This window comes from Canis lupus, chromosome 38 (genome assembly GCF_011100685.1).
Source record: "Canis lupus familiaris isolate Mischka breed German Shepherd chromosome 38, alternate assembly UU_Cfam_GSD_1.0, whole genome shotgun sequence".
Taxonomy (NCBI): Eukaryota; Metazoa; Chordata; class Mammalia; order Carnivora; family Canidae; genus Canis; species Canis lupus.
The window spans coordinates 20,251,485-20,323,573 of NC_049259.1; the positions used below are offsets into that span (position 1 = coordinate 20,251,485).

General features: G+C 41.5%; 1 protein-coding gene and 1 long non-coding RNA gene across 6 annotated transcripts; one reads left to right on the forward strand and one right to left on the reverse strand.

Annotated features, from left to right (window-relative positions):
* Nucleotides 1–26,045: 26,045 nt before the first annotated feature.
* On the reverse strand, nucleotides 26,046–50,947 carry NUF2 (NUF2 component of NDC80 kinetochore complex). The gene is given in 14 exon segments (XM_038586237.1): nucleotides 26,046–26,431; nucleotides 31,770–31,905; nucleotides 32,825–33,000; nucleotides 33,915–34,055; nucleotides 36,025–36,162; nucleotides 39,054–39,116; nucleotides 40,396–40,492; nucleotides 41,804–41,877; nucleotides 43,083–43,180; nucleotides 47,941–48,002; nucleotides 48,483–48,559; nucleotides 49,541–49,615; nucleotides 50,824–50,910; nucleotides 50,912–50,947. Coding segments are annotated over 14 exon segments (1,395 nt in total). The 3' UTR covers nucleotides 26,046–26,296.
* A 3,628-nt stretch (nucleotides 50,948–54,575) lies between these two features.
* Nucleotides 54,576–59,785, forward strand: LOC111094534. Of its 5 annotated transcripts, none has more exons than XR_005385783.1 (4): nucleotides 54,576–54,673; nucleotides 55,678–55,809; nucleotides 56,102–56,242; nucleotides 56,375–56,586. It is a non-coding gene; the product is annotated as an uncharacterized LOC111094534 (long non-coding RNA). The 5 variants fall into 5 exon arrangements; XR_005385785.1 differs by lacking the exon at nucleotides 54,576–54,673 and adding an exon at nucleotides 54,694–54,750; XR_005385786.1 differs by lacking the exon at nucleotides 54,576–54,673 and adding an exon at nucleotides 54,882–54,900.
* The last annotated feature ends 12,304 nt before the right edge of the window (nucleotides 59,786–72,089 follow it).

Consider the following 72,089-nt stretch of genomic DNA (forward strand, 5'->3'; position numbering starts at 1 on the left):
ATCTGTTTGGTTGCCACTGGATCTGGCACTTCATACATGCCCAGTGCATGGTAGATGCTCCATAAATAAGGAAATAATTTGGTTAATACAAATAATGCATTTGTTTTGGTGGATATATACAAATTTGTATATTACAGAAGGAGAACACCTATTTGTGCAGCTGTCCACAAAGAAAGTAGGCCAAAACTCTCTTAAGAAAGATGCAATAAAGCTAGGAAATAACAGGAACACCTAGGTGGCCCAGTGGTTGACCATTGGCCTTTGGCTCAGGTCCTGATCCTAGGGTCCTGGGATTGAGTAGCATCGGGCTCCCCACGAGGAGCCTGCTCCTCCCTCTGCCTATGTCTCTGCCTCTCTTTTGTGTGTCTCTCATGAATGACTAAATAAAAATCTTAAAAAAAAAAAAAAACCACCAGGAAATAGCAAAGAGACAATGTCAAAGCTGTAACAATTTGAAAAAAGTGTACACTTATTTAAAAGGGAAATAAGTGAAAAACAAAGGGAACACAAATATACAAATTCGGAAGTGAGAAAGGTTTACAATTACAGTTAAAGCTAAAATACTTTTTAAAATACATAAATAATGTAATATAACAATTTGAAAAATGTACCTGAAATGGACCTATTTCCAGAAAAATTAAATTATCAAAACAGTCCACATGAGATAGGAAATCTGAATAGAACTGTATTGAGAGGATATTGTATACATTGTCAAAGATTAGAAAAGGTATAAGCAAGCACAAAATAGAAATTATGGCCCAAAAAAAAAAAAAAAGAAATTATGGCCCAATATCACTTAACGAATGTAGATAAAAAATTCCCAAATAAAACATTAATGAAGAGCCATAGAATGCATTAAAAACTATTCATGATCAAGTGGAGTTTATTCCAAGGTTAAGTTGAAGGAAAAGCAGCAATAAATAATATTGTGTTATTTTTGTTAAGTGCATTTAATTTAAAAAGCTATTGTTCAGTAGTGTTCCCTGCTTTTGACCTGGGGAGTGATCCTGGAGTTCTGGGATCTAGTCCCACATCGGGATCCCTGCAAGGAGCCTGCTTCTCTCTCTGGCTATCTCTCCACCTCTCTCTGTGTATCTCTCATGAATAAATAAATAAATAAATAAAATCTTTAAGAAAGAGAAATAGAGGGCAGCCTGGGTGGGTCAGTGGTTTAGTGCCGCCTTCAGCCCAGGGCCTGATCCTGGAGACCTGGGGTCGAGTCCCACATCAGACTCCCCACATGGAGCCTGCTTCTCCCTCTATCTATGTCTCTGCTTCTCTCTCTCTCTCTCTCTCTCTCTGTCTCTGTCTCTAATGAATAAATAAATAAAATCTTTTAAAAAAGAGAGAGAGAAAAAAATTGAACAATGATTGTAAAAAAAAGTAATAAAAGTAAGCAGCAATTCATAACAAAAATTCTAATTAAAATAGGAATAGAATGAAAATTTCTAAAAACAGTAAAAAGTATGAAATAGAAATCAATAACAAATGTAAAATTATGTGATGAGATAGTGGATGTATTCTCTAAAGCCAGAAATGAGAGAAATGCCTCTAGCCATCACCAGTTATACAGTATTCTGGAATTAATAGTTAATTAAATAAAATAAACAAAAAGAATAATAATAATAAATAATATATAGATAATAAATTATATATATAGGGGATCCCTGGGTGGTGCAGCGGTTTGGCGCCTGCCTTTGGCCCTGGGCGTGATCCTGGAGACCCGGGATCGAATCCCACGTCGGGCTCCCAGTGCATGGAGCCTGCTTCTCCCTCTGCCTCTCTCTCTCTCTCTCTCTCTCTCTCTCTCTCTCTCTGTGACTATCATAAATAAATAAAAATTTAAAAAAAATAAATTATATATATATATGTTCCAAGAGATTCAACTGAAATAAAAACAACTATAAGAACTACTAAAGAATTTAGGAAGTGGCTGGATACAAGATTAATATTAAATAGCTTTCTTTGATAGTCATCAATCAGCTGGAAACTGTAATCAAAAAAGATACCCGTGCTAACACATCAGCAGAAAAAGTTTAAAGTACCCAGAAATAAATATGTAAGGAAATGTGTAGGATTGATGAAGAACAGAACACAAGATTGTGTAATATTCTTGTAATGCTGACATTTATGCTCAGTTCTTTTGACATTTACCTTGATCCAAGGTACAAGGTAGGAATTCAGTGTCTGTCTCCTCAGAATAGGTAAGTAGCCTCTGGCACCTACACTGTCCATTTCCCATTATTTTGAAATATCACATTGATCACTGAACACACTCATATATATTTGACTTTATTTTCTAGGCTACGCATGCCACGGCACCGGGTTGATCTATTTACATATTTCTGACCTGCTAACTTAAACACTTTTAAGAGAAAATCATATCTGCTAGAGGATTCCAATCTACTGGCTAATAACCCCTCTTGAAAAACATAAATGAAAAATTATTGGAGTGTTGTCAGAAAGACTTCGGAATTTGGGAACCAGGTGGTCTCTTCCATTTGAGAAATCATGCATTCATCTAAGGAAGTGGATTCTTTCCCTGTCAGCATGCCCCCCAACCTTGTTTTTGAAACTGTTATTAAATATAAGGAGAAGTTGATCTTAACAAAAATCTCCTACCTTCTATGTTCACTGACCTAGTTTGAAGCTGAGCAAGTTGTTGCTCAGCTTTTAAAAAAAACTGGTGACTCTCTCCTGGGGGTTTTAAAATACTCGTGCCAGGTGCTGCACATTCATACAAAGGCACAGCTCAGCATTTCCAGGCTATTCCAACTCTTCCCTAGGCTGAAGCTAGCAGTTGTCTGTCTGTCCCCAAGGTAGCTAGGGGTCCCATCAGGAAAGAAAAGAGTCCTGCTTATTTAATTTTGATTTGCTTTAGAAAGCAAATACACACAAATTTTAGTAAGCGCCTACGAGGACTCATTTGTTAACCTAGTAACTATTTCATTGCGTAAATGTATGTGGCCATCATCCTTCCTGTTTCCAAGGAGATTTAATGGTACCTGCAGATGAAATGGATGCAGATCAGAAAGGCTCCCTTTTTATGAATCTGATCGGAACTCTTTCTCTTTGGACCAAGGATTTCCAAAATCTTTCACAGAAATAACAGGCATAATGTGGCATCCTGAAAAGTTAGGGAGGTCAAAACTGGATCAACTTAAGGTGAATTTAAAAGCAGGGGAATCACATGCAGTTTTTAGATTGGTATTGTAAACTGAATCACTAGTTTAAGTGTATTATTCCTTTAGCTTGACGTTCTCTTAAACATAGCTTTGGACCTTATCTTCAAAGTGACCGATAGATCAAGAAACTTGTACACAGGTCTTGTCTTCAGTAACTAAATTTAGTTTTTTTTCCACAACTATTGTTCAAGGAATATAGTTGGATTGATCATTAATAATTTTTGAGGGACGGGGAAAGGAACCATAAATGTACTTTTGGCCGAATTCCTGACATATGGAAGAGGGTTCAAGAGTATTGTGCATGACTTTCTACTTCAGGTGGTTCAATATCATAGGCTATTGGGGGTTCAACCCAGCGATATTTATTTTCAACCATGATTATAGACCATGGATCTGGCATCAGTTGCTACCTCATTCTGGGAAAACAAATCGGCCAAGTAAAATAATCTAATGTAATTAGCCTGCTTATTTTGTAACATCTGGCTGGGGAAGGGGGGATTCTAATATATGTAGCAGTCCATCAGACAAAACCTGTGGCCATCAAATTATCAGTGCTACTGTGAGAGCAAAGAATTCAGTTTGACAAGTGTTTATGGGACATATATCATGTCCAGGAACGACATCAGGTGTAGGAGGTATAAAGATTTAATTTCAGCCATAATAAGAAGTTAACAGTGGGAAAGACAGATGAATCTGTAAAGAAATAACCTCTCTATAATGTAGTAACAAACAAGGTAGGACAAAACACAATAAAACAAGACAAAACAACGCAAACGCCTTACAGAATTGTGATGAACAAAGTGAAGTAGTAGTATCTAATGGTAAAAGCCAGACTCTAGAATCTGGGCCTTCTATGTATAACTTTGAATTTCTCTGGGCCTGTTTTCCCATATGTAGAAAGAGAATGCTACAATTTGCCTTGAAAAAACTTGTTATGAGGATTTAGATGAGATACTTTATGTGCAATGTTAGCTCCTTAGTAGCCATTAAATAAATAGCAGCTATTGGCAATATGTATTATTAACATAACATATTATTAACATATTAACATAGGGGACACACAAATCAATGCACAGCTACTAAAAAAGGAAAACAAAAAATGTGAATGAAGAGCCCAATCACAAAAGAATGAAGTCAAATAGGTAATAAAAAAAAGAATATCATCCCAACTTCACATACAAAAAAATAAGAAAGAATGAGATGCATTTATTGACAACCAAACTGACGACTTATTTCTAAGTGTGGCAAGATTGTGGTAAAATAAGCTGTTTGGGGCCGCACAGTGACTTTGCCGAGAGTTGTAATCTTTCTGAGAAGGATTCATCAGTATATATCCAAGACCTTCAAAATGATCATATGGCCTTTAGCCCGGTAATTCTGTTTCTACTTCGAAGATATCCGTTATGCTACTTTCTATCATAAAGATTTTTCAAAACAATCTAGTTGTAAAATACAGGAAGATGGTAAGGTTTCATTCTACACCCATAGAGTAGACTATCATATAGTGATAAACACAATGGTTGGCTAGAAATTTTTTATGATCTTGATTAAAATGTTAAGAAGAAGGAAAGATACAAATTTGTTGCAATTGATGTAATCTCCACCATGTAAAAATATGTATCCGTAAGCTGTTGGTGCATAACAAACTGCCCCTCAAAATTTAGTGACCTAAAGTAACTATTAATTTAGCTCATAATTCTCTGGCTAATTCAAGCTGGGCTCACGTGGGCAGTTCTCCTCCCTGTGTTCATCTCCATTGGGTTGGTTTGGGCATCCTTGATTAGCTGGTCAGTGGGAGCTGGCTGGTGTAGGACAGCCTCAGCTGGAATGATTCACCTGTTCTGTGGATGTTCTTTTCTCCCTCATCAGGCCAACCTGGGGTTGTTCTCATGGTGTCTTGAGGTTCCAAGAAAGAAAGTGCAAGTGCAAGGCTCAGAATGCACATGCCATCACTTCTGTCACGGTCCGTTTTCCAAATAAGGTCACAAGGTCAACCCTGACAAAAGGGAGGTCAAGTAGACCCCATCTCCTGATGGAAGACGCCCCAAAGGCATATTGCAAATGACAAGAAGGCAGTTGGAGGTGAAGAACTGAGGAAATGTTTAGTGATTCACCTATCCACCATACATGCAGAAAAAGGTGTGAAAGGTAATACTAACAAAATATTAGCATTGTATCTCCGAGTGGTAGATTTACTGGTGATTTTCAGCTTTTCATAATTTTCCCTTTTCTGAATGCAGACTTTACCTTTAGAAGGAGATAGAAATTAATGTGAAAAATGCGTACCTAGTATACACGCATCTAGTGCTGTAGACACATGAAGGCAGCTGTGGGATTAGGGCCCTGACGTAGAAGTCAGGCTTCTAGAGGCATTTGATCTGGAAGTCGATGGAAGTATAAAGGGGATTTGGCCAAGCAGAGAAGGGAAGGACTTTGAAGGCAGGACAATAGGTCAAGAAAAACTCCTGAGCAGGTTGGGGGAAAGAGTCCTGAAATATGGGGTGGGGGGAGTCAGGTGGGGAAGGGGGTTCACGGAGGGGGCTTGTGTTTCACTGTCTGGACATGAGCTATGAATGTTTAAGTCTAGTCCTTGCAAACTCAGAGCTGGATCATTGTGAAAGGCGGTTCTCTTTTCAGGTTTTAAAAATATTAAATTATAGTCAGGGGGACACTGCTGCTAAGGAAGTTTGCTTTCCGCTGAGGTCAGAACTCCCAAAGGACAGGGTGCGGAAGTAAAAGGACGACCATCTATTTTCTCAGCAGCACCGACCACCCCCCACCCCCTTGCAAAGCATGGAGAATCTGGGCAACCACCAGCTAAGGGAAGATTTTTAGAGCGGGATTAATCAGCACCTGCTGATTAAATTTTGGGCCATAAAATTGCAATATAGCTGTCACAGTTCTAGTGACAGTAGTCTATGTTATGTGTTTTCCAATGAAGTGCTTAATTAAAATGAATGCCTAGATATTTAAATTCCTGAGCAATCCATCAGCTGGTTGTTTATGGCTTCTCAAAGGACCCCTCGTGGTCCCGGCGTAATGTCAGCTGTGGTCCCTCCACTAAGAGACTTCACCTATTCCGAAAATCAAGTGCACAGCCTTGTCAGAGCCTGACTGGCCAAAGGAGGAGAAAAAAAAATGCAACAAAATGCAGCAAACTGAGATCTGAATGGAAGGTCATGTATGGAAATCCATTCACCAGCTTTCCAAATGCCACCTCCCACAGTCGGCTGTCAACTCCACTCCCTCATGAAGAAGTCGGAGGAACACGACGTACGTGTGCTGCCTGTGACAGCAACTGGCACTTACTAAAAGCTCGGGGAAGGTTCTTTTACTTCCCTAACTTTCCGTGACTTTATGTGATGGTGAGTAGAGCCAACTGAGCGAAACAGTGTTCTTCTCGTACTGATGAATGTATTTTAATTAGGATTGCTACATTTAGCAAATAAAAACTACAAGATGCCCAATTACATCTGAATCTTGGATACACAACAAATATAAAGGTAAAATATACTAAAAAAAAAAATACTCGTTGTGTATCTGAAATTCAGATGTAACTGGGTATCCTGGATTTTATGTGCTAGCCCTGATGTCAAATGTTTGCTGGGATGGCAAAGCTCCGTCTTCAGAGAATCACTGAGACTCTGAATGGACCTTGGAGACCCCGACAGGAGGGCAAGTGTCTGAGTCCGCACCCCTATAGGGGAATGCATGCTCTTCCGAGCCCCCGCTGGATTCTCTTTCATCCCAACACCCTGGTGCTCTGTGGTTGGGCAAGTCATTTCGTGAATTTCATCATCTTCCAAAGGATTCTATCAAATTTTCTGTACCTTACCTGGGGAGAAATAAGCTTTTCTAAACAAAAAACTACCTTATTTGCTAAGTTGAGAGCCCAAAGTTTGGCTGTTGGGGTCACCATAGGAGCTACTCAGTCCAAATGTGCCAGGATCTTGGAGTTGAGGGGGAAATAATGAAGACTTTGTGAAAACCCTGAAGTATGAACTGCAAATGAACATAGTCACTTTGAGGGACCCAACTGCCAGAGGGAGGACTCTCCGGACCTCAGCTAGAGCAACTGTAAAGTAGGACGTGGCCACTCCTCTTCAATTCCTTCCTCAGGGAGAAATTAAAGACAAAATACCCTTCAGCTTGATGTGGCCAAAAGGGAAAAATCATGCACACACCTCTCTTTTCTAGAAACAGCCAGATTCCTCTTCCACATAGCCCTAATTTTGGAGATTCTGCTGTATAATATGCGCTCTGTCCTCACCGCCACCCTGGTCTCTCTGCAGTGATGCTTCCAAATAGCAAGGTCTTTCCTCGTGGCCCTGCAAAGATTTTTCTTAGTATTTTCTTAGACACGCTGCCAAATATGTGCTGGTTACCTACCATCCTAGGAACAGCTTCTCTAGCTGCTTGATGCTGCAGCTCAGCGCTCTGCCCTGATGGACTGTCGGCGTGCTGCGGGGACAGAGCGTGTTCGTCTCCCCTCCTGGGAGAAAGTGCCATTTCCTATTTGGGACCCGGCCTGAAAATAAATCCCCCACAGAGCAGAGCCATTGATTTCATGCATGCATCCTTCCACAAAGTATTACTGAGCGCCGATTGTGAGCCAGGCACGATACGAGGCCGTGGGAACAGAAATGAAACAAAGAAATATGCCCCCAGAGTCGATTGTGGAAGGCAGATATATATTAATAATTTTTATAATGTTCAGTGTTTTGATAGGAAGAGCATGGCATATGTGAGGACGCCACCGGGGGCTTAACAGAGGTTAGGAAAGGCTTCCTGGAAGAATCAATGTTTAAGGTGAATAGTAGGTAATAAAAGTAAAAAATAAAAACCAAAAAACAAAAAAGTATGTATGTTGGGGGGTGGTGGTGGTGAATGAGAAATACGTGTCAAGGGCCCTAAGGAGAAATATAGAGCATGAGGTATCGTGAAAATAATCCGAACATGAAGGAGGCTTCAGGAGATCCACAAATATTTACGAAGTGTCTGCTATGTACCAGGCACCGTTCTAGAATCTGGAGGAAGAGCTGTGGGCATGACAGACATTGAGGGGGGCCTTAAATCCTAGCGGGGGAAGATGGCCAGGGGGCAAACAGGGGGACAGTAACAAGACTACCTCATGCCTGGAAAGCTCACTAAAAAAGTAGAATAATGAGATCGGGGTTGAGTGGGTTAGGGGTCGGCTGCTTCAGCCACGGTGGTCAGGGAGAGTCTTTGAGGAGGTGACATTTGCATGGAGGTCTGCATTCCAAGGGCTGGGAGAGGCAAGAGTATGTGAGACAGAAAAGATCATCAAGGGCCCTTGGAGCCATGTTTCAGGAGTTTCATCTTTATCCCAAGGGTAATGAGAAGATAGTGGAGTCTGCTAGGCAGATGACAGTATTTCTAAGAATTATGATTATTTTGGCTTTTCTGTAGAGTCTATGCTGGAGAAGAGCAAGACGGAAGGTAGCAAGTGGTCCAAGGGATGAAAAAAGGATCCGGGTCCAGAAACATTTAGAAATGAGAGTTGGTTAGAGTGTTGACTCAATTGTACAAGGGATGAGGGAAGAGAAGAAATATAGAGCAGGGAGGTGGGGTTTTTTTTTTTCCTTTCTTTTTTTGTCTTGTGCAACCAGATAACTGGTGGCACCACTGCTAAGAAGGGGACATGAAATTGACGGGTTATATTTCGGATGCGTTGGAATAGGGTCCTATGGTACATCTAAGTGGGGGTGCTCAGAAGAAAAGCACACGCATGGGTCCAGGTGCAGAAGAAAGATCTGGGCTGGACATGTAGAATTGGAAGTTAACAGAAAAGCAGACAACAAAGCCCAGGGAAACAGCAGACCGTGAAAAGAGGGCCTCAGACACAGCGCTGAGGAACGCCAGCTGCAGCCGCTCAGGAGCACGATGGTCTTCCACGTCCAATATTATGCACACACATCTCCTGGCAATTGTTGAAAGGCCTGACACAGCTTGGGATGACTTCCGTTTTGCAAAATTTATTATAGATCTAGCCTGAAAAAGGTCCTTTGTGAAGCATGGTAGACATATCTCTTGATAGAAATTGTGTATAGGAGGCCAAGGATATGACCTGGATGCCATGGGGGCCAAGGTCATGGGATGACCCCCCCCCCCATATTGGTAATAATAACAATAACGCGTAATGGAGTGTCTCTGCGCCGGATGTTGGAGATCAAACAGAGTGAGCCCAAAAGCTCACAGGTGGAGGTGGAGTTGCTCATGTAGGGAAGTAACAACAAACTCCTGTGACACACAGACAGGTAGGTAAAGGATATCATGGGACATAGAGGAGGGAGGTGGTAGTAATGGCCTGGAGCACCAAGGAGAGGAGGTCATGCCCTGGACTTGTGGTCACGGCCAAGGTCATACCGAGTAACCATAATAACCCTTAGTGGGACTCGCAAAGATAAAGCCCAAAGCCCCTCTTTATGGTTCATAAATACTTATGCGCTGGTGGGTATTTTTAACCTGTTTTCAAACATTACAAAAATGAAAGCTTTCTATGGCAAAATAATTTGATTAGACGTCACTCTTACCTGGTCCACATCAGGTGACTGATTGGGAGCTAAAGTAGGAAAGCCAGAGGCTGCTATGAGGACGTGCTGGCAATCTGCTTCTTGTGCTTGGGCTTCCATGAGGGTCGTCGAACTTCTCCGACCTGAAGTTCCCCCATCTGTAACCTAGGTGGGGGGGTGGGGGGGCATGAAAACAGTCTCCACGTGATGAGAATGAATGTCATGATGTTCCCGAATCAGACCACGTACTCGGGAGACGGCCCAGGATGTCCTAAGTATTCCAGTTACACCCAATAAGACTGATGGATGCTTCCAGATGTATCCAGACAGGCATCCCATTTGAAGGAGCTGGGCGTTGCATGTTGGGATGTCCCTTGATCTACACAATTAGCAGCACTATCCATGCCACCCATGAGTGAACTTGCTGAACAGAAAGTATCCTTGCTGAAGACAAAATAGAACGACCAAAACCACAGTACTGGGGAGCAAGTCGGAAACTCGTTCCGACTGACGCAGATTAAGAAAAACAGTATGTAGAACAGGCCCCGATATTGCCTGAGGTTGGGATTAATTAGCAGAGATGCTCCAGAATCAGGGGACAAGGTCAAAACTGCTCCTAATAAGGTAAGAGTATTTAGAGTCCATAACGATTTGCGCTGAAGCCATCATTTGAACGCTGACGATGTCCTCCACGTTCATGTTTCAGTCTAGACTTTCCAAATAAACCAGAGCATTTGTTGATCAACCTCACATTAATTTTTAGTTATTTTTGCAGCACCAATGGTCTGCTCAAGTCAATGGTTTTAGTCACAAAGACTAGGCATAGGGAGGGAGGGAGGTCGTGGCAGCTCTGAGCGTTCTGCAAGGGTGATCAGGGACCAGCCAGTCAGGCCTGGTGCCCAGCCGCGAGCCAAGAGGAAGAATCAAAGTCCAGAAGTTGTAGCGTTAGGTGACAAGCCTAGGTGGCATTTGGGATCCGAGGGCTAGGCCCTGTTCTTGGAGTCCCATCCCGGTGTCCATCACAGCAACTGCCCTGGTGGAGAAGGGAGTCATCTGCCACTTTCTAAGCAGATGGAGCTCAGATCCAACAGTTCTTCCCTGGGGAGTGAGTGCAGGGGATGGGGGGCTGCAGAAGCATCTAGATAGTCATCCTCCTTCCTCCCTGTTCAGCTCCTCTGGAAGATCTTCAGGGAGCCATGGAAATCCTGCAGGACGACCTCATTTCTCCTGAGCCCTGGGCTGGTTTTCTCCTCCGGCTGCCTTCTCATGAGCCAGGAGTTGGGTAAATGGTGGTGTACTTCTGGCCCTCACAGGTAAACACGTGAACCTCCAACAGCCACTCCAAACATTTTGCCCAGTATAAAAATCAATCTATTTTACAGCATTCTTTTCTCCTTTAAGAAAAGTGTTTATCTTTCAGAAAAAGGGAAGGTTACTACACTGTGAATGATAAGGGACATCCCTGTGACACCCTCTAACTTAAGGAAGCATTTTTTTTTAAGAGTTTATTTATTCACTCATAAGAGAGAGAGGGAGGCAGAGACACAGGCAGAGGGAGAAGCAGGCTCCATGCAGGGAGGCCCGATATGGGATATGGGACTTGATCCCGGGTCTCCAGGATCAGGCCCTGGGCCAAAGGTGGCGCCAAACCGCTGAGCCACCCGGGCTGCCCTAACTTAAGGAAGCATTAGGGATGCACTGCAAGCCTTTGCTAGAGGCCTGGGCGAGGACAAGGCACCCACCAGGCTCCAGCAACCACTAACCCCGAAAGCGAAAGCGACTGAAGCTTAAGTTGGAAAGAGGACCACCGGCTCCTGCGAGGCTTGGGCTTGGGGAGTGGGTAAGGACTCCCGTGCCAGCCATGGCTCTGGGACACGGTTTTCCCAGACCCCAGGCCCCCCGAAAGGCCGGTGAGGTGCCCTCCCAGCATTGCACAAATCCCTGTTGCCAATTAATACCAGCAAACTTGAAAACTGCAGCGAGGAGTCTGCTGTAGCACATTTTTTAAAAATTCAAATTCATTACCATAAAAATGAGCCTCTTTTCTGTCACAGCTTGCGATTCTCTCTGACATTCAATTGACTGATCACCAGACCTGTGCTTTATAGTAGGAGACTTTTTGCATTCCTCTTTGATCTGATTTCCCCCTATTTAATAGACAATTATAGGCTCTTTAAATCCCAAAGGTTCGGAGACAGCAAATAATTACCAGTAGCAATTTTAGAATAAAGCCCATCTAAATGAGTTCAGTTAAATTATGCAATACTAAGTAGTGGCGGGTTTTTTTTTTTATTATTTTAAATAAGGACAGCAAACCAAAACCCCAAACAATCGTTACACTGCCTCAAATTCCTCCTGACAGCTGCCTGTTAAACTTCTGACCTGTTTGTAAAAATCTGCACACCATCTACCAAAGGGATACACACATGATTGCAAACTTCTGTTCTAAGGACATTAAATAAATTATTTCTTTAAGATCATATGGCAGATCTATAATTAATTAAACCCACCATGATATTACGGCAAAATAATTTAGCTTTTCTAAAAAGGTAAATGTAATTTGCCGATCCGGTATTTGGAAGAATGCTTTGCCCAAAATCAATTCCTTTAGTTTCTAGAGAATAGAAACTAGAGGCAATCTCATTTTAATTATATCTCTTTATTGCTAACAAAGGAATGATTTATGCAATTAAATTAACTGGCTAGAAAATTATTCTCAGCTGGGCTGTCCTAATTCTTTGCTTTCTGAATTGCAGGCTCTCACACTTTCCTACGTAGATTAATTTTCCTGATATGCAAACAATGCTTCTGTGTTCGTCTTGTCCTTTTTTTTTTTTAATTCAAAAGTCCCCTTTTCTTCTTGCCAACGACATGAGTAATATTTGTTGAACTGCCGGGCTTTGACTAGTATTTTTTTTTTAATGTTAAAAAGATGAAAAAGATCTTTTCTTTCCAATCTCATTATTACAGAACAGAGCGAGGTTTGAGGGTTTCTTATCTGTCGTCCTGGAACAGCAGCGAAGACACGGAAAAATTGCAGAAATGTCAAAGGCTGCAAAATCTGAAAGTGGTTTCGGCGGCCCCAGAAGTTGTAAATTAGCAAATGCTTTCAAGACCGTCTTCCTTCACTGCTTCCCTCTGTCCCTCTGCCCCCTCCCCCCGTGCTCCATCCTAGGCCCCCTCCGTCTGCCCCAATTATTCCCTACAAAGTGCCACCAGGTAAATAATGCGCTCTAATATCAGGAGCCGTAAAGCCACATTTATGGAGTGACCTCCTCTGTAGGCAGCAGAGGGTGATGGTGGGGAGGAAGGCAGGGGAGGGTGCTTACAAAGGAATTCCAAGACTCCTTCTCTGTCCCTAAGTAGTTGGTGAACCTGGAGGCAATTTTTGGTAGAAATTTTTATGAAATAATATCCATTTCTGTATCGGTGGGTTAAAGATAGAATGATGGCATTATGGGGGGGCTACATTAATTTAGATTATTTTTAAACATTCTGTATATTTTATCATTGAACTTTTAAAACGGGATGAGGTGAGGAGTGGCGACACGCATAGGCTGGTGATGTTAGGAAAATAAAAGAAGAGATTCGGTGCATTTTTTTCTTTTGAACACAAAGTGTGTGATCATAGCACGCTTGACAGGGTGTCACCTTGACCTGCTGGACCAGGGCTTACAACCTTCCCCTGGAAAGGGCCACATAGCCAGGTCCGAGCTTGTCCTGCTCGCCACACAACAGGCCGATGAGTTGAGGCAAGATCACTGGGACTGCGACTTTACTGGGGAATGTCAGCAAACCGAGATGACAGCAGACCCCTGTCCCAAAGAACATCTCCCCTGGGTATAACGATGGAGCTTCTTTTTTTTTTTTTTTTTTAAAGATTTTATTTATTTATTCATGAGAGACACACAGAGAGAGAGGCAGAGACACAGGCAGAGGGAGAAGCAGGCTCCATGCAGGGAGCCCGACGTGGGACTCAATCCCAGGACCCCGGGATCACGCCCTGGGCCAAAGGCAGGCAGGTGCCCAACAGCTGGGCCACCCAGGCGCCCTTTTATGTTAATTATATTAACATAACATAATAATAACAATGTTAATTAATTATAAATTAATTATGTTAAGTCTGTTGAACTCAAGGCAGCTGGTTCTAATCCCTACAAAATAAACTAGAAATAGGAATTCTTAGGTCGGGGCAAACTTGATCCCTCAGCCTTTCTTACTAGAGGTTGTTCACCTATATGTGGTAAATGCACCCACAAGGGAAGGCTTCACAAACACCTGTTTTGCTCCAAAAGAAGGCTTCAGGGGAGGAGAGGAACCGGAGACATAGGTGAGGGAGATTAAGAGCACACTTCTTGTGAGGCGCACTGAGTAACGTATAGAATCGTGGAATCATTATATTGTACACCTGAAACTACTATAACTGTTTCTCATACTTGAACGTAAAAACTTAAAAATAAACGACTAAACATCCACCCCCTCCAAATTAACTAAAATAAAAAGGCCTTAAAAGCAGTAATCTGTCCAGAAATTCTAACTTTTTTTTTTCCAGTCGAGTTTTTCCATGAAATATTTCCTTACCTTTTTCCTTCCTCTATCACTGCAAGATTTGTATTTTGTTCATTTGTTTCAGTTTTGGTCCTTTGCGGTCTAGAGAAACAACATACTGTGTCAAGTGACTTGTTACTCACAAATTTATCTTTAAATTATGGGGGGAAATAAATCTAATAGTGGATTAGCAAGGCAACATTTTTCTGCACCATTTGATTGCAATGGCTCGATGTTGGGGAATGCTCGTAGACCCACGCTTGCTTACTAGGTTGTGGTTTACTGGAAAAGTGATCCTTTCTTTCTCAAAACCTCCAGCTGAATTAACAGTAATGGCAACTGTAGCCACTATTAGGTGACACTCTGGACAGTCTCTTTGGGGGTGCAGAGTTTACATTTATTTGAATGCTCTCTGTTTATATTCTGAAAGCCTCTTTCTTTGCCCTCCCCATGAAGATCCATCTGAAGATGTTGACTCCAGCTTTCTCAGAAATACTAATTAATATGCAATGACAAAGACAAAGAGCATCCCCATGTTTCTTTTATTTTATATTTAAGATTTCATTTATTTATTCATGAGAGACACAAAGAGAGGGGCAGAGACACAGGCAGAGGGAGAAGCAGGCTCCATGCAGGGAGCCCGACACGGGACTCGATCCCAGGACCCCAGGATCATGCCCTGGGCCCAAGGCAGGTGCCCAACTGCTGGGCCACCCAGGCGCCCTTTTATGTTTGGAGAAGGCGATTGACACCCAAGGAAGGTGTCCTCGGTCAGCTGATCTTGGCGTACAGGAACGTGGTCGCGTCGTCCCCATAAATCTCAGACTTACTTAGTCATTTCTGACTCACGTCCTTCTCTCCTCGAGGGGGGTAGTTGTGGGGAAAGAGCAGTTCTTGCACATCTCATTGTCACACGCCAGCATTCAGGGCTAAGCAGAAGCTTCTAGGCAATAGGTCACTGCAGCAGGGAAGGCAGCAGAAGGCAGGCGGACGGGCTCACCTGCTCCGCTCACCACCAGACACTAGGTGTTTCGGGACCCAGAGGCCCAGGGGGGCTCAGAGGTTGAGCATCTGCCTTCAGCTCAGGTCGTGACCCCAGGGTCCCGGGATCGAGTCCCTCATCGGGCTCCCCGCAGGGAGCCTGCTTCTCTCTCTGCCTGCGTCTCTCATGAATAAATAAATACATCTTTTTAACAATATAAAAATAAGTAAATACCTTGGGACCTGTGGGCCACATGGTCTTTGTCACGACAACTGAACTCTGCCGCAGCAGCAGGAGGACAGCCACCGACCACCCCGGGGGCAATGACTGTCGCTGGGCTCTGATACAACTTCATTTCCAAAGCACCAAGCGGGCTGCTCTGGCCAGTGGCTGTGGTTTCTCAACCCCTGGACGCTCCCCACTTGCTGTCTTTCACTTTGTCCGGGGACGGAGCCCTCACCATTCCAAAACTGAAAGTCAAAAGAATTTATTGGGCCCCAAAATATACAGGGCACCATGAATGATAGTTTGCCTCCGAGGACCCCACAATCTAGTGGATGAAGTATTTTTAATGGATTGTAATGGATTGAAAATTACAACTCAATGGAATAAGTACTACAGTGCAAGGTTGTGTTTTGTTTTGTTTTGTTAAATCCTGCAGGGAGAAGACAATGAAAAGATAAGCCACAAATGGAATAAGACATTTGCAAAGCTGACAAAGGATGACACCCAGAATTAATAAAATGTATATTCTTGGAGTGCCTGGGTGGCTCGGTTGGTTGAACGTCTGCCTTCAGGCTCAGGTCACGATCCAGGGTCCTGGGATCGAGCCCCAAGTCGGGCTCCCTGCTCCTCGGGGAGTTTGCTTCGCCCTCTCCTTCTACCCCTCCCCCTGCTTGTGCTCGTTTGCTCTCTCTTGATACCAAATAAATAAATAAAATCTTTTTAAAAATATGTATATTCTTGAAAGCAGTAAGGAAAAAAATAAGTAACCAAACCAAAAAGTGGTCAAAAAATATGATCGGGTAATTCATCAAAGAAACATGAACGGTCAATGAACGTATGAGAGGATGCTATCCTAACAGTAAACAGGAAGATAGAAAAGGAAAAGTACAGAGAAATGCCAACACATTCATCCCAATGGCCAACATTAAGAATTCTGATTAAACCTAGTGTGGAAAAGATAGGAAATCTCTAGAATGCACAAATGTCACTGGCACTGATATGAAATGGCAAACCACTTGGGAAAGCCCATCATCCTACTCTGATATATACCCCAGAAGTGTCACTATCTGTCTGGAAAGGTAAACAGATGTTTGCAGTGCATAGCACATCTATAATAGAAAATAAGGAAATGATCTAAATATCCTTCAATGGGACTATGTGATGTAACCAAGTGAAATACTACACAGCAGTAAAAATGAAACAAGAGCAATACGTATGTAGACAAAGCTTACAAATATCATGCTGGTTTGGTCTAGAAATACTTGAGTACCCGCTACGTGTCTGGCACTGTCCTAGGTGGTGAACAAAACAAAATCATCACTTGTCAGTTGTTTCCAGTAATTGAAAAAAACGAGCTGCAAGAGAACATATAAAGTATGGCATTCAACATTATGCTCATGTATTGTTCGAGATGCTTCATAAAGGCAGTAAAAGTACAAAGAAATTCATGGTGGGACGCCTGGGTAGCTCAGTGGTCGAGCATCTGCCTTCAGCTTAGGGAGTGACCCCAGGGTCCCGGGATCAAGTCCCGCATTGGGCTCCCTGAAGAGAGCCTGCTTCTCCCTCTGTGTCTCTCGTGAATAAATAAATAAAATCTTTTTAAAAAATTAAAAAATAAAGAAATTCATGGAAATAATCAACTACAATTTCAGGATCATGATTATCTGCGAGTGGTGAGGGGGTTGGTCATCGTGGGGCTATGGAAAGGGCTCTAACTGCATGCGTGCTTTCTCTTTGAAGTTAGGTGGTGGTACAGGGATGTTCATTACTATTCGCAATGCAATAGCCTTGCATATTTCTGAAATATAATGCCTTTCTTTTAGAAAAACAGAAATATCTTTGCATTCAGTCATTATGTAAAGATTTTGGTTATCAAGTATTACAACCAAATATTTTAAAAAGATGTAAGCGTCTGCTTGATATTCTGAATATCCAGGATAGAATCAACTGGCTCTTGGGAAATGAAGCACATTATAGAGTTTTCATTACATCAAAACTAGTGCTGGGACTTGGTAGTGTTATCAGTTAAAACAATAAGCCTCTTGTTTCAGGGTTTCTGGGCTAAAACCCCATGTCAGATGTTTATAAATCCTTAGAAAAAAATTCCCTTGTAACCAGGAAAGAAAAAAAAAAAAAAAAAGATGGTGGCCTTCGGGGAAGCCGAAAATGAAGAATAATTTTATCTGTGAGAATCAGGGAAAACTTCTCAGTGGGTACTCCAAGCTTGACCTGGATTCCTAGCCCTCTTCCATTTATAGCAGTGCTGCCTAACCATGCATGCCAGTGGTCTATTTAGAAGACTTTGAGGGGACATTTCTCCTGGGGTTGATGGAGACAGAACTGACGTAGTGGGCCTACTTTACTCTGACACCACCTTTGGAAGGTAAGTCAACTATTTGGGACATGCTAACTGTCAAATCACTGGGATTAGGGTAAGGTAGGCTGGTCTTGAGTTTCAAAGAAAAATTGAAGTAGATCAAGACTTATATGGGGCCAAAAAAAAAAAAAAAAAAAAGACTTCTATGGGGCCAGAGGTTGGTGGTAATCCCAGAGGGCCACAACAGAAAGTTGAAAAAGAGCCATATTTGTTTCTATTATAAGGGAAGCCCAACTAGGGAGCTTCCCAGAATCTACGGATCTAAATCCCTGCCATCACATCTGGCTTGTAGAGTTCAACCTGCAGGCTCCGAAATTCTGGAGATATGGCTAATAAATATCCGATTGCTTTTGTTAAAAGTTAAAAAAAAAAAAGTTGCATCCTCTTTGGAAGAAAATATTCTTTTTCAAATAACTAAATGAATATTTTATATTTTTATATATTTAATTGCAGATACAGAGAAATGATAGTCACACGGAGTCCTAGACCACCACCAACTTTCTTGGTACATCACTGCGTAGTTAAAAGCACAGCAGGAGGGAGAAGCTCCAGCTAAAACTCCAAGGTTTGCATTTTTTTTTCCTTTCCATTAATAAAAGGGGGGAGCTGGGATGTGGTGCAGGGGCTGGAGGGGTCGGGGAACTCTGAATGTGTTGAAGAGAGGAGCTTTTTTCCTTGAATGCCTAGATCCCACAATCCCATTGATGGACAGCTGTGAGCGAGCAAAGGGTCTCCCTGTGCAGATGCTCTGTAGGCTGGGAGGGCGTGTGGTGCTCTGATCTTGCTTCCCCACCCACCTTTCTGGGCACTTGGAAAAAGGATCTTCACTCATAGGAACTTCGGCTGTTTCCCTTCACCCTGAACATAAAAGTTAAGCAAAAAAAGGTCATCCTTCTCTGTGTTGGCAGAGGATGGGCTAGGTCTCTCCGAGATAATCTAGGGCCTGGTGGCCTAATTTGTTACACAGCCATGGGTTACAAACACAAGGACTCTGTGTTTGTAAAAGGAAGACTCTGGATGGAGAGAAAGTCTTTCAAAGTTGACAATGTCCCTGGATACTTCTGGAGAACAGAAATTATACTTTCACTTCTTTTCCTGCACACAGATTGGACCTGGTATAACAAGGACTCTTAGTAGGTGTTGTTTGAGTTATTGAGCGAAGGCGGGGTGGGTAGGGGTGGATGCTAAACTTTGTCAAAGTAAGGAGCCCAGCCAGGGGTAGGAGCATGGGGTGAATAAGTCTTCATGTATAAGAATATTCCTCAGCCATTAGAAACGACAAATACTCCCGATTTGCTTTGACGTGGATGGAACTGGAGGGTATTATGCTGAGTGAAGTAAGTCAATCGGAGAAGGACAACATTATATGGTCTCATTCATTTGGGGAATATAAAAAATAGTGAAAGGGAATAAAGGGGAAAGGAGAAAAAATGAGTGGGAGATATCAGAAAGGGAGATAGAACATGGAAGACTCCTAACCCTGGGAAACGAAACAAGGGGTAGTGGAAAGGGAGGTGAGCAGGGGGTTGGGGTGACTGGGTGATGGGCACTGAGGGGGGCACTTGGCGGGATGGGCACTGGGTGTTATGCTATATGTTGGCAAATTGAACTCCAATAAAATAAAATAAAATAATAATAAAAAAAACCTGACATGGCTGTTCTTGCACTAGAGCCATCCCACGCCGAACAATCCAAATAAAAAAAAAAAAACAAAAACAAAAACAAAAAACAAAAAGAAAAAAAAATACATGTCTAGGGGGACCAACCATTGTGGCTCGGCCAGCACGAAGGGGTTTCCTGAATGTGGGATATGGAGCGCTCAAACTAGGAAAGGGAGGGAGCCCAGTTAGAGGAACCCTTCCAAGGAAAGCAAAGAATTCATGGAAAAATCTAATGAGGGGCAACTTGTTATACCTTTGAATACAGTGAAGTTTCTTCACCAAATATCATTTCACTCCCATCGTGTGCTAAGTTCTAAAATGAAAAAAGTCAATCCTGGCCCCCGAAGGAGAACTGCTATAAAGTTGCCTTGGTTACACCGGACAGCTTTGCCCTCCTGGAGACATGCAGTTGATTTCTGAGAACTTTTTAGGAGATGTTAACATTCCCATAACACTTTTTTTCCTTCAAATCTTATCCAAAGGATGGCTTTAAGCATCTCTGTATTTTCTGAATCCTCTCTCCTTTGCCTGGTGATGGACCTGATAGCAACAAGTGAACATTGGTCCTGGGGAGTCAGAACCCCTAGGAGGACTTGTTACTTCTGGTTCCATTCTGTTTCTTTCCAACTGTAAAAGCTCCCCTGGCGCGCGCCACAGCCCCTCGATCTGTCACCTCCATTTCTTGAGCTTTACCAGTAACAATAGCCATTCACCAAGAGTGCTAAGTAGTTCACATTTATTACCTGATCTAACCCGCACAGCAGGCTTGTGAAACAGAGACACTATCATCCCTGATTCACACCCTTGAGGCTCAGTGCCATTCTGTAACGCGCCCCAGTTCACACGGCTGGTCAGTTGTAAAGGTGGATTTTGAAGGTCTTTCCAAAACCCACCCACTGCACTAAGTACCTCGTCTTCATAGTGGCCAACACGTATAAAGTGCCTGCCTACGCCCCGGCCACTGCGCCAGGCGTTTTGCCTACATCCTCCCAGCCTTGAAGGGCGAGGCACCTGGCGGTAGGAAGGTGAGATCAACGATCAGAGGCTATTACTGTTATATTCCAAGTATGGCCTGCGGCCAGCAGCACCAGTACTGGCTACGAGCTTTTTAGAGATGCAGGTATCAGGTCTCACCCAGACCAGCTAAGTGAGTGTCTTCATTTTAAAGAGAGCTCTAGGTGACTTGGACCTCATCGGGCTGTGGGTGGATTTCCTTAAAGCAGTGGCTCTCCAACTGGGATCCCGAACCAGCAGCATCAGCTTCGCCTGCACTGGATTGAAAGGCACATTCTAGAGCCCCAGCCCAGCCCTTCTCCATCCAGAAACTCCAGGGCAGTAAGCTGGGCGAGAGTCCAGAGGATTTCCGATGAACCCTGGGGTCTGAGACCCTCCTCCTGCCTTCTTACCTCTGCTCAACCTGGAAAGAAGAGCCAGCAGCGACACCCTGTGGACCCAAGGGAAGTTTGCACCTTTTCTACAAGTACCTGCTGCCTTTCCCTGGTGAGGTAAAACTGTCATGAGCTTTGTCTTTTTGCGCTAGGAATACAAAGCCCATTTCTTTCCCTGTGAACTACTTGCTTTGGGATCTTGTGCTCATTGTGATCAAACAGACTAGATCCTTTAATGCAGCAAACATTCATCCAACGAGGAGTAGAGGGTTATAGTAGAGCTAGTGCAGAAGGCAGGGAGCATATCAGACTCGTCCCCAGAGCAACGTACTGCCCCTGGAGTATTTGCAACGTGGCAGGCACTGTGCTAATTGTTTCCCCAAACTCCCTCAGTCCTTACGAGCTAGAGATGTAGTTATTATTCCCATTTTATATAAAGTAATGTGAGGGCTGGTTCTAATGCTGATGCTCTTAATCCCATAGCAGCGTTTCTTGAAGTGATCCCCAGGGATCATGTCCGGAGGGTCACTCAGTGTGTTTGTTACAAGTGTAGGTTCCCAGAGACCCGCCAAAGCAAGGCATGTTTGACAAATACCCCAGGCACATGTTACACTCCCACAGTCTGAGAAGTGCTGCACTACTCTGTACTCCCTCCATCACGACATTGCCCTTCAAAGGGCTGTGGACTCTTCCGAAATGGTGAAGTGAGCAGCAAAGATTCGTCAAGCAATGGGGAAGAGATGGCCAAGGGAACTCCGAAGAGAGATCTGTGGGGTGGCAGTATGAACAAATTGGAGGAGGATGTGGTGGTAGAGAGTGACTTTGTTATCTTGAAGAAGAAGAAGAAGAAGAAGAAGAAGAAGAAGAAGAAGAAGAAGAAGAAGAAGAAGAAGAAGAAGAAGAAGAAGAAGAAAGAAGAAAGAAGGAGAAGAAGAAGAAATGTCCCCCAATGTCATCAGGGCCAGTGGCGATTGAGGTTCGAGGTTTGCTTCCTAAGTGACCTGCTCATCATCATCATATTGGGTGTCTCAAATCCCTGTCTCGGGAAAATTCAGTTTCAAGAGTTGCATGAAATCGGAGCTGGAAATCCAGAGCCAAGCACGAGGAGGATGACTTAGATAAAATAATCTTTAAAAGATAATAAAATAGGGTCAGAAATTGGAGCTTTGCGTTGAAGTCATCTTTGTAGCAACATGATAAGTAATTTTAAGTTACTGCTTAGAACGTATTTTGACTCTAAATAGATTGCCTCTAAGTTCTTTCTGACACTTTCTTTGGGTTGTAACTATCACTTTAAATTTTTCAGCTTTCCGATCTTAAAATCAAGTTATTCCAGCATTGGTCATGCAAGCTGTGTCATGCCCCCTGGTGGCAATATGGATAGGAAGATGAGAGGCCTGTTGCAATCAAAGACAGGGAGCCAACTTAATTGAAGTAGGTGGCGGGCCCTGAATTTGAAATGGAATTTCATATAAAACTTTCCTGGTCTTACTAAAAATAGGAAACATCCTGTTAAGCTAAAATCAGATGTATTAACTTCAGCCTGCAAGGTGCATATTTCAATTTCCCTTGCTTTGTCATAAAATGGATTAGCTCCTTGAAATATGCCAGTTGAATTTGAAATTAAATATTTGCTCTACATATAGCTAAGTAGCTGGACTCATAAAAGACGCCTGGACTCTAAATATGGGCAGAGTTTCCTTCCAGCTCAGGCCTCAGCATATGTCACACACACACACTGCTCTTTCCTTTCTTCAGAGCAGTTGGCGCCTTGTTAATAAACTTTAAAATGCTACACAGCCCAAGTAAGTCATATATATTCAAGGCGGCTTTGGGGGGGGGGAAATTTCAAATTTTATGTGTTCTTCAATTGAAACAGCCCAATATAGGTTTTGGTGGGGATTACACTGAGGGCTTCTTGAATGTGGCTTTTTATCTGTCTGGGGAGGGGGAAGAGAAGCTAGCAAACTCATAGTTTGGTGCAAAAAAAAAATGCACGAAAGGCACAAGTTTCTTGCTGGATTTAGATAAACCTGACCTCGATGGATAAATTATTTGGTCACAGGAGAGAAAAATGGCAGTTCCTTAAGTAAACAGAGTAAGTGACAAGCAGATGCCCAGCTCTAAGCTATCCTAGAAGTATGGGACAGAGACAAGAGACAGAGAAGGAGAAGCAGAGAGATAGAGCGACACACACATGGCCTCAAGAAACACGAAGTCTAGCAAGTGAAGATGTGTAAAAAAATCACAATGAGTTAGTGAAAATCATAACTGACATAGAGGAAAACCTGACAAAGCTTAAAAGTGTATTTCAGCTGTTGTTTGGATTGAGACTTGAAAAATGAGTAGTTTCCAGTTGAACAAAGGAAAAACATAAACGAAGGGAGAAAACACGTGCAAACACATGGAAGTGTGACGCGCTGAGGACACCAATCTAGTCCCATACTGGTCCAGGGTAAAGTTCTGACGAGGAGTGGCAAGGGTCTAGATTAAGATGGGGCTTAAAACTCACGCACATTTACTTTGTCCTGTGAGTGAGAGGTCCCACGACTTCCCCAGTCCATGAAGCCCTTCGTGTTTCAGAATCTCATCAGTTCCCCTTGCAATCCGTATTTTATTTCCAACACGAAAAATGTTATTTTTGAGAGAGTCCATTAGGCTCCCCCAGCATGCCAAAGGTCAGAAAGATCTACTGACATCACATGCAAGTGTGAAATTCAGGAGAAATAGGAAAAATGTTATTGAATGTGCGTACTGCAGCAAAAGTTGCATGGATGTCGTTTGTGAGTGAAGCTGTGAGAGTAGATGTAAGTTCTCAAGCAGGAGTGAGAGGCTGAGGATCAAGGGAGAGGCCTAGAACACAAACACTTCAGAGGTGAACAGAGAATTTAAAGAAACTGGGAGTTAAGAGAACCAAGGAAGTGGTGTTAGGAGACCAAAGAGAAAAAAGGATTGGACAGACAGAATGAAAGGAGGATAATTCAACAGTATCCAGGGAATTTTGATACTAGTAATGTCTGGGTGATCTCAGAAAGGTCAGCGCGTTACTCTGGATAAAGCAACGGTGTCATAATGGGCAGGGCATGGAGCAGATTCACATGTCTAGAATTAGGTTTTCAAAAAAAAAAAAAAAAGAATTAGGTTTTCTAGGAATTCTGTTCTTTTTCTGAAGTGTAATTAATATAGCTACTAGTTTCAGGGGTACAATATTGTGATTCAATAATTCTTTACATTACTCAGTGTTCATCAAGATGAGAGTTCTCTTCATCCCCATTGCCTGTTCCCTCCATCCCCCCATCCTCCCCCCCTCTGGCAACCACCAGTTTGTCCTCTATTTAAGAGTCCATTTTTTCCCTCAAATTCCGCATGAGTGTAATCCTATATCTAATTTCACTTAGCATTACATCCTCTAGGTCCATCCATCCATGTTGATGAAAATGGCAAGATTTCATTCTTTTTTTTTTTTTTGTGGCTGAATAATATTCTATTGTGTATATACGTACACCTCATCTTTATCCATTTATCTACCGAAGGATACTTGGGATGCTTACGTATCTCGGCTAGTCCGAATAATTCTGCAATAAACATAGGGGTGAATTAGTCTTTTCATTTTCTTTGGGTAAATACCCGGTAATGGAATTACTGGATCATATGGTAATTCTATTTTTAATTTTTTCAAGAACCTCCATATTGTTTTCCACAGTGATGGCACCAATTTGCATTTCTCCTTTTTCTCCACATCCTCACCAACACTTCTTATTGTCTTTTTTATTTTAGCCTTTCTGACAGGAGTAAAGTGATTATCTAAGTTGTCAAAAAAAAAAAAATAGCAATAGCCGAAAGTGGAGATAGGTCCGGGGGGGGGGGGGGGGGATCACAGTTTTAGATTTAAAAAGAGACAGACATGGTCATGTTTACACCTGTTACATGGTCTCATCAACAGACTGTTTAAAGGCTTAAAATCCTAATAATTTAAAAAGAAGCAAGGAAGGGACAGGCCAGTAGCTCAATCTTGTACCCCAATTCTTCCTCCTTAGACACTTGTATTTTTCTACTCCTCCCATTGCAGGGCTTTTCCTCTCACTGAAAAGCTGTTCTCTACCTACACTAGTATTTTATAATCTCTGACAAAGAGACGAGTACTTGGACTTCCCATGACTCTAAATACTAATATTTAGTATCTACTGAGGTCTACCATGGCTCTGGTCTAAGCCCGAGGCACATTTTACCTCATTTTCCTCATAAAAATGCCATGGCATTGTGAATATTAATAAAGGCCAACCTGGCCACAGTAGAGTCTGGAGCTAGAAGCGGGGGCCCTTCCACTCAACAACAATTACTGGAAGAACTGCCAATTACAGATCCTTCTGTTAGGGTCATTACAGGCCAGCAGGGAGAGAGGAACATTGCATCTCCGACAAGAAACAGACCACGCCAGCAACTCCACCAATGAAGAAACCATCCTCACCTTCAACTCTTGCTTCTCTCCAATGGACTTTCGTTCCAGCAACCCCTCCCAACTTCCTCGGTCTTCTCCATAAACTAATGTTCCTCTCCTTTGTTGGACTTGCCTCTGGTTTTCCCACAGCCCGCATGTCCTGAATTGCCATCTTCTGCTATTACTGAATAAACTCATTTTTGCTGGTAAAATCATGGACCATCTTAAGTTTACGAGCATCAGTGAAAAATGAGACCACTGCACTCAAACTTTCTCTTTCAAGTGATTACACTAGAAAGTGTGGTACAGGGGCGCCTGGGTGGCCCAGTGGTTGAGCGCCTGCCTTTGGCTCAGTGCGTGATCCCAGTCTGGAGATCGAGTTCCACATCGGGCTCCCTGCAGGGAGCCTGCTTCTCCCTCTGTCTGTATCTCTGCCTCTCTTTGTGTCTCTCAGGAATAAATAAATAAAATCTTAAAAAAAAAAAAATCAAGTGTGATACACCGCCAACATTATTAACAGCACACCACTCAAGTTCTGGCTCAGCTGTTTAATCTCAGGACCCTCGTGGTCACTTCACCCAGAAAGCAGTAATAAAAATATGCAGCCAGAGTTGCCCAAGTGAGGATCAAACGAGATCTCAACCTCAATGTTCCTGATGTCCACAAAGCAAGCACCAACGGCCAGGATAACAATAGAAAAACTGCATCTTTCAAATCCAAGTATTTTGGTTTTATTCCAACTACTTACAAGGGGCAAGGACATGAATAGCTACACAAGTTATTTTAATTATAAGTTAATAAAAGCCTACATCAAATGCATTATCTTACAAAATACCAAGCTATGAGAGTATATAGAGTAATGTGCTGCTTCTGATACTTCGTTGACTTCAATTTCACTACTCCTTCCAAAGGTGAGATGAAGGCAGTGAGCTATTTGCAGAAAGAAGTGACTGTGTCCATCAGGCTGACATTCTGAACATCCTCTTCCTCAGTTCAGCCATCTTCTGCTCCAGCTGAGCACCACAGTCCTCTGTGGCCTTTTCAATGCCTTCATGGTATTTCTCCAAAGCAGTTTTCAAACTTAGAAATATTTCCTAAGAGGAAAATGAAATGGACTAAGAATTATCCCATGTGTCAGCCTAAACTGATGAGTTACAAGAATTCTAATCATCTCATTAATATTTATTAATAACACTGTAAAGCCTAAATGATCTTCTGTGCGGGCACACACACGCACACACACACGCGCGTGTGCTTACTCATTTTAAGAATCCTTCTGCAGGCTCAACAGACACACCGAAAAAGTCCACTGCTTAGAAAGAACAGAGCAGAGACCTGTGACAATGATTTGGATTCTAAATGTGAAGAATGTATTTTTAATTGTCAAGGAAAAGCTTTTACTTTGGAGCTTTTCATCTCTACCAGGCAGGTGCCTGGGTTACTGCAGACAACTAGACCCTCTGCATCTGGCCCCAATCACCACTGAAAAGACAGGTCAACAGATTTAATAAGTAATCTGTAAGACTGAAAAATACACATTACAGACATTTTACTAAGCTCATCAGATAATTCTATAAGCTACGAGTTTTCATATAAACCTTATGTGGATGTGTTAAGAATTAAGAAAAAAAACAAGAACAATTTTTATAGATGGAATAAAAATAATGAAAGAAGCCAGTTGGCCTTTAAACACTTTCTTGTATCTCATACTCATCCAGTGCAATTTCAATCCTTGTAGTTATTCATTTTTCTGGAAAAAAATAACTCTCAAATCTTGATACAAGGAGTGGTATTCTAACTTTACAGGTGTTTCATCACTGAAATAAAATAGCAGTCCTCTTCCAGTGGGAGAAGCAGGAATAAATAGGTATCACGTCCTCAATTTTAATCATCCCTCTCATTACATTTTTCTTAAACCTAGAGTTTGGCTGCTACTTACCTTAGTTTAAATTTTAGTGTAGATACTATCTGATTTCGAACAAATTATATAGATTATAATTTAATATAGTGCAATTCATAACGTTTCAAAAAAGAACAAAACTATTTCCAGACTCTGACATTTATGCAAGTTTGAGAACTATTGCTCAAGATTCAGCGAATATAAATAGATGCTTAAGGCTAAACACTTTCCCAAAATCCAAACACAGATAGTTATTAAATCCTAATACAAAAATAGAAGAGTCTATTTAGATTTCTAAGATCTAATTGGGCATCAAATTACTACTACTATGATGGAATGTGAATCATTAAGAAAATAAGTCAAACATTTTTGAAAGCTTTATTTCTTAAATCTTAAAGGAAAAACAAGGTGAATTAGTTGCTAGCTTGCGTAAACACTATTTAAAAAAAAATACTCAGCACATTCAGCAGCTATAGATCAATTTAACTTCCTAGTTCCATAGGAGTGTCTATTTATTCTTACTAAAAAGGAAGCTGAATAAATTCGGTAGAACGATAGTACTCGTAAGAAACTATTAAGACCAAGTATGGTTAAAGAAAGATACACAATCTAAACATCTGAACCAACCACCTTGACATGTCTAAGGAAACCATTTCCTACCAAGGACAAAGACACCCTCATGGAGGAACCAAACCCTGAAGGTAGAGCCCCATTAAATGAATGACGTGTTAAAAGCCCATTCCAGGGGTGCTTGGGTGGCTCAGGGGGTTGAGCATCCAACTCTTGATCTCAGCTCAGGTCTTGATCTCAGAGTTCAAGCCCAATGTTGGGCTCCATGCTGGACATGGAGCCTACTTTAAAAAAAAAAAAAAAAAAAAAGCCCATTCCAGGGCTTCTTTCAGTAGAAAGAAGCAAGAAGCAAGCACACGGTAGAAGTTACGAGGCAAACCTCACAGAATGTTAATGACACAAGCACAACCCTCTCAAATGCTATTTTAGCTTCCAACTGAATTCTGTATCCAAGTGGAACTTTATATTATTAATTCACATATAATTCACAAAATAAGTATATCTTACTATGATGACATCACTAAAGTTAAATATTTTTAAATTCAAAGTCTGGTTCTGTGGTGTGTGTGTGTGGTAACCACTAGGTGCCTGAGGCTAGAAAACTGACATTTAAATACCTACAGGCCCCTGAGCTGCCCTTTCCACACTTCAGCTGCTCAGCAGCCACAGCTACCTAGTGGCTACTGTACTGAAAAGGACAGAAGAGCATCCCCATCACTGCAGAAAGTTCTACTGAATGGCACTGGTCTAGGTAACTTTCTCACTTGCAAATCAGGTAAGTTTAAGATGACAGTTGACCCTTGAGCAACGTGGATTTGAACGGCGCAGGTCCACTTATACACGGATTTTTTCGTGGTATAGGATTATAAATGTATTTTCTCTCTCTCGTGATTTTCTTCATGACATCTTCTTTTCTCTGGTCTACATAATGTAAGAATATGGTACAAAATACATACAGCATACAAAATATGTGTTAATTGGCTGTTTATGTTATCAGTAGGCTAGTAGTCACAGCAGGCTATCTTTTCCTTTTTGTGGAAGGTAATTATGAAGGAAGCTAAAAGGAGCTCTTTGGCAAAATGCATCATGCACCACAGGGTTCAGACTCTCCCACACTGTTTAGGACACACTGATAGCACAGCGCAGACTGGGTAAAGTTATAACTTAACAACTTCAACAACTGCAGGAACTGTCCGGATCAGTGGCTCTGTGCCACTCGGAAGAAAAGAAAGATTTAATGTAGCAAAGGGCCCAATTCTACTTAGCATTTTTAGTTTGGAGAAAAAGGCATGTTGATCAAGTGTGCAGGTGACGCTAAGCCATGAAAAAATCGTTAATGTGAATGATACAAAGAGTTGATATGACCTTGATACTTGGAAATTCACACTGAAGGAAGCAGATGAAGCCTTAAAGAAATAATAGTAAAATTCTGAATTAAAAGTCCCAAGAAATGGCTGCACTCAAGCATGGTGAAACATTTTAACTAGACAGAGCTACATGCGGAACCGACAGGGGTCATTTAATTGATCACCAGCTCAATATGAGCCAAGGCGAGAAGCTGCTGCTAAAAATCCAAGCCAGTAGTACACTTCATTAACAGAAGCACTGTGCTTTGGGACTGGCCATGGTATTATCTGGGAGGCTATGTTTAGTACTGGGTTCTACATTTTAAACAGAATAATGACAAGCAGGAAACAGAGGGGAGAAGACAGTAAACAGGGTAGTAATGAATCTGAAAATTAAGCTATATAAAGAATGGCTGGAAAACTGGGGCTCATTAACCCAGATGAGATGGCTGGAGGAACCCATGATCATTATCCTCAAATGTCTGAAGTGATATTAGGCACACGACGATATAGATTTGTTCCAGAGAGATCTTGGTTCACTTGAGTACAGAAATTTTAAATTCGAAATAAGAAATAACATTTTAACCACTAAAGCTGTCCTAGTAGAAGAGCTTGGATGGTTATGAGCTCAATGATATTGAAAACAATGAAGCAGAACCTATCAATGGTTCTCAAAAGCCACAGGAAAAAAATGCCAATCATGAACCCTAAAGAAGCTGACGATTCCAATTCAGGACATTTGGGTGGGGTTGGTTTGTTCATTTTTTAGTTCCTCTTTGAATTCTAATGCACAGCCAGTTGTAAAAGAAACACCGTACTGGATGACCTTCCAAGTTTACAAATATTGATGAAAAACATCCTACATCTAAGGCACCCATTCCAGGCACGGTTTGACAGGACATACTAAGGTAAGAAATACATGATCGCTATTGTCAAGAAACTTAGAATGTTACTGGTGAGACCTGGAGGCACCGACCCCAGTTACACAAGGCCGTAAGGCCCGCAGGGACTGCCAGCCAAGTGCTGACTTACCTAGTCACTGGTCCACTCATTGTGCCTGACCATGTAGTAACAAAGAAATATTAACTAACTGATTGCTTTAAGAAGTAGGACTGGGTTTCTCCTAAGATACTCACATTTGTAACCCACATTCTAAAGACAAAAAAGGGCTGGGCCTTGGTGAATATCCAGTTATGGGGCAGGAGAAGAGAAGTAGTTGAAATGTGTAAAGAAAGTCAGGATAGCAGGCCGGATGGACCGCGGCAGAGAAGACAGCCATTCTCTTTTCCTTTCCTTCGTTCCATCCTTCCCTCCTTCCTCCCTTTCCCGGCAGCCTGGAGACGACCCTCAGTGTACGTATGTGCACAGTTAGCGATGTTGTCTCTGGAGGGGTTAAAGTTCCTGAGAACCCATGCGGGACTGTCTGTGGCATCTCAGTACTAAGGACCCCTTGCAAATTGGATGTGGGTGGTGGAGGGGAGAGACAGCAAGTATTTAAATATTTCTCAGGCATCAGGGTTTTAGGAAACCTGGATCCAATATGTCAATAGAGGCAAGGCGAAAAAGAATGAGGGGAGGGGGGCGGAAAGAGAGGCCATGGGCTTTCATAGGATAAAGGGCTGTTTTTAGTGATTTCTAGTACAGGTGTTCAGGGCAATCTGGAAGATATAGGTCAAACTTCAAAACTTAAGCGAAAAATGAGCACTAGGACATGTATCAGGAAAAGACTATTTCTTTGAGACCCTGGCAGTTAAGAAAAGGACAGAAACAGGTAAATACTTGATGTGTGGCATATGACATTTCGGAAGGACAAAAATGTAGAAGATATGTGTCCTCATTAAACAGAACTGTTTATGAAATGATAAAATAAATACTCTGAAACAAGCACGAATAAGAGCAGAAGTAACTTTAGGCAACTATGATAAGGATATCATTAAGTCTCATCACACAAGGGGCCACCCTCAGCTATTCTGTTTCAGCTAACAACTCAAGCACATTTAACACTGATGTTGAGAAGATAAAATATATTTTTTTAAGATTTTATTTATTTATTTATTTGAGAGAGAGAAACAGAGAGACAGAACATTAGCAGAGGGAGGGGCAGAGGGAGAAGCAAACTGCCTGTAGAGCAGGGAGCCTGATGTGGGGCTCAATCCCAGGACTCTGGGATCATGACCTGAGCCGAAGGCAGACGCCTCACCAACTGAGCCACCTAGATGCCCCAAGAAATACTTTTGAGATCCTTTTATCAGGACCAAAAAAAAAAAAAAAAAAAAAAAAAAAGGCAGCAACTTTTTAGAGGATATTACTTAACGTCACTATCCAACTTCACTTACCAAAAAAGTTCAGGACGTATATGGAGCACCACCCACTCCTACTGCAGAGCACGGTGCTTGGCTGGGTCAGGGGGAAAGGACAAGGGGAAAAAAAAGTATGAAGGAGGCATACCTCCAAACACAAGTAATGGAGAAGGGGCTGTAGATGGAATCAGAACCAGGGAACTGGGAGGTCAATCTCTATTTCAGAGAGCCAACAGAATCTTGAACGTGAGGGCAGCAGAACCGCCTCTGTGAGCTGGTGAGACCGCCAGAAAGGCACCTGTGGGCACCCACTCACCTGAGACTTCAGCTTCTCCCTCTCAGTGGCATCCTTCAGTTGCTGAATTCCAAATTTAATTTTCTGGATTTCTTGATTCATTGTGGTTACTCGCTCATAGACAGCTCCTCTTTTTTCTTGAACTTTATTGCAATCTCTAGAGGAAAACAGACAGCTAAATTTTAACTCTGCGCAAGCATCTGAAAAGGTAAACATTAACTTCTTCCTTTTGATTCCAAAGAGATCGTGTATATTTGTTTGACAAACCTAACCCCCTTCTCAGGACATAAAAGCAGAGAGCTGCAAACCCCCCCCCCCGGGGGGGGTGGCTGCACCCAAGGGCTATAATTTACAATGGAGACTTTAAAGTGTGCACCCCCATGTGTCCCCCACTGGGGGGGATGTGGCTCAGGACTTTTCTGCAAGGCAGTTTGGCAGCAAATACAAAATCCGCCGGTTCCGCTTCATCTTCATCTGCATGACCCAGAACAAAGGAAATCTTTACCATGTGCAGGCTGAAACGCAGACATCTCAGAGATGGGGGGGGGGGGAGGCGGCGGGGGCATATTCTAATAATACATTCTCAGAACCAACGGGAAGAAGGCTCTCCCCAAGCAACACCCCAGCATCCTAACGACAGCCATAAACACTTAGGCAAGTATTCATTCTTACCTGGATAAGGTAGACAAGACTTTTTCTCAAAATGTGGATGCTATGATGCCACAGCCCGCCCGGACTATCACATGGCCAGTTGATTCATGTAAGGCAGCCCTGGCCCAGTCCTTTAAGTACACTGAGACAAGCTGTGGCACCAGAGCCCTTCACAGAGACAAGCTGTGGCACAGAGAGCCCTTAAGGGAACTGGAAGCAGGACATCCGGAATGGGAAAAATCTAGGACCTAAAACATCTCTAGATCTAGACACAGCATTATCCAATTCAAAACGAATTCATCCTTTTTTAGTCACCCACAGGTGGAATAACTTTTAGAAATCATAGGAGTTTGGGGATCTTGGGGAAAAAATAGACCAGCTTCTCCCAATTATTTTCCAACATGTCAAACAAAACAAGTTCTTACTCGATCACGGTGCGTTTGTACTGCTTGACATCCTCGTGCTTCTTATTTATTTTGAATTGTGCTGTGGCGAGTTTTTCCTTCTTGACGATCATCAGTCTTTTGAAGGAATTTTCTTCTGTCTTCAACTTCTTCAGCTCTGACTCGTCACTCTCAATTCGGTCCTCCAAGCTCAGGCTCTGTAGGTCACAGAAGGTATGTAAAGTTGACATATCCAATTAGGATTTATAAACACGAACACCTATTTCCTGGGGTGAGCTATGAGATGAGACAATCTGAAGGTGAAATAAAACTGCCTGAGCCTGGAAAGCCGAGCAGAAGAATGCAGAGTCAGGAGGAGGCCGCAGCAAGGTGCTGGGGATGTGAGGAAAGAACAGGACCCCAGTCCAGGCTGCACAGAGGGGTTTGGGTCTCAACTAAGGTAGGAGGAATGGAGAGAAAAAGGGGAAACCCTCGGGTAAAAGCAGCAACCTCAATCTTTTTTGTTAACTCCGGATGACAGATAAGGGAGTGCAGGACACCTCAGGCCACCTCGCCTTCCAACCCCTACTTCCCTCAAAAAAAAAAAAAAAAAAAAAAAAAAAAAATCCTTTATCAAATGCAATGTTAGTGATCCTGGGGACGGTGTGGGTTACTGTGATAAAGTTAAGAAGTAAAAAAGGATTTTCAAGCTTCCAGCCTGAGAAACTTAAATAACATTGGCATTAGCTCTCTCCATCTTCAGGGCAGGTACATAAACTACAATCCCAGGTACAATGTGAGGCCGTCCATCGAGACTTTAGGCTTACTGGTGAGAGGATCATTTCCAACTGTTAGAATAAGTTTAAAATTCCATTACTTTCTCCCAAAATATACATGGCAATCTGCCATGTTAATTAATCATTCATTTCATCTGAAGGTTACCATAGGTCTTACCGCGGCTGTGTTTAAGAAGAAAAATGTTTTATTGCTCAGTGTACACTGCCACATTTATTATACTCTAGAATGATCCTGCCTTTCTTTAGGAAAATAGTAACAAAAAGTAAAAGCAAGTCCGAGGAACTATAGTAAATGATTGCATAATAAAAACATTAAAATTCCACACTATACAAACCTCTTTTAAGATGCTGGTTAATTTTTCCCTATTATCTGCAAGGTCCTGTATTTTCTTCTGATATAACTGTAATTCCATTTGACATGAAGGCAAGCAATCAACGGAGTCTCTATAGATTTCATACTTTTCCATCACTTCTTGCTTTGAAAAAAAGAAACACAAAAACCAGTTTGATCGTCTCCTTTATGAAACTGCAGTACTGTCAATTTGTTTGCTCTTAAATAATTTCTGCACTTAATACTGAAAGCTTAAGAGCAGAGAACAATTAAGTTTCTAGGTCAGTAAGAATGTGCTATTACTGACATGTGTCTAAGTACATATAATTACGCTTCTTAATTGCCAAATATCCTTACACAAAGGAAAACTGCCACAATTTTACTAAATCACTCACTGAAGTACCTTCCAAAAGTTATTCATGATGATTTTAAAAGAGTTCGTGTCTGCTAATATTCAAACTGCTCCTAATTACTCCTGGGCAATTGTATTACCAATTATAATCTTCCTATTCATCTGTATAATAACTATCACTACAGCTGATTCTTTTTAAAAGATTAATTCCTCTTCTAAAATTAGAAAATGAACATGTTCACTCCAACCACCGTAACAATACAGACCGACTTTTCTTCTCCCCACTAGCCTACCCCTCCACCCACCTTATCAACCAATTGGACTTTGTCATCAGTGAAATGCTTAATCATATTATTGCTCATTTTTGTTGTCTTTTTCTTACCAATCTGTAAACACTCTTTGCATGTCATGGATGTAATTCCTTTACCTCTCATAGGCACTATAAACATGTTCCATAGGTTTTTTTCTATAGCCTTTGGGTTTCCAATCTCAATTAAAAAAAAAAAAAAAAAATTCATCCCATTTTAAGATTATACAAATGTTCTCCTAAAATTTCTAAAATTGTTAAAGTTTTAATCCACAATTTGTTTTTGTAAATGGTGCAAGGTATAGACACAGTTCCCTTTTCTTCTAACTGAACAGCTAACTGAACCTTAATTAATTTTATTAAGTAAACTACACTTTTCTCCTAAATACTCAGACCTATTTTTGGCTCTCATTTCTGTTCTGGTGATCTTTGTCTATTCCTGTGTGATAATTCTTAATTATCAGGAATCACTAGAATAGGAAATTCAGAGATAAACCAGAAATGTTCTTTCAATTGATAATATAAAATCTCTGTCTCAAAAAAAAAAATTTAAAAAAAAAATCCCTGTCTCACAAAGGATGCTAACTTGTCTACCTGCTGCTACTTCTATCCCACTGTGTCTCCAGCCATCTCTCACAGTAATTCATCTTTTTAAACATAAATTATATCATGTTCCAATATCTGCCTTTTAAAGTAACCAGTGGTGTGCCCTTGTTCCTAAAGTAAAATCCAGTATCCTGAATAATCTGCCTATTGTTTATTTTTCTGTGGTCGCCTCATGCCACTCCCCCTCCTGTGCATTAGGCTGTGTTCCTTGAATATACCTTGCTTCCTTCTACCTCAAAGAATTTACACATGTTGCTCCCTCTGCCTCCAATGGTCTTCCATGTACAAATTTAGTAGAATAACCACTGTCTATTCTTCAGATGTCAGCATCAATTCCTACTTCCTTCCCCCCACTACCCCAGGTTTCCAAAACATTATATCAGGCTACCCTCATTATTTCAAAGAACCCTATACTATTTTTTGTTTCTCTTTTTGATGCTTTTTAAAAAATATTTTCAGAGCAGTTTTAGGTTCACAGCAAAACTAAGCAGAAGGTATAGGGACTTGCCATGTACTTCCATTATATAATTGATTATAAACTTAATACTTTTCTCTATCAGAAAAAATAACTAAATAAGTCTCCTGAGGACAGAATTTCTATTTTGATCACCCAGGACAAAAATCTCAAAAATGTGTTGCATAATTGAACAAATGTCTTAAAACTATACTTCTTTTCCCTACACCTACTTTAGAAGAGAATTACATATCAGGGACAAGAGCAAAAAGTTTAAGAGGAAAAGAAGTGTAGATAAACTTGGAAATCACAAAATTAACATACAACTAAACAAGAGTTGCTAAAAAGAAAAAAAAATATATGGAAAAGTGTTAAAATTATAAAAGGAAATTCACCCTGGAATTTTTAAGTTTCTGGACTGTGTCTTTCATTTTTTCTTTATAATTCTTTAGCTTCTCTGGAGAATCCACAATTTTTGTTTTCAAACTCTCTTGAACTTCTTTCAAAGAAACTACTGACAATTTCAGCTCATTCTGTTGAGAAAACATATTTACATATTAGACAGAGTAATAAAATTGTTAGCTTACCATATAATGGAAAATAACAAAGAAATTGGGTCCATGCTTGTTGTTGTGGGGGTAAAATTAAATTATGATCACCTGCTTATTTGCTCCCATTTGTCTATGGGCTAAAGACTAAGCCTCTCAGCAAGACATTCGAGGTCCTTTACTGTACTCCTCCTGTCCTTGCCAATGTCCTCTTCGGCCAGTTCCAGTACATCAACAACCTGCTAATACCAGTCCTAGGTTTACAGATGCAAGTGATCTCTCTTTGAGAAGTACAGTCCTTCTGAATACCATCATCCCACTCCTGTAGAGCCTCTTGAGTTTCATTCAGCCTTGGAAATCCTGCTCCCACTTCCTCTACCTTCTTTCTATGAAAAGTACAATCACTGTACACACAATGGTTTAATTATGGACTTAATCTGTGTTACTGAATTTGACTGAATGATTTGGGGTTGTGAAGAGTTATCTTTGTTCTCCCAGAACACAGACAAAGCAACAGCACTGAGGAGGTGGTCAATACAGGCCTGTTGAATTATAACAAATTTCCTTGCTCTCCTGAATTTCAAACCATTTGGGGAACTGAAGTGAAGGGCATTGGAGAATTCTGTGAAAACTCTCTGCAAGTCTCAAATTATATAAAAAGATAAAAATATTCATATAAACTTCCTCCCCAAGAATTAGTTGATAAATTACGTTTACATTGTGAGAGACTCTATGTATCGATATGGAAAGATTTTCATGAATATTAAGTAAAAGAATCAATTATAGAGGGATCCCTGGGTGGCTCAGCAGTTTAGCGCCTGCATTCAGCCCAAGGCATGATCCTGGAGTCCCGGGATTGAGTCCTACATCAGGCTCCCTGCCTGGAGCCTGCTTCTCCCTCTGCCTGTGTCTCTGCCTCTCTCTCTCTCTGTCTTTGTCTCTCATGAATAAATAAATAAAATCTTAAAAAAAAAAATCAAGTTATAGGTCAACGTATAACATAAACCCATTTCTAGGAACACAATAAGAAAGTAGCAACAGATAACTATATGCATCTATATAAAAAAATGCATGCAATGTCACTGGAAAAGGACAGGAGGGGAAGGAGGCCAGAGAAGAGGGCCTTCTGGTCTGACTCTCTGTCCCTCTCACTATACATATGTATGCATTGGAGTATTTTGTAACAGGAATATATTCCCCTACAGCTTGTGTAAATTGTCTACAAATTATTTTTTAACTAACAAATACCACAAATGATTTTACATTTTGACCAACTAACTCAGAGGCTAAAATTCAATGTTTGAAACAATATGTTATTTTAGCAACAGCCCCACTATGTTTGCTACTTTCACAAGCTTTACAAAACTAGAGGCCACCCTCCTTACAACTGACATTGACTTTTTTTTTTTTTTTTAAGATTTTATTTATTTATTCATGACAGACACAGGGAGACAGAGAGGCAGAGACACAGGCAGAGGGAGAAGCAGGCTCCACGCAGGGGGACTTGATCCCAGGTCTCCAGGATCACACCCTGGGCTGAAGGTGGCGCTAAACTGCTGAGCCACCCGGGGTGCCCTGACATTGACTTTCATCACATTTCTTCCCTTTATAAGAAGACTAAACTGGATATTCTAATTACAAAATGATGTTGTTTTAATGTAGATTTTAATGGGACAGAAAGAACTGCATAATAAAACTGAACCACAGTCAATACTACTCAGATCAAACCATTTGCTAATAAAAAAAAGTGAGAGAAAAATGAGGAATATTTTATACCAAAGTAAATTTCAGGTAGTTCTATAATATGTGTTAATAGGGAAGCCATAAAAGTACAATGAGACAATGTGGGATTAAAAACATGAGAAATGGGACAGGGTTTTTTATGTATAGAATTAAATCCACAAACCATAAAGGCCGTGTCTATAAATTTTACAGTAAAAACATAAGCCTTCTAATGGAAAAAAATCATGAATTTTAAAGATAGTTAATATCCCTAATTCATAGTTTAAGAAAAAAAAACAAAAAAACACCAAATAAGCCAAGAACCACAGGTAGTTTACAAAATAAGAAATAACAACAAACCATTGAATAGATGTCAAAATCACTAAGAATGAAAAAAGAAAATCAAAATTAAAATGAGGTGTTTTTTTTCCTATATAAGTGACAAAGCAAACTAAAAGCATCACATTTTGGCAACAATAGAAAAAAAGAACACTCTCAGATTCTCTTGGTAGGAATGTAAATTGATATCCTTTTAGAAGTCAGTTTGGCAAGGTGGGATAGTTTTAAACGTGTATTTCTTTGAACCCAGAAATCTTCCATGTAGGAAGATGAAAAGCAGCCCAGTACACAGACACCTGTGTGTGTATGCGGGTGGGTGTGCAGCACACACACGCAGCTGTCCAGCAGAAGAAACATTAGAAGCCAGCAAATGTCTGTCACTAGGGCACCAGAAGGACCTACATTAGTGCAATCACAGCCACATGCAGCTGTTAAGGTAATGAGGATCTACAGTGGAGTGCAAAGCATTTCTGCTCTTTTGTTCAGTGAAAAAAAAAAAAAAAAAGGCAGGTTTGAGGCATATAGAGTCTAATAGCTGATGTAAAATTACACATGCCTCTCTGCACAGAGAGGTGTCATATATGACACAAATCAGACTGTGTGCTGAGCTTTCAGGTGATTTTCACTCTCCTCATACATTTCTGCGTTTCCATTTAAAAAAAAAAACAGTAGTCAGCTATTATATTTAAATTGAAAACAGTTGAATTAGTTTCATTTTAAGGAAAAATGGAGAAACATTAGGCTATAATAACAGTTAAAATACTCCACACAAAACATTCAAACCTTAAATGCTGGTTATATGAAAAAACACTTACCAAACGCTTGGTTTTCTCTGAAATATCAGACTTCTTTTGGGAATTTCCATCCTGAAGCACCATCTAAGGAAAAAAGAAAACTGTTTTCTGTAATGATTCAAAATAGATTTAAATTTCGCCACTCCATGCTTTCTCATAAAATAAAAGGTAAGAAAGGAAAGGAGTTAAATGGATTAGATCAAATATTCTCAAATTTCTCTGTTCACAATGCCCCCAGGCCAGAAGAAATACCTAAGGGTTCCTTTAGTAAGTAGTGGAGGCCACATCACTGCATAAGTACTTATGTCCTAACAACTTAGTAGCCCTTTGAAAAAGTCATGCATACAAATCCAAAGAAAAAACAATGTTTCTTTCATTCTTAAATAACCACAACTACTCCCATTGGATGCATGACCTATTGGATGCCCTGTACAAATTCACACGCGTTGGAATCTGAGTGGACACACATTCTCATTTCCTGCTCTATGAGTTTTTTCTTGGAATACTGGTTTCTCACCACAGCAAATGCCAAAACCCAGGTTTGCAAAGATACAAAAGGAGGCAATGTCAGTTACTGGAACCCGGAGCCAGCGGTTCAAGCACGGCAAAACAGATGCTGAGCATCTCTGTTTCCCCTGAAATTTTAAAACACCCTGAAGCAGCCCCGCAGGTTTGTGTCAAGTCCAGGGTGCTCCCACACATCATGGGAACAGCAAGATTAGAACGCGGAAAATCCTAAAAAATTCTAGTCAACAAGACAGTGTAGAACTTTGACCACACAAATGAATAATCACGGTGGACAGAAGTACATTTCCATCACAAGGAGCACAAACGGGCACAGCAATAGACCCTATATCTTTAGTAACTGAAAGTAACGTGCCCTTACCCCCTCCACATCCGTTAATCTTTTTTTTTTTTTTTTTTAATTTTAAGCTAACAATGGTGGAAATAAAATGAAACCTCATTCACTTGGGGCTGAGAGGCCAGGAGGGGGAGCTCTCACTCCGCACCACCAGCGTCAACCACAGGAAGCCTCATCAACAACCTCATCAACTGGGGGACCCAACAGGGCAAGACACCCACCCCATCTCCACGGGAAAGGCACTACCCCTGCCGCTCCACCAGTGAGGAACCATCACCACCCTCGACTCCTGCCTTTCCTCCCAGGACTTCCATTCACAACAACCCCTCCCAACGTCCCCCTTTCTCCATAAAATAACATTTCTCTCGTTTGTTTGTTGGGCTAGCCTATGGTTTTTGCCGCAGCCTACTTGTGCCAAACTGCAATTCTCTGCTATTCCCAAATAAGCTTATTTTTGCTGATAAGATAACTGTTAATTTTTAAGGTCAACATAGCTGATACCGTTTTTTGACGAAATTCTTGATTCAGTGATTGCTGCAGCTCCTGAATATCATCGGAAAGCTGCTTGAACTCTGCTTGTTCTTCAACTGGAACAGAACTAAACATAGCAAAACAGATGAAAACAATATGTATCAAGTTCTTAACTTTGCAAGGCCAAAACAGTCCCTGTCCTCAAATGACTCAAGTGAAAGCAACAACAAAAAACTATCTGCTTTCATGTTTCTGAGTTCTCATCCCTCCATGTGACAGAGATTTAAAATAGATGACCTGGCCTCTACAACACAGAAAATAAAGATCAGATGGGCTCCTTTGGCCTTCCACCACCGAATCTATGAATTCACCTATGGACTAGCCTGCATGCGGACCTGTCTTTTCTAATGCGGCTCCTAATTCGAGGAGTGAGATACTCCCTTTCCTGTCAGTGATGGCTCCTGCCGGACTCCTCTCCTCCCCTCTCTCCCAGATCAGCCATTCCCTTTGCTCGGTCCATCCTTCTTAACAGCACTTGCCCGTGTAAAAGTTTCTGCCATGGGCATGGTTCACAACTTCTGTTTTGAGACATGGTACAGAATTGTGGTTTTAATTATTATTTCCCCGACCGCTGGTGAGTTTAATAATCTTTACATATTTTTAATTAGCTATTTGCATTTCTTCCTCTGTAAATCCCCTGTTCTTAGCCTCTGCCCATTTTTCTATTTTCCTTCTGCCCTTAGTTGGTAGGAACTTCATACATTAGGAATATTACACAGGCTTTCTTATGAGGGACAGTGCTCCTCTGCTGCATAGGCTGCAAATACCTGCTCCCAGTCTGTCACTTATCTCTTGACTTGGTTTATGCTAAACTTACCTGTGAAATTTTAGTATCTGCCTCCTATTCCCAGTCTCTGCAGTGTACTGCAGTCTCTAAAGACAATCTATATCAGGCCAGTTTAGGAAAGCTCCCCCGTGAAACAAAGAAACTCATAGCCATCAAGAAATTACAAGGGATGGGAAATCCTTCTGCTCAAAATCTATCTATCTACCTGACCAAGAAATCCTAATTCCTGAATGACTCTCCTAAGTGACTGGTGAGGCAAAACAAAACAAAGCTCTGTTGAAGGAGTAAAACTTTTAACAGAATTAACTGACCTTAAGGAAGAAGGAGAGGCCAGTTACTGCTCACCAACACACAATAAATACTTCCAGACAGAATTTAGGAGTTAAGTGAATCTCTTTAAAACAACTCAGGCTAATTCACTAACTATAAGAATATATTACATACTAAGAGAAAGAAGAAAGAGTTTTTCCTTTTTTGGGGACAGGTAAACTTAAATAGTCTGCTTTACTTGAAGTAGCCTACATGGTTGTAATATGCTACTCATGATTCATTTTACATCTTGAAATTATATTTATTTGTTAATCTACTTACTCAAGTCTCTCTAATTTCATTAACGCTTCCTGGTGTGCAGTATTTAACTGGTGCATTTTGTCCAGAGAAGATTTCTGTTAAAGCAACTTTCATATTAGTGCCTTTCAACACAAACAGTGATGTGCTTAAACAAAACAAAACAAAACAAAACAAAAAAACTCCCGGTACACACTGCAAAATGTTTACTCACCTCTCAGCTTTCACCATCAGAAATAAGACTTTAAGAGAGGACAGGAATTCGTGATGAGTGAATTAAGAATTCCTTATTCACACATAAATGCTGAGTTCTTACCATAGGCACTGTGCTAAGTGCCAAGAATAATACTCAAGAAGACAGAGTTACAGTTGGGATTTAAGTAGCTCATTTCCCTTGAAGGGTCAGATACATGCATGTTAGTCTACAAACCAGCTTGCTATGGGACTACATAGAAAGACATCCAGCCAACCTGGGTAATGGCTGGGGAGGAACAGCAAAGAGTGCTTCATAAAAACAACAGATGTTTGAGCTGTGTCTTTAAAAATGAGGAGAAATTAGCCAAGCAAAGTTGTATGTTTCTGTGAGTGTGTTAGCAAATACACATGAGGCTTTGGGGAGTCTGTGATGTTTAAAAAGTATCAGCTTAACATGATTTGTGCAAGGAAGCATTTATCTATATACTCAATGTAGCTGGAGCTGAAGTTCTAATTGTCTGGTATAACTCTGGCACTTTTCTAAGAATATGGTAACCCAAAACTAAGGACAGATGGAAACAGATCACACAGGTGACCCATAATCTTTCCAAAGTCTCTAAATCGTTGATGAAATGAGTTTCCATCTGTTAAAGTGATTTACTTGGACTAATCTTACAATGCAACATTGGGCAAGCGTGATAGACAAAACATCATTTGAGGCCATTCTTTAGAAAGCAAACATAAATCTCAAATACCTCGATTAAATAAAGCACACTACTATTAAACTTCAAAGGAAAATAATGTGAATTTGTCACTTTTCCTCTTCCTTTATATTTCCTAATATAGGAAAAGGAGCCTCAACTATAGTTAAGATTAGAACAAAAAACCCAGCCTTTCCCTAATGTTATCCAATAGCAAAGAGAACCTCATTCTGATATACATTTTCCAGTAATGGAGATCTGCTACTTACACAAATATTAAAATAAAATTGATCCTAATAGCTATATGACAATTAGATATCTGTGACAATCATTTCAAAACAGATTAGTAGTTCATAAGTGATGCTACTGATCTGGTTATGTGACCCAAAAATATATTTACATCTTACATATTGCCAAAGAAATTCCATATACGTCTCACGGCATGCTTCTCTGAAGTGAATAAAGTTGATAATGCCACTTAAAAACCGACTTGTCCGTTTTGTCTCTAAAATAGAAAGCAAGACTCCTTAAGTAAATCTTTGAGACAATGTAAAAATAAAATTCATCCTCTCCCACCATATACTCTGCTTGTAGCATGTAAAATAAAACTGTGTGCATGCTATAATTAATCAAAGTGCAAAAACTGTGCTCTAATATAAGATCAGAATTATCTTTGCATTAATAACTTTTAAAAAAAAGTAAATCATTTTTGGCTGAGAGTAAATAATAGGAAATAAATTTACTCTCCTATCTTAAACAACTTGAAAACCAGATAAAATATAAAAAGCAACAATTTTAGACACCAGATAACAAGTCCCTGAGAGAAACAAATGAGGTGAACCCTATTATATGCGTCAGCCTACTTGGGGGTTTTCAGGCTCTACTGCAAGGAGAGAACACAAACAACTATCAGGATTTGCTGAGTCACAAAGATAAGTTTGGTGTTTGGAGAGGCCAAGGCAACTAGAATTTATGAGTTCTAGAGGCCTTGGCCTTTCTCAACTAAACTCTATCTTCCTGACAGCCTTTATAAATATATTCTATAAATATATTCTGTTTGTTAAGGAAGAAAGAGAAATGCATCAGCATTATAAGAAAAGAGGAAGATTTTAAGTCCCAAATCAAACTTTTATACTTAAAAAATGTCTGAAATAAAAAACACACCAGATGGGATTAATAGCAGATTGACCCGACAGATGAATGCATTAGTGACAATGAAGACACAACAATAAAAGCTATCTGAAAGGCCAGAGAGAAAATAATGAATATAGCACCTATGAGCTGAAGGACATCAAATAGCATAACAAATGTGTAATTGGATCCCACAGAAAGGACTGGCAGAAAAAAACCTTGTATAAAATGTCCAAATATTTTCCAAATTTGATAGACACTACAGACATAGCCAAGGAAGTGAGTAAATCTAAGTGGGAGTTGGAGAACAGTGGGGAGTGGGGGAGAGGAACATGACAACAAATAGAAAATCCCCCAAAAGCACATTATAATGCTAAAAACTTGTGATAAGGAGAAAGTCTTATAAGCAACTAGACAGGGGGAGGATGAAAAGAAAATAAGTCCCAGCTAAGTAAGCAAGTAAATAATTACTTTCATGTAGGAACGGTTGCTGATGCCTCGGGACTCGGTGCTGAGGTCCCTAGAAGATGTGGGACTCTAGGAAGACTACATCCTTAGTGAAAAGGTAGATAAGGAAAACAAAAATCTCACACCAGTGAAGGAAATGACAAAGCTACTACTGTCTCTTAGCCTTGTCTCTGGTGAGAAAATAATCTCAGAATTCTAAAGCTTGAACCCACCACCATAAGGATTTTGTTCGAGTTAAACTCTGTATGTGATCCGAGAACTACCACAATCAGGAATTAAAAAGTGATCATTAGCCAACATTAACCCTGGAACAACTGCCAGAAGCAAAAAGCATCTCAGGAGGCATGTGGCCTCAACTCCAGGAGCAGAAGGCCACAGGACTATTCTGCTGAAGACAAGCTTAAATTTATAATCCAAAGGCTTATGTGCACATGTACGCACACACAGAAGAAACAATCTGTCATCGAGTTATGGGATATGGCTAAAGCGGGACAAAAGGGAAATGTATGGTACTAACACCTGTGTTAGGAAAGAAGACAGGTCTCAAATTCATGTCCTCAGCTTCTACCTTAAAAAAAAAAATAGGAGAAAAAAACCCAGCAAATCCAAACTACACATGAAAAAAAGAGGGAACAACAATAAGTACAGAAACCAATAACATAGAAAACATGAATTCAGAAAAATCAATGAAACCAAAAGCTGATTCTTTGAAAAGATAAACAAAATTGATTAGCCTCTGGCCACACTGGTCTGGGAAAACTATAAGGGTGAAGAAATAAATTACCAGTGTCAGAATGAGAGAGGGACATCACTATGGACCCCAAAGACTGAAAAATGATAAAGGAAAGTTACCAACAACTTTATGTTAATAAATTTGCCAACTTATATGAAGTGGATAAGTTCCCTGAAAAGGGAAAACACCAAAGCTCACTCAGGAGCACTGGCAATAAACCATCAGCATTTGATATTATCAGTGTTCTGGACTTTTGCTATTCTAATAGGTGTGTGGTAGTTGGTCAGTTGATTGTTGACAAAAACTGCCAAGGTAATTCAATGGAAAAAGAACAAATCTTTTCAACAAGTAGTGCTGAAATAATTGGTGACTATATCCAAAAAAAGAAAAAAACATGAACTTTGGCCCTGACCTTACATCATATATAAAAATCCAAGCATTAAATAATAAAAGCTAAAACTATAATATGCTTGGGGTGTCTGGGTGCCTTAGTTGGTTAAGCATCCAACATTTGATTTTGGCTCAGGTCATGATCTCAGGGATCAGGGGATCAAGCCCAGCACCTGGCTCTGTACTGGGTGTGGGGCCTGCTTGAGATTCTCTCTCCCTCACCTGCTGCCCCATCCCCCACTCATGCACACTCTAGCACATTCTCTCTCCCTAAAATAAATAGATGATAGATAGATAGAACTATGATATACTTAGAATACACAAATAAAATCTTACATCTCTGAGGCCAAGATTTCTTACTACTACACACACAAAAAATGGTTTTATGAATCATTTTTATGAAAAAAGAAAAAACTGATCAATTAGAATCTTCAAATTGAAGTATATTTTGCTTTCAAAAGATATTGTTATATTAAAAAAGCAAGTAATAGACGGGGAGAAAATATTTGAGTAATATTTATCTGATAAACTATGTGTTTTTATAGTATCTGAAGAAGCCGTACAATAATAGACAAACAAACAAAGACAGGGGCATGTGGCTTGCACAGTTGGTAAAGCATGTGATTTTTTTTTTTTAAGATTTTATTTATTTATTCATGAGAGACACAGAGAGAGGCAGAGACACAGGCAGAGGGAGAAGCAGGCTCCATGCAGGGAGCCCGAAGTGGGACTCGATTCCGGGACTCCAGGATCATGCCCTGGGCCAAAGGTGGTGCTAAACCGCTGAGCCACCCAGGGATCCCCGCATCTGACTCTTGATCCGAGGTTGTGAGCTTAAGCCCCACATTGGGTACAAAGATTATTTAAAAAAATAAAATCTTAAAAGAATGATTCAAAAAGACACTTCGCCTAAGAAGATATATGGATGGCAAATAAGCATATGAACATATGATATGCTCTTAGTCCAGTGAAATGAAAATAAAAACTACTAAAAATCTCCAATATCAAGTCCAGGGAGGACATGGAGCAATTGAAAACTACCAGATATTGCTGATGGTATGATGCCACCACTTTGGAAAACAGTTCAGCAGTTTCTTAAAACACTGAGTATGCACCTAACACATGAGCCAGCATTTCTACTGCTAGGCATTTACCCAAAGAAATAAAAACACAGGTCCTTACGAAGACTCATAGCCTAGGTTCAGAGCAGCCTTGTTCATAATGGCCAAAAATGGAAACAATATACATGTGTATCAACTATAAAAATTGTAGTTTATATTTACAATAGAATACTATTCCAAAATAAAAAGAAACAAAGTACTAATAAATGCAACTAATCTCAAAAGCATTCTGCTAAGTTAAAGAAGCCAGACACAAAAGACTACAGACTATTATCTCATTTATATCAAATATTAGACAAGAAACTACAGTGTCAGAAAGTAGATCGGAGGTTGTCAGGGAAAAGGGGTGGTGGGAAGTGATCAACTGTAAGGGGACCCCAGGGAACTGTTGTAGGCTCAATTTCCATGCATGATTGTGGCAGCGGCAAGACAACTATATATCTTTGTTAAAATTAATTTAGTTATGTTTAAAATTGGTTAATTTTTATTTTGTGTAAATTATAGATCAATAAACAAAAAGGTAGATCAGGAAGAGGAAAAAACATTCTTTGGAAGATTGTTTATTTATTTATTCATGAGAGACACAGTAAGAGGCAGATACAGGCAGAGGGAGAAGCAGGCTCCTTGTGGAGAGCCTGATTCAGGCCTCGATCCCAGGACCCCAGGATCACCACCTGAGCAAAAGGCAGATGCTCAATCACTGAGACACCCAGGTGCCTGAAAAAAATTTTTTGAATAGCACACTGAATCTCTTGCAACATAGAACAGCTTGATGTATAAATATCAAGGAGTCAAAGGAATTAAGGACATTTAAATAAAGAGAAAGAGAAATTGACATTTTTTTTAAATTTTTTTTTTTAATTTTTATTTATGATAGTCACAGAGAGAGAGACAGAGAGGCAGAGACACAGGCGGAGGGAGAAGCAGGCTCCATGCACCAGGAGCCCGACGTGGGATTCGATCCCGGGGCTCCAGGATCGCGCCCTGGGCCAAAGGCAGGCGCTAAACCGCTGCACCACCCAGGGATCCCAAAATTGACATTTGAATAAATATCAAAACTATTCTTATCCAAGGTAAAATATATTTTCTTCAAGGTAAGAAGTAATTGTTCTACTTGAGAAAATTAGTATGATGAATCCACTATGCAATATCACAGCTTGCATATTCATGTTTTCAAATTCACAGAATAAATTTTAAGTGTAAGGAGTTAAGAAAAACGGATCAGAAAAACAGCCTTCCTATGGATCTACAAAGGAAAACAATTCCAGTAATACGATTAAAAATTTCATCCTTAGGAATGGGATATATTTTCTAAAGCCAATTACCTGTAGTTGTTTTGTTTTGTTTTTTACATTTATTGATGGGGAAGTAAAATACTAAATTGAAGTCAGATATTAAAAATTATTTTAAATTCTCACTTACTTGGATATAGAATATCAGCAATCTCAAAGTCATTCACCCGACAGATGGGCATAAATGAGTCCCTTGAAGAATAAGTGGAGAAAGAATACTATGAGTTATATTTAAACTACAGGATATAAACATTTTATTTTCCAAGAGATTTCTGGATATGTTTCTCAATGTCAAAAGACCAAGCAGAAGTCTACTATCATGCATAATCCAGAAAATCTACATTTTCCGTACACTACACAAGTATTCAAACAATACCAAGGCATAAATCCTAATAAACAGCACACACTTTTGGAGGTACTAGGACTCTTTAAAAACCTCCAGACCATTTTAGATTCACAACCTTAAAACCTCCTTTGAAAGCAGAATTTTAAATGCCACAGAAGGAAGCAGTTAGTTCTATTTGAAGAAAGTCTACAATTTTGAATGTGCTGAAAGAGTGGAGGGGGAGATGATAGAAATTCTTTCTCCAAGAAAATCCTGTCATTAAGAGAGCTTAATGTAATGAAAATATGAATGCATGTAGTCTAAGAAAATAAAATGACTTTACTCACAGATGAATAAATAAATTGCTGACTGGCAAGAAGCCTTCCATGATATGTGGATACAGGACTTCTGAGTTCACTGGCATCTAAATGTAAGATATCACAAAATCTAAGTTATACATTGATAGACAAAATGAGTAAAATTTTCAACCTCAAGATACTTTTTTTTTTTTTTAAGTAGGCTCCACACCCAATGTGGGGCTTGAACTCATGACCCTCAGCTTAAGAGTCACATGCTCTACTGAGCCAGCCTGGCACCCCTCCTTGATCATAAATTAATATCAAAATAATCTTATCATTACATTTTTAAAACTTAGCAAACAAAACTAGAATTGTTGCTAATAATGCTAGGTTCACAGCAGGTGCTCAGTAAAGATTTTTTAAATGAATGAAAGAATGAAGGGGTAAAGTCAGCATTTACCAAATATCAAGTACTATGCTAAGCATTTCATATGCATTCTTTCTTAATTTTCACAACAGTGTGCTATCCCTTTTTTGTACACAAAGAAACTAGGCCTTAGCAAGGTTCCATAGCAAATACGTGGCAAAGCCTTTGGTTTTTAAGCAATATGTAATCATATTGATGAGATTCTAACAATAGTACATTTTTAGTAAAACTTCAGATCATGCCCTGAGGGTTCAAAAACAAAATTAAGAAAAATGACTTTTCCTACTAGCAATACCTAATTTGCTAAAGCTCAGTTGCCTTATTTCAATTGTTTTAAACATTAATATACATCTTTCACTGTAATTTGGGAGTCCTTCCTCAGAAAAGAGAGTATGTGGGAAGGCTCTGCTGCTGCTCATTAGGCTCTGAAGACAAACCTGTAAATCTGTGAATAACTGCACAGTTATTTGTGTCATTTAAGTCTTTTACTACTGTCGTCTTACTAAAGCTATCAATATAAGCTATTATTATAAGATTCTTCTGCAAGGGACATTAATTTTATATAAGCCTTTAATTCTGTTAAAATTAAAGTCAAGAACTTCCTATCCTGAAGCCAGTATGCCATCTGAACAAGGGAAATGCAGCGAAAGAATGTAATTTTGCCTCATCTTAAACCCACCATGTAAAAATGCTCCAGTCGAATTCCATATACTATTTGTAAGGCTCTCATGTAGATCATGTGCAAGACTTCAGGCTACAAAAGAAAAACAACTTTTAATACTCTGATGCACGACTCTACAGCTGAATTGCTGTCATCATTACCATTCAAAATTGTAGTCAATGGATGCTAAGAGTATCAAAATTACTCTATTCCCCTTGAAATATTCAATTTTTTCCAAACTTTAAAACACCTATATACTTATCAGTTTGCTCAGATGTTATAAGTGGTCAATGAGATCAGCTGTTTTAAGCTTATAAACAGAATGAGAACAAGTATATGTAAATCCAATCCATCCACATTAGGGAAGACGGGTTAGTCTTTTAAAACAGATTGCAGGCATGTGGCAAACATAATGGCATACTGAGAGTGTATTAAAAAAAAAAAAAAAAAAGACCATGGGTAAACTTATTTCATGCTTTAGATGTTAAGGTTTCCTGAGATATTAAAGTTTAAGTGAACACTATGATCCTAGAGGTATAAATTTATTAGAGTAGCATGGAATTTTAAAAAGTTTTGTCTTTTAATTCAGCAGCTGCCAAGTACTGGCCTGTAGAACCAGTTTTGTTCCATATATAAATTCATTTATTCTGAGATTATTCCTTCCATTTTAAAGATTAAAAAGGGACTGAGATCAAAAAGTTTGAGTTCTATATCATTAAACCGGGTTTTCTTCAAGACCAACACAGAAAGATGGACGGAGACTTTGGGATTTTCTGTGACACATAAGTAGTTCATTTTTGCATTTAATAACTAAAGAAATAAGAACGAAGCCTGTCAAAACAAGTCAATCCCCCCCTTGGGGCACAATGCAAGAAAATTAATCTGTAAGCTTCCAAAGAGAATTGTTTCTAGGCACTTTTTATTGTTGGAAACCACTTAGAAGAGGTTCCTCCAAGTCCTACCAATAAATGATACGCTCAGACCACTACAATAATAATAAAAAAATTTAATATACTTTAATATGTCTATGATTTAGAAGTGGGTTTTTTTTCTTTCTTCTTTTTTTAAAGAAAACAACCATATTAAAGAACTGAATTCCTAATGGGAATGTAGATGTCACCTGACATATAAACTTAACAGTATTTTGAAATTACACTAGGTGAGAGACTGCTTCTGGATTAAAATGACTGGCCCACATCAAGTAATAGGGCACATCCTCTTCTGCAAACACTACAGAGGCAGAGTAGTTTCACTTGTTTTTTAAATGCCACCATCCACATGCAAACACAATCACACTGTACCTTTGGATTTGGATAAAGATCACTCTTGGAGAGGTTTTTACCATCAGTTCCTGTTAAGATTTTGTTGCGAATATGAATCACAATCTCAGGCTACGTTATATCTGGGGAAAGACAAAGTTTCCATCTTGGGAATCTCCCGCTAGTCTGAAGGAAGAAAAGGCAAAGATCAGAAACATGGCACAACCTGCTGTTCTCTTTATCTGGAAGCTGATAAGTATAAGCAAATTTAACAAGCCATCATTGAACTATTCATAGAAGTGCTAACTACCATCAAACACCCTAGTAAGATAACACAATTACATACATATGGATATCCTAAATAATAAATGTGTGCATATATGTGTGTGTCCTAAAATACATTTTATTCTGAAATGGCTCAGTCATTCTCTAAATTTCCTAATGCTGTTGAAAGAGGACTTTGCTTGAATATACTTGAAAAACCATGTGTTTTCTTTGTTAAATCTGGGGGGACTTAGGGTTTAACAAGATTGGTCCTGAGAATCCTCAAAGCAAGATATGTAGGCGACACTCTCAGCAGAAGTTCGATATAAACAGTATCAATATAGGGAGATAATAAAATTGTATGGCGATCTTACATACTATTAAATGTACACATAATGAGATGGATCATAAGATTTAAGAAGCACACAGGAAGAGAGAGTTAAAACAAAAAATACAGTCAAAATAGAATGCTGTGATTGGTAGGAATTCCAATCACCAGAGAGATAACCTAAAAAAAAACAACAATAAAAATCACTCTCCCCTAATGTCCTTGGATGTGAGATATTCCCACCTGTGTCCCCGTGGAGCAGTCGTTCTGGCAATTAAGCACCCCCAACCCCAGGGGAGGGGGGACCTCCGGGTACGTGTGGAGACATCTTTGGCTGACAGGACTGGAATGGGGGTGCCATGGAAACCTGGTGCGGAGAGGCCCAGCATGCTGCTAAAGAACCTACCATGCACAGGTCAGCCCCCCCGCAGCAAGTAATTATTCAGTCCAAGTGTCAGTGATGTTGAGGTTAAGAAATCATGTCCTAGAGCTCTGCATTTAACTGTTATGATGCCTGCCACAGTGCATTGTGGTTATGTTCCTAGAACTCCGACACTACACTTGGAGCCCCTGTAAGCTGACATCTTTTCATTTTCTTCTTATTTCCAGCTGTGCCCAACAGAGCAGCAGTAGTGACAGCAGGAGAAGCACGAGCCATAGCAGCCACTGCCTCTGCCTTGTTCACAACATTGGATTTATTACATTCAGATCCCCTACTCTGTGAGGAAGTAGCATACTTCAAGAGACCCAGTGTGAATAAACCCAGTTTTGCAAAAAAAAAAACGGAAATGACCCATGATTCTGAAAAATCCGTTTCTTTGGGTGCCTAATGTTTCTTAGAATTCTATAGCTAAAAAGAAGCTTCTCCAACTTGCCTATAACCTCTGATAAATGTAGAAAGCCATTCTGAAAGATGGCTGGAAACATCTTTGCACTTCTGTGTGAACACGTGCAAACATCACAAAATTCACTAATTCTCAAGGCAACTCTTTTCCACTTCAGTACGGCTCAGTAATTAGATTAGAAATCTGCTCATTGTGACCTTTACCCACTGGTCCTATTTCTAGTCAGTGCAACCACAAAGAATGCATTAATTTCTGTTTCCATGACATCACTTTTAAAAATGTGAAGAAAAAAAAATAAAAATGTGAAGAAAGCTATCCTATCTCTGCCTTGCTATCTCTTCTCCAAGGTTAAGTAAATATGATCTAAGTAGAGCCACTGCTTATATGACATCATTTTAGAAACTTTACCATTTTACTTACTCTCCTCTAAACCAATCTGGTCAATGTCTTCTCAAAATGCAATGCTCAAACTGAGCACAATACTCCAGATATGGTTTGCCTGGGGCAGAGTATCCATACAGTAGATATTGGCCACAGCTGGTCTAGTCGACAACTGTAGCCCTTACTGACTCTGTCTCTCTCTCTCTCTCTCACACACACACACACACACACACACACACAAATCAACTAAAGCTCCGAGAACTTCTTCAGTGTGACCCATCGATAGCAAGCCAGGTCTTCTCCATGTTTTTCTTACATAATTATTTGAACCTTAAGCAAGGATCCTCACTTCCCATCACTGAATTTTATGACTTCACACATTCATTCCATAGCCAGCGTCTTTCTGATTCCAGATCCTGACACCTCACATATTAAATGTCCTTTTCAGCATAAACACACATTCCACATTTTCATCTAAGTCACAGATTTAAAAACCATTGATAAAGACTTGGCTGGAGGATTGCAGAAAAAGTCAATTTTCGGAAACAAGCTACATCTGGATCAAAGAAATTCATGAGAGGGGGTCAGTGAAGAGTCGGACTCTTGCTTTTGGCTCTGGTGGTGACTTCTGGGTCATGGGATGGAGCCGCAGGTGGGGCTCTGAGCTCAGCATGGAGTCTCCTGGGGATTCTCTCTCCCTCTGCCCCTCCTGCTTGTGCTTGCTCGTGCTCTCTCTCTCAAATAAATAAACCTTTAAAGAAAAAAAGATTATCGGGACACCTGGGTGGCCCAGTGGTTGAGCGTCTGCCTTCAGCCCAGGGCATGACCCCGGGGTCCTGGGATCGAGTCCCACACTGGGCTCCCCGCAGGGAGCCTGCTTCTCCCTCTGCCTGTGTCTCTGCCTCTCTCTGTATCTCTCATGAATAAATAAATAAAATCTTTAAAAAAAAAAAAAAGATCATTGTAAGAGAGAAAGAGTAGGTGTAAAATACCTTCATCATCATCATCATCATCATCATCACACATCCTTTTCTAACATGTCTTGCACACTATCAGAGCAGTCCTTACAAACACGAATGCATCATGTAACATCTTCACGAAAAAAATACTTCAATCACCCGACCCGCCACCTCGGTTTCAAATGTTTCTGTTGTTTTTTTTCTTTTTTCTTTTTTTTAAAGCATCCTAATATTTAATAAATCCATGAGTTTCCTGTGTCAAGTTAGTCTCCTCCCAGGCGTTCCCAATAACTCCCAGTGCTTCTTTCTTGAAATCATCCCCCATACCCAATTTCTACCTTTCTTTGATGGTAAACCTCAGTTCCAAGCACAGTACGAGCTCTCTAGGATATAAATGACCTGGTCACGTATGCACCGCGACCCCAGGACCGCCCAGCAAGTCAGCAGGTATCAACTGCTAAATCCTCCCTCCGGTTCCTCATTTATCTGCGACACCGAGAAGCTGAGCAGAGTGGACGCTGCCAGAACACCTGTTAGGATCGTACACGCTTCGCTTTGCTAAAACAAGCTGGTTTAGGAAATCCAAATTCCGGGAGGCAAAGGCTAAACAACAACAAAAAAAAACAAAAAAACAAAAAACGTCCCCCCGTGCCCGCCCCCGCTCACTCACCGCGCCCGCCAGCCGCCCGCAGGAAGCCGAGGAGCTGCGGGGCTGCCGCACGCGAAGCCACAAGTCAAAAGTCAACACGCCAACCACCAACCGCTCGTCCCTTTTCAAACTTGCCGCCTCCCATCGGAAGCCCCGCCCACTTCCTGCGCGGCCGCCGCGCCGGGGGCCGAGGAGGCTCAAGAGACGCGACGCGGGAGGGGCTTGCGCTGCGAGAGAGGGCGCTGGGATGCGAGCGGAACCGTTTCTCGTGGCGTTGGCGTCCGGGCGGAACTGGATTCCGGGGGACGAGGGGGCGCTGAGGTCCGCCGGAAGCTCTGGGCTCTTCCTCCGTAACACCCCCCCCTCCCCCAGGAGCCGGACCGGCAGATGCTCCTGACCCCGCTGCTCCTCCAGCGCGGGGCTCTTCCTCCGTGACCCCCTCCCCCCCCCGGAGCTGGGCCCGCAGGTGCTCCCGACCCCGCTGCTCCTCCAGCTCTGGGCTCTTCCTCCGTGACCCGCCCCCCCCCGGAGCTGGGCCTGCAGGTGCTCCCGACCCCGCTGCTCCTCCAGCTCTGGGCTCTTCCTCCGTGACCCGCCCCCCCCGGAGCTGGGCCCGCAGGTGCTCCCGACCCCGCTGCTCCTCCAGCTCTGGGCTCTTCCTCCGTGACCCCCCCCCCGGAGCTGGGCCTGCAGGTGCTCCCGACCCCGCTGCTCCTCCAGCTCTGGGCTCTTCCTCCGTGACCCGCCCCCCCCGGAGCTGGGCCCGCAGGTGCTCCCGACCCCGCTGCTCCTCCAGCTCTGGGCTCTTCCTCCGTGACCCGCCCCCCCCGGAGCTGGGCCCGCAGGTGCTCCCGACCCCGCTGCTCCTCCAGCTCTGGGCTCTTCCTCCGTGACCCCCCCCCCCCCGGAGCTGGGCCCGCAGGTGCTCCCGACCCCGCTGCTCCTCCAGCTCTGGGCTCTTCCTCCGTGACCCGCCCCCCCCGGAGCTGGGCCCGCAGGTGCTCCCGACCCCGCTGCTCCTCCAGCTCTGGGCTCTTCCTCCGTGACCCGCCCCCCCCCCGGAGCTGGGCCTGCAGGTGCTCTCGACCCCGCTGCTCCTCCAGCTCTGGGCTCTTACTCCGTGCCTCCCCCACCCCCCCCAGGTAGCAGGTCCCTGCAGGTGCTCCCGACCCCGCTGGGCTCTCCGTACATGAGCGCAAGTCGGTCTCTTGCAGCGCAAGACCTGAGCGCGCTGGAGCCGGGGCGGAGCCGTGAGGTCTGCAGGTTTGGGGCCCTGGAGCCCCCGCGGGCCTGCGCCTGGCAGCGGGGGAGCCGGAGCCGGACTGCGCGGAACACGGGGAGGACGTGATGCTAGAAAGGCTGTGTTGGAATCGACAGATTCTGGTGCTTTTCTGTGCCTATGGATATACAAGTCCGAACCCGCTTTTTTTTTTTTTTTTTTTTCTTTGTTCCCTGATTCCATGTACTTAGGCAAAGCTCAAAGTCAGAACCTGGTAAAACTCAAAAGTAGGTCAGGAAAATAGAATCGTAAAAGATGTCAGAGAGTCAAGTGAAGAAAGGAGAGAGAGGGAAAAAAAGACCTTTCGTTGGCGCTTAAGCCAGGTGAACTACTTGCACAGGCTTCTCCTCCACTGGAGCACTTGTCCTTAGGGCCTGGAGGGGGATACCTGAGGGTGGAAGGCACAGCTCTGGGCTCAGCAGCTGGGCTCAGTCTCCCGCCTCCTGCCCATGTGGACCCCCCAAGCTGTGTGACCCCCTGAGCTGCCTTCCAGCTCTTCCAGGGGGAGAGGCCGTCCTGAAGAGTGCACGAGCTTGTTCCCGCCGGCACCTGGCAGCCTTGAGCAGGCAGCACCAGCCGTTCTTTTGATTCTTATTACTTATTTTTGGTCCCTAGTAAAACCTCTTGGTGACTTCCTCCGCACCAGTGCCCAACAAATGTCTGAACTGTTGAGCGTCCAAGACAAGGAAAGCGTGACCTGTATGTGGCCCGAGAACTGAATGGACCCAACGTGGAGAAGAACAAGACAGCTCCGCGGTATAATGGTTGAACTGGGGGAATAAGGCAACTTGATAGTTGTGTGAGACTTAAAAGTATGGAAAAAAAAAAAAAAAAGCTAATGGGTATTTATTGAAATTATCTAAGTGCGAGTTTTTTTTTTTTTTTTAGATTTTATTTATTCATGAGAGACCCACAGAGAGAGAGAGAGGCAGAGACACAGGCCGAGGGAGAAGCAGGTTCCCTGCGCGATGTGGGACTCGACCCCAGGACCCCGGGATCACAACCTGAGCCAAAGGCTGATGCTCAGCCATTGAGCCATCCAAGGGCCTCTCAACCTAGACTTTCTGGAGTTTTAATCATGCATAAAGACACTAACTACAGCAGAAAATTGAACCTAGGATCCTTCATGGCTGTGGCGTCGTGTCTTCCTGCACCTGTGTACCCTCACATGCTGAATACCTGCCCTTCTCTTTCATTTTCCCCATTAGTCCTCAGGCCATTGCCTCCCTTCCCAGCCTAGACTGCAGGGTTTATCAGCATCCACACTCCCTGCGTCCGATGCCTCTGACCCAGGAGCCTGTCAGAACTGTAACCCTGAATGCATCCCATAAATCCCCAGCTCGGTGCCCTGGAGGAAGCACTACACAAGGGCGTATGGTCTCCAGTGTCAGCTCACCAGATTCTTGACAATCCTTTAATTGGTCGTTCATCAGTTTCCGGTCTTACGGTGTTCAGTGCTTTCTTACAAACCACCCCTTCCCAGCCTCAACTCCTGTCTTTGTTAGAAGGTGCCCAATGTAGTCTGAAAGGTGTTTTTCAGACACATGCATCTGCAGTGTTTATGTCGGTTCCTGCTCATTTTAATTTCATGTTCCCTTTCTAGATTGTACTTTAGAGAAGGATGACAGACCTTTGAGTGGCATGATGGGGATGCTCAGGGAGACAACCCTGCAGTTGGAACTTTACCTTTAATGCACGTGGTGCTCTGTGGCAGCTCATGCTTTGGGTTAAAATAAGCAAATGTCTTTTTAAAGTGAAGGGAAGGAAAAATAAGAGGAAATCAGCAAGGGAAACAACCACAGAAGACTCTAATTGTAGAAAACAAACAGGATCACTGGAGGGAAGGTGGGTTGGGGATGGGGGTAACTGGGTGATGGGCATGATGGAGGGCACGTGATGGAATGAGCCCTGGGTGTTCCATGCAACTGATGAGCCACCAAACTCTACCTCTGAAACTAAAAACATAAAATGCTAGATTCTGGATTGTTTCTGCTTTGTTTTTTGCAGATCAGTAAGGCCGAAAAGTTGATTCACTTGATCTGGGGTAATAGAAATAGGTGAAAATACTAAGATGGATTCTCCTCCCTACCTGCCATCAGTCACCCATTCACTGCAACAAAGATTCCCTACGGGCCACACATATTTCCAGCAGCCTTGTTTCCAGTTACCAGAAAATGCAAGCCATCCTACAACATGCATCTTAATGTCCTGCCTCCCCATTTCCCTCCCTGCCCCATGTACCTCCGTCTTACTTATCCCAGGAGATGGAATATACCCCCACCTATGCTGTGGATCAGTACTTCTCCTTCTAGACCCCTCAGCTGCATTTGGTACCACTGATCAGATCCTCCTTGAAACCTAACTCCCTTTGCGTTGCTTCTTTTTTTTCTGCCTACTTCATACTTCTTAGCTGGCTCTTTCTCTCCCTGCCCTTTAAACAGTGTAGGTTCCAACATTTTATTATTATTATTATTATTATTATTATTATTATTATTATTATTATTATCTGTATTTTCTCCTTGGGAGTATCACCCACTCATTGTTTTAATCTATTTGCTCATGGAGCCTAAAACTGCTGTTCCAGACTTCTTTGAGGTTCAGACTTTTATTTCTATTGGTTCACAGTCTCCTTGAACCTTCCTGGGTGTAATCGGAAACCAGGCCCATAGTTGGAGGGCAGGGAGAGGTGGAAGAAAGAGGCCACTCCAGAGGGGTAGGTAGCAGGTTGACGAAGCAAAGGAACTTACGTACAAGGCTTGTTCTGCCTGCCAAACCTCGAAAGTTTACGCAGAATCCTGAATGGGGTCCAGTCACGTATGCAATCCAGATGGGTCTCAGCAGCACATCACTATCTCAAGGCTGTGTCCTTGGAGCAGCCTCTGGACCCAGGGGAGGCAAGCTGGACACACATTTCAAGGACAGGGGAGGGCATGATGAGCCTCCAGTTGCCGGTGTCCAGCTCACAGGTCAACCAGTGGTCATGTCCCTTTGGTGACTCCTACAATGATTTCCTGGCCTTCTAGATGGATCCACTTGGGAGGGCTCATGAGCCATTCCAACTTTAATTTGTCCCTTTCACTTCCACTATCTCAGTGCTGTCCCTAGCCTTACCACCGCTGCCCACACGCCCAAATTCATCTTGTAAGTAGCAGCCAGAGGGATCAGTCCCAAATGTAAACCCAAAAGTTTCACTTGTCTGCTTAGATTTCTTCAATCCATCTTTCTTATCACCTCCAAGATAAAGTCTAACTCCATAGCCTGGCGTGCTAGGAGGACCTCCATGGTCTTGTCACTGTTTATGCTTCCAAACTTATCTCCCATCACACCCACTCCCCGTTCATGAGGCAGTTTGAGATCTTATTTTTATTGACTATTTGGGCTATCCTGATTTCTTTGCCTGACTCTTACTTATCCTGGTTTTTCAGAGAGTCAAGAAGTTTTTACCTATTCCATAGTCTGAATGAGTTGACTTTCCTCCTGGCTTTCTTGGCAATCATCTTTTCATTCAAAAAACTTTATTGAGCCTCTAATTTTGTGCCAGACACTGAACTAGATACTAGAAACATAATAGTGAACAAATGTATAAACCAATCTAACAATTGACCTGACATCTTATATTCTCATGGGGAAGGGAGGCAGGTCATAAAAATATTTTTTTTTTTTTAGAAAATGCAGTTCAACCCAATTGGCTCCATACTTGAGAATATCTAGGAATTGGCCGGGTTAAAAGGGGAGGAGGAGAAGTGCTCAGATAGAGGTAACAACTCGTGGGAAGACCCACACATGAGAGTAGAGCACAGTCTAAGAACACAGATTCTAGACAGGGGGCTGAGGAGGTAAACAGGGACCAGATCATGAAGAATATTCTAGTCCTGTTAAGGAGTTCTTCCTAAAGGTAATAGAAAGCTTGAGGGGTTTTGACATGATAAGGTTTATATTTTAGATGATGGTTCTGGCTACCGTGAGAAAAATAGAATTCAAGAGTGGCAAGGAAACCAGTTCAAGAGGGAGGGAAACCAATTGGGACAACATTGTAATACAGAGAAAGGAAGATGGTGGCCTGCTCTGGGGTATTGACAATGTAATGGAAATAGATCCCAGAGGAATTTAGGATGTAGAAGTGATGGAACTTGATGAACTAGGATGGCAGAAGTAAGAGAAAGTAAGGATAGAGTCTCATAAACAGGTTTTTTTTTTAATTATAAATTTATTTTTTATTGGTGTTCAATTTGCCAACATACAGAATAACACCCAATGCTCATCCCGTCAAGTGTCCCCCTCAGTGCCTATCACCCACTCACCCCCACCCCCTGCCCTCCTCCCCTTCCACCAGCCCTAGTTCGTTTCCCAGAGTTAGGAGTCTTCATGTTCTGTCTCCTTTTCTGGTATTTCCTACCCATCTCTTCTCCCTTCCCTTCTATTCCCTTTCACTATTATTTATATTCCCCAAATAAAAGAGACCATAAGATGTTTGTCCTTCTCTGATTGACTTACTTCACTCAGCATAATACCCTCCAGTTCCATCCACATCAAAGCACATGGTGGGTATTCATCCTTTCTAATGGCTGAGGAATATTCCATTGTATACATAGACCACATCTTCTTCATCCATTCATCTTTCGATGGACACCGAGGCTCCTTCCACAGTTTGGCTATCATGGACATTGCTGCTATAAACATCGGGGTGCAGGTGTCCCGGCGTTTCATTGCATCTGTATCTTTGGGGTAAATCCCCAGCAGTGCAATTGCTGGGTCGTAGGGCAGGTCTATTTTTAACTCTTTGAGGAACCTCCACACAGTTTTCCAGAGTGGCTGCACCAGTTCACATTGCCCACCAACAGTGTAAGAGGGTTCCCTTTTCTCCACATCCTCTCCAACATTTAGGGTTTCCTGCCTTGTTAATTTTCCCCATCCTCACTGGTATGAAGTGGTATATCATTGTGGTTTTGATTTGTATTTCCCTGATGGCAAGTGATGCAGAGCATTTTCTCATGTGCGTGTTGGCCATGTCTATGTCTTCCTCTGTGAGATTTCTGTTTTTAGTGAAAATAGGAACTACCGTGTTTGCTTTCATCTATTCATAGCCGGGCACACGTCCTTAGATGTAGATGCTTGACGAATGTCTGTTTCATGAGAGTTTTCTGACTCAAGTGCCCAGATAAATGGGGTGTCATTCTCTGATTTATAGAGGGAAACTCATTTTGGGTGGTGAGCGATGGGTGAGTTTCAGACCCGTCAACCTCAAGATGCCTGCGGGAGATACACATGAAAATGTCCAGATACACGGCACTTGGAAGAGATCAGTGGGTTCTTTGCATACTTAAAAAAATAAAGTTTATGTTATATTGAAATGACCTGTTTTATGTCTGTCGCAACTACTACACAGGGCTGGTTCTTAATGACTTGATTCCCGAGCACCTAACTCTGTGCCTGGCACAAACTGTGCACGCAGTTAATGTTTGTTGTTGTGATGAACTACTCCTTTTCAAACATGGTCCATCTAACAGAAATTAGTAATAGTAGTAGCCTCTGAGGAGGAAAGCAGGGGGTCAAAGTGAAAGATTTTCCTGGCATATACTTTGGTTCTTTATGCTTCCCCCTCCACGTGCTTCTATTTCTCAAGAAAAATAGGATGACCAAAAAAAGTGTTCCATTCAACTCTTTGAGCCTTAAACTGAGAACAGCACTGGGACTCTGGTCTGATCGGTATAAGGCAGGAGAGTAATGCTGCCTGAAATCATGACAGCATTTCTGACCACATCACATTGACTGACTCACAAATTTATTGGTTGTATCCTTGATGCCATTATTCCACACACTTAATATTATTAATAATATTCATTCATTTCTTAAAAATGATGGCTAACCATGAATAGCAAGGGGAGGTGAAATTATGAACACACATTGTACATGAAGGGCATCAGACAAAAGCTTAGAAAAGCTTGTGCAAAAGGAGAGTCATAGTTTTATGCCTGCCTGACATTTCATAAGAGAAAACAAGGTGCCATCTAACAGCTATCGCTCGGCAGTATTACAGGTTACATCTGTGTGCAAAACCCCTTATCACAAGTTGGAATATCCTTTGCACATTTTAACGATGGTTAATTATGAATGAAAGGGTAAAAATGTATGGTGCCTTTATAGATTTTTGAATTACTATTTTAGTGTATAATTTTACGTAAAGGTTCAGGGCTATAGATCTACTGAAAATGCACTAATATCTAAAGAAAGCAGTAAGTTCTGGTAACATTTTTGTGTGCACGGCACGTTCACTGGGTGGCGTGGTTGCATTAACGTTAACCTTATGCCCTTTGAAAGTCAACAGAAATAGAGTGATAAACATCAAACACAATGTTCTAGGTGGAAAAAATTATATTCTAAGTTTATTAGCCCTAAAATACATGTTTAGAGTCCAGGCTTAAGAAGAAAAACAGCAGTGAAGTCAAAGTAGCCGCTGTCTACTTTGGATTACCTTTTAATCATTCCAGACCTATTGATCTACTTCATTCCTCAGCTGTTTACATCTTTGTGAGTAGATTTGGGATCTGAGCTATGCATTTGCAACAGCTTAAACATTATTTTTGTTCTGGACTTGCATGGAATTTTTAGTTTGAAACCATAAAATACATGTCCTTTGCTGATTTTTGATCACTTCTAAACCAGATCCAGGGGAGCAAACACATGATGTGTTATTTTTTTTTTTTTTAAGATTTAAAAAAATGTCTTTATTCATGAGAGACACAGAATGAGAGGCAGAGGCACATGCAGAGGGAGAAGCAGGCAGCAGCCCGATGTGGGACTCGATCCTGGGAATCCAGGATCACGCCCTGAGCTAAAGACAGACGCTCAACCACTGAGGCACCCAGGCACCCCCACATGGTGTGTTATACTCAAAGCTGTCTAGTAGCCTCTCCCCAACCTTTCACACCAACATCTTGTTTTAACATAGTTAATATAGAGCACCTTATGGATTTACAGCCCAAACTAATTGAACATTGTTAAAAATATTTGTCCAATGTGACTTTTTTTCCTAATGCAATTTTCATACCCTGGGTATTTCCAATGTTGGTATTTTAATATCCTATAATGTTTCCAGTTATTTCAAGGAACTTCATGAGAGTCACAAGGAAAGACTGTTTCTCCTCTCAACAGTCTATTGCACTTCCCGTCACCAAATGGGTGGGTTTTTTCCCCACACTGACCAATTCTCCAAAGCCAGCTGGGTGTCCTACAATTCAGGTCAGTTCTGATACCCTCTACCAGGGGTTAGCATCAGATCCCACAAGTTAGGAACTCTGTGCACAAGGACTGCGCAACTCCAGATACCAATCACCAGTCTAAGGTTGACATCTGTGCTTCTGACCTACAGCTATATGTTGGAGTTTCCATGACCCCTTGGTCAGGTTCAATAGTTTGCTAAAATGGCTCAAAGAATTTAGGAAAATATATTTACCAGTTTATTATATAATAAACGATATGAGAAGAGACACAGATGAACAGTCAGATGAGGAGACACACAGTGTGAGGTCTGGGAGGGTCCTGAGTTCAGGGGTGCCACCTCCTGAAATATAAATGTGTTCACCAGTCAGAAGCTCTCTGAACCCCTGTCGTATTAGAATTAGGCTTCATCCCATAGGCATGATTGGTCATTAACTCCATCTCCATCCCCTCTCCCTGTCCTTGAGAATGGGGGAGGGCCTGAAAAGTTCTAAGCTTCTAATCACAGCCTAGGTTTGGTTTTTTGTTTTGTTTTGTTTTGTTTTTTTTGTTGTTTGTTTGTTTTTTGATGACCAGAGCCATCCTAAAGCCGTCCAGAGCCCACACAGAATCACCTCATTAGAACAAAACATACTCCTGTCACCCAAGAAATTCCAAGGAGTTCAGGAGTCCTGTGTCAGGAACTAGGGTCAAAACCCAAATATTAGAACAAAAGATGCCCCTAGGGTTCTTATCACTTAAGATATTACAAGGGCTTTAGAAGTTCTGTGCCAGGAACAGGGTGGGGCAGGAGGATGCGGTGGAGAAGATATGGAGAAGAGGACAGAGACTATATATTTTGTTTATTATTTCAGTTTCCTTCTTCATGAAATAGAGGCTTTTTCTAGATAGGTACTTTTTGCTCAAAAAAAAAAAAAGACAACAATTCTCATTTTTATTTCACAAATAATATTGTGAAGACTTTAGTAAGTTCCCCAACCATTTACCACTTTGCCAGTGTAGAATTCTAGATTTTATGTTGGAGAAAACAATTTCATTTCAGGGAAAGGAAGAAAGGATATACTAGAATTAATTTTTCCAGGATGAGGACATCTCTTTGGCTCAGGAAGGGGATGAGGTAAAGAGAGGTAGCAGGGACCGGGGAGGTGAGGGTGGGAAGACCACACCACAGGCAGTCTGGCCACAGAATCCAGTAGCTCTGCCCTGTTTTAGCCTTGACTCCTATAGGTGTTGCTCCCAAATGGGAGGTTGAGTGCTCTGGGTATATGAGTTTAGAAATTAAGAGATTAAGAAAAAAGGCGTTATGCTGCCGTAGCTAGTACCACAAACAGGGTGGCTTCAACAACAGAAATATGTTGTCTCACCCTATCTGGAGATCAGAAGCCCAAGATCAAGGTACTGGCCAGGTTGGTTCCTTCTGAGGCTATAAAGAAGAGTCTGGTCTGTGCCTCTGCCCAGCTCCTGGTGGGTTTGCTGGCAGTCTTGGGTTTTCCTTGGCTTGTAGATATACCACCCCGATGTCTGCCTTTATCTTCACATGACTTTTTTTTTTTTTTTTTTTTGCATGTGCCTCTGTGTCCAAATTTCCTGTTTTTTTTAGGGACACCAGTAATATAGGAATAAGGGCCACTTTAAGGACCTCATTGAACTTGTTGATGCCCCTAAAGACCCCATTTCCAAATAAGGTCACATTCTGAAGTCTTGTGGTTGTGGACTTCAAAATCCCTCTTTTGGAGAACACAATTTAACCCATAAAATATAGCACACAACATCAGGAACCCAAAGCTTTCCTGCGTAGCCTCTATAAATAGCCTGAGGGCTCCATCCAGGACAAATCTGCCAGCTCCCCTCCAAGCAGAATACAGTTAATACTTTTTAAAATTGAGTTCTAATTTCTTGTTATTTTTATGCTGCTAATGCCCTTTGAGTGCAACGTGTTCAAAACATGTGATTCATTTTATTTTTCTTAGAAACCGCGCTCTTAAAAAGCCCTGTCTGGATAACTTCAGAACAAACAAACAGAAAATTAATTGAACTGGTGACACTTTGCATCTCTTCTGTGGAGCAAAATCAGGTTTTATGCAACAGAACATGGAGGTTTGTCTTAATTTTCCCACGACTGCCAGTGACTGTGAATTCTAAACTCAGCACTTGGTGACCACATGGAGATAACATTGAAGGAAGCATAACCAAGTATCGGTTTAGAAACAACTTTAAAAGTTGTACCCAAGCTCCAAACTGCTGATGACATGCTGGTTTGCTAACAGTGGAAAAGTTTGCTTTTAGTTGTGTGGCCAGCTTTCCATGAGCCATGTTACAGAGCCCACATCAGTTCTGCAGGTGGTCCTAGACCAGCATCGGGGGGTGCTGCTTTGGTAACACAGCTTCAGAGCATACCTCAGAGCTGACCAGCTGGGGACCAGTGACCCTACTTAAGAAAAGCTGCCTAAGAGGATGGTCGGTGGGGAGGGGGGGTATGCTGCAAGAGAATCCTGGGTAGAGATGGAGATGCCAGTGGGACAGCCTGTCTTCTCCTTGATCTGTAGAACCCACAGCCCACCATAGAGCTCCCCCTGGAAAACAGTATAGTGTTGCGGGGCGAGAATCCTTAGGAAAACTTGTCAAGGAATCCAGACGAAAAGCATGGTGGAAAGTGCCTATTTCTAGATATTATGAATACAGAAAGTACATCGGGGTAGACTGTTCCTGCAGGACTCAAGGACATCAAAGTGAATACTTGGGAAGAGAACCCACGATATGATAACTGAGGCTCCAAATGAAAGGATGCAGGGGTTGGGTCGGGGGCAGGATCTCTAGAGCAGCTCTGACAGCCACAGGACCAAGGGAGGGAGCCCTCACCCAAAAAAACATAGTGGTAGGGCTGAGGACAGTAGAAAACCTCTCCAAGAGACCAAGCGCTCCTTCCTTGTAGAGATCACCCCAGCAACAGGAGCCACCAGCAAAGGACAGAGCCCTTCCAAGCCAGGGGGATTCCAGAAATGCCAGATACCTTGGTCCAGGATGGGGATGGTTTTATAAGACGAACTCTGATTCTCTTGTCCCTTCTCCTTTCCTTTAACTTCAAAGAAAATGGGTCCAAGAAAGAAGGGAGAGGAATAGGGGTAGAGCTTCACCTTCTCCCCTCCTGTTTTGAACTGGCAAATCTTTGTTTGAATGATTCAAAGTGGCCGGAACGTTATGGAATCTGCCCAAGATCCCATTAAAGAAACAAAAGAGAGAGATTCAAAATAACGTAGTTGGAGGCAATACTTAGAAACAAAACAGTTTAAGATTTATATTGCTCAGCGGCGTAAACACTCCTGAACCAGTAATGATCCTATTCTTAGAAGGAATCTCCAGGCCTGACCGCTAGATGTAAATGAAGACAGCTTGTTAGAACATGAGACAAAAATAAGTCTTTTATGGCCGTTTTTAGTGTTGGAGCCTCAAATCATTAGAGTCACTCCTCTGGCTGCTATAGACCGAGGAATCCCGTTTCAATAAATCTATCAAAATATTTATTTAACAAATATATATTGACTGCCTATTATTAGGATGGACATTGTGTTAGCTGTAGGCAGTACAAGTGCAAAGAAGGTATTGTCCCTGTCCTTGAAGAGGTCATTGTGTGTGTATATGTGTGCATACGTGTGTGTGCGGGCACACATGCGTTTATGAACAGCTAATTATACCTCAACCAGAGAAGAAGGATGGCAGAGGGTTGATAGAAATGTGGTGATAATCCCCAGGAGGAAGCAGTTAATCTCCAGGGGAAATCAATAGTCTTCACACAAAGTATGACATTTGAGCTGGTTCTTGGAGGAGGAGCGTATTCGGCCCACTAAATCCATGTCAGCATTTAACAGGGTGCTCAGATTAGCTTGTCAGGTTGTTTTTCCATCTGGCAGTTAGAGGTGAGCAGGGAGGCTCAGCAGGGAGGCGGAGGCCCATCAAGGATAGAAGCCTGGTGGGCAGGGATGAGACAGGGAGGAGATGCTGCCAGAGTGGGAGGTGGGGAGCCAAAACTGGGGCCTCCATCGCTTTACTGAGGTCCATCCCAGGGCTATTAGGGGTCTTTTTTATAACTGTATTCCATTTAGTAGGCAAGTTTGGGCCAGTGACCAAATACGCAGGATGGTCCCTGATTCTTAAGACTTGACAATTTGAAATAACGTGTGAATGTGTAGAGAGACATGAAGATCAGTAAAACAGGGGCCAAAACAGTTGCAAAGGGAAGCCACCAAATGAGCCCCTGAGCACATACAGAAATGAGGTTCGAGTTCTCTCCATCCTTCCAGCTCTCTGAAGCTTTGGTAATCTATTTTATATTTTTAAATTTTCCGGTTTCCGTGACATGTACACTAGAACAGCAGCTACTTGCGTGATTTGGAGCAAGTCTCGGAGAGATCCCATTTTTAAAAATAATCCTAAAACTAGAAGGTCGAGCTAAATTACCATCATGATCCTTTCCAAAGCTGTCCATAATTTATGAGTACTTGAGGTTAGTTCAATAAATGCTAAGGATACCACAGTCAGACTCCGAGCACTTGGATGAAATCCATTCATTTAAAAACGATGTGGGGAGTATCTAGTAGAAAGATTGCCAGGTAAAATTGCAGGATACCTACATAAATATGAATTTCAGAGAAAAAAGAGGACTTTTTAAAAATATGAGTATGTTCCACGTAATATTTTACATATTCAAATATTATACTTACAAAGTATACTTGATTTGAAATTTAAATTTAACTAGATGTCCTATTTAAATATATAGTTTTTCTAAATCTAACATCCTTACCATGAAAAGCTCGGCTCGGTGGAAAACGGTGAATCGGGTATAGATCTTGCCCCGGCGCTAAAGATTGAAATAAGACTCAAATATAAATAATCATATTACAATGTGACAAGTGATAAGCATATGCAAAATATACAGAGAGAAGGCTACGAAGGTTCACAAAAGGGAGAAATTGGTTCCAGAAGCAATTTCCAGAAGTAAGAGAAGCCACTGAGGAGGGCTATGCAAAATGGCAGGGGTGAAGCTTGTGAATGTGGAAGAAGGGCCTTCCTGGGAGAGTTGGTGGCTCTAGAAAAGTCTTAGAGGTGGGAAAGCACAGAATAAGAGAAGATGATAGTCACATGGTGCATCTGTGTCCTGCATGCTTGCAGAGAATTCATGGCAGAAGGGACTGGAAAGGTTGGCTTGGGCCATACCACAGGAGCCTGGCCAGAGGTAGGAAGAAATCTGGAAATCTGGAAATCTGAAGAGGCTAAGGGGTTGTACTTGGTGCTTGTGGTTTTCGATCTAGGGCAACACCAGACACCAAGAGAAGGGAGAGTATGAAGGATCATCCCCAACCCATTACCTCCAAGAAAACATGGCCCCTTGGTGTCATCTCTGTTCACAAAAGAAAAAATCTATCTTTTTTTTAATAAATTTATTTTTTATTGGTGTTCAATCTGCCAACATACAGAATAACACCCAGTGCTCATCCCGTCAAGTGCCCCTCTCAGTGCCCGTCACCCATTCACCCCCACCCCCCGCCCTCCTCCCCTTCTACCACCCCTAGTTCGTTTCCCAGAGTTAGGAGTCTTCAACGCGGATGGAACTGGAGAGTATTATGCTGAGTGAAATAAGTCAATCGGAGAAGGACAAACATTATATGGTCTCATTCATTTGGGGAATATAAATAATAGTGAAAGGGAATAGAACGGAAGGGAGAGGAAATGGGTAGGAAATATCAGAAAGGGAGACAGAACATGAAAAAAATCTATCTTAACAAATGTAAGTGGAGAAGAAATGTGGTAAAATGGGAAAAAACACAATCTTTGGTGTGAAAACATTGGGAGTTCAAATTCACATTTCCCCTCTGTATGATTTCCTGTCTCCGAAGCATGGTTTCCTTTTCTATAAATGGGACTAACAAGGCTCTTAATATGCCTGCAGGTTATGAGTAGGTACCAACAGATACCTGGAACCCAGGAGGAGCCCACTAAACACTAACTGCTGAGCGAGCTAGGATTTCACTTACTACTTACTCCCCTCTGCCCTTAAGTGTCTTTAGTTTAATAGGTGAAGATGCTACCAGCAAATAGGAAGCTTCCTTTCAAAATATTCATTTTTTTCTCTTTACAAAGAAATATATTTTAAAAAATAAAAACAACATATCCACTTGAACTGAAACAAAGGAAAAGAAAAAAAGAAAAAAAACAAGAGGCCAATATTTGAATATCTGGAGCCAGATATTTGCTCTGAATGCTCTTAACACCAAAGGAAAGCTAGATTTCTGTCCCAAGTGAACTATCATATAGTTTGGACAGGTGTCCTGGGAAGAGCTTGAGGGTCTTTAGGTAGTTGTTAAATGAAAGCAAGCATTTCTATTTAATTATCGAAGGCCTGGCCAGACGGTGTGAAAAGTTATAGCTCTGCTGGTGAACCAGGGAGTCTCAGGGATGCTCTGTGCTCAGTGGGATAACAGACCCTAGCGCTCATGGCCTGTGAAAGCCAGAGAGAAGGGGGAATGGGGCAGGAATGGCAGAGTTTATCCCTCATAAAGACTCATTTTGGATAATTCTTGTTTCCTTTTGTCCCCTAGATGCCTATCTCAGTTGTTTACATAAGATGGACCACAGAGATGGATGGATTAATTTATATTAATTAATTTTAATTAATTAATTTCATTAATTCTGAGAAAAGCACCTAGAGCAGCAAAGTTGAAATAGCCACCATAGCTGAAACTGCATTTACAGATAATGCATCCCCATTTCAGTATTTTTCTTTTAAGAATGAATTGTCGCTGGTAGCTACCTTTATTCATATCTTTTCTCCTCAACCTCATTCCTATCCCCCGTTGCTGAGCAAATCCAGAATAGATTTGCAGCGGAAGAAAAACTACCCATTCCTTTGTCTTTCCCGCCAGGCCCACAGTTGGCTTCAAGCTCATGGAGCTCATCCCTATGCACAGCGCAGCGTGAGCTGCATCTTAGGTTTATTCTCATCCTTGGTATTTGGGGTCAATAAACTCGGTTAGTGCACAGCTGTGACACAGGAGGATTCCTACGGGCTTTAAGCAAATGTACGTGATTTTATCAGTCCCAGAAGACTGGCCCTTTAGTGATTTGCTTGGGTAACATTCTTGGCAGTGCTTCTTTTTTTGTTTTTAATAATGTTCAGGGTTCATGTTTGTGAGACTCTCAAATTTATTTCCAATTAGATCAAGGTGACCTTCCCCTCCTCTGAGCTGTGTCTCCCATGAGACTCATGAATCCTGCTGAGGTCTCTCATAGCTGCCATTGGTTACTGTGAGAGCACCTAAGGCTTAAAATAACTGACGTTTATAGGACCACACACTAAGGCAGGACAGAAAGGCCACTCATCTCACACAACGTTTGTATCAAATTATTTGGGTTAGTGCTTAAAACCCGGGTAGGGCTTGAGCATTGAGAGACATTTTTTAATTCAAGGTGGAGGAGCTGAAGGGAGCTAAATCACAGAGCATAGAATTAGGGTCAACCACATTCAGGATGAAGAATCTTGGGTTCAATATCTGGGGACATTGAGAATAGGCGGCTTCAGAACTTAGCTCTCATTTGTCTGGATGACTCCCACATATAAGCCATCATTCTCTGATTCAGGCAAGGGCGAGGTGGGGGTGACAAGACCATTGGCCTCCATCCCTTCTGTTTGCCAAGCCTGGATCCCCACAGGCCTCATTAATGTCAGTCACATTTTGGGAATGAGCTATGGGAGTGATCCCTTCCTTCCTACTCATCTTTCTGCCTCTTGAGAAGAGGGACAGTTCTACTGCTTACTTTGAAAAATGTGAAATCTAAACACGATAAATGTAAACGTTGGATGACACCAGTATTGGATGCTATCAAGTTGAAAGGGTGATGTAAGGGGCACCTGGATGTCTCAGTTGGTTAAGTGTCTGCCTTTAGCTCAGGTCATGATCCCAGGGTCCTGGGATCGAGCCCTATATCCGACTCCCTGCTCTCCCTCTCCCTCTGCCCCTCCCCCTGCTCTCTCTCTCTCTCTCCCTCTCATAAATAAATAAATAAATAAATAAATAAATAAATAAATAAAATCTTTTAAAAAATGATTTTGTGAAACGCAGTGCTTGAATTTCAGAACTGACATAAGGGAAACACACAACAGGCCATCCTGTCAATTTTATGTTTCTATTCCAGAAATGTGAGTGTTTTTTTTACAGGGAAGTATGATTTTTCTTCCCCTGCTAGAAGCCACAAGGCAAGTAATGATCTACTTAACCTGCATAATAGAAATCATACGAGTAATTTGAAATTTAACCAGTTGTTAAATACATATTTGTATGTATATACTTGTCCTATCACTCCAAATGAAGCAATATGTGTGTACAACATACAGTTCATATTTTTATGTCCTGTTTCCCCTTCATTCCTTGCATTGGGATATTATTAGTGCTCAATAAATATTTGTCAAATTAATCATAAATGAGATGAAAGAAATAAAAAGTCTCATCTACAAATCTTTTTTAAAGATTTTATTTATTTCAGAAAGAGAAAGAGAGCACAAGTGGGTGAGGGGCAGGGGGATAACCCAGGGAGAAGTGGACTCCCAGCAGAGCACAGGGCCTGACATGGGGCTTGTTTGAACCCAGGACCCTGAAATCATGACCTGAGCCAAAGGCAAACTGCACTTAACCGATTGAGCCACCCAGGTGCCCCAGCCCATCTATAAATCTGTAATGGTAAGCAACAGTGGCAGTGTTCTTCTTTCAGAAAAATAAAACACCAGCTCTAAGCAAAATCAATCTTGGAGATGCTCCTTAATGACTTGGCAATCAATAGCTCCCAGCTCAAAAACTAAATTAAGATAAAATAAAGCATTACCTTTATTGTTACAAATGCCATCAGAATCATTCATTCATCATAAATTCAGTTATGATGAAATTGTTTTTTTTTTTACAAAACTATTGGGAACTATTTCCTTTTGCTCCTTGTTCTCAATTACACATGTAGAAAGATGGAGTTCTTCTTTCTCCTTCATTCCTTTGTTCTGCTCTGCCCATTTCTGCGGAAAAGGAGAACAGATTAAAAAGAAAAAGATTGAGAGTTGGTGGGTATAATATCAAGTATAATATCAAGTATCAATTATTGTCAAGAGAAAGACCTTTCTTTTTTTTTTTTTTTTGAGAAAGACCTTTCATTTTGTCTTGGGTAACTACTATGTTCTGAGGAATTTAAGAACCCAAAAGTCTGCTCTTGGATTCACAGTCTCAATGTGATGTCATTCACCAAGAATGGAGACAAGATATTTGCATTAAACCTTGATGCCTTGAGAGTTTCTAAAATGGGTTCAGGCATGTGGAGGTGGGCAGGAAAGGAAGAAAAAAAAAAAAAGGGT